Source organism: Salvia splendens, chromosome 13 (genome assembly GCF_004379255.2).
Source record: "Salvia splendens isolate huo1 chromosome 13, SspV2, whole genome shotgun sequence".
NCBI classification, from domain to species: Eukaryota; Viridiplantae; Streptophyta; class Magnoliopsida; order Lamiales; family Lamiaceae; genus Salvia; species Salvia splendens.
In genome coordinates, this window is record NC_056044.1 from 11,725,967 (window position 1) to 11,792,330 (window position 66,364).

The 66,364-nt window shown below is 40.0% G+C and overlaps 2 protein-coding genes and 1 pseudogene across 8 annotated transcripts; 1 reads left to right on the forward strand and 2 right to left on the reverse strand.

Moving 5' to 3' along the window:
• Positions 1-25,908: 25,908 nt before the first annotated feature.
• On the reverse strand, positions 25,909-27,305 carry LOC121760489. The gene is made up of 3 exons (XM_042156148.1): positions 26,991-27,305; positions 26,745-26,886; positions 25,909-26,633 (listed from the first exon to the last, which is right to left on the reverse strand). The coding sequence occupies exons 1-3, from the start codon at positions 27,303-27,305 to the stop codon at positions 25,909-25,911; spliced, it is 1,182 nt and encodes a 393-aa protein (XP_042012082.1).
• Positions 27,306-35,542: 8,237 nt separating this feature from the next.
• LOC121760329 (5'-nucleotidase domain-containing protein 4-like) lies at positions 35,543-48,607 on the forward strand. Of its 7 annotated transcripts, none has more exons than XM_042156003.1 (17): positions 35,543-36,084; positions 37,197-37,501; positions 37,803-37,880; positions 38,012-38,226; positions 39,471-39,563; positions 42,289-42,372; positions 42,924-43,040; positions 44,088-44,193; positions 44,285-44,344; positions 44,474-44,527; positions 45,076-45,133; positions 45,638-45,714; positions 46,778-46,839; positions 47,345-47,405; positions 47,897-47,956; positions 48,024-48,104; positions 48,180-48,607. In XM_042156003.1, the coding sequence occupies exons 1-17, from the start codon at positions 35,934-35,936 to the stop codon at positions 48,300-48,302; spliced, it is 1,785 nt and encodes a 594-aa protein (XP_042011937.1). In that variant the 5' UTR covers positions 35,543-35,933; the 3' UTR covers positions 48,303-48,607. The 7 variants fall into 7 exon arrangements, 5 of the variants coding, with proteins under 5 accessions (XP_042011937.1, XP_042011936.1, XP_042011938.1 ...); XM_042156002.1 differs by having other exon boundaries at positions 35,546-36,084; positions 46,769-46,839; XM_042156004.1 differs by having other exon boundaries at positions 35,551-36,084; positions 46,769-46,839; positions 48,042-48,104.
• A 423-nt stretch (positions 48,608-49,030) lies between these two features.
• LOC121760491 lies at positions 49,031-51,744 on the reverse strand (annotated as a pseudogene).
• Positions 51,745-66,364: the final 14,620 nt, after the last annotated feature.

Here is a 66,364-nt window from a genome sequence, read left to right on the forward strand (position 1 = left end):
GAACAGAGGGATGTGCTGAATCATTGCCATGCCCTAGCTTGTGGAGGTCACTTTGGACCTAGGAAGACAGCAAGGAAGGTGTTAGATAGTGGTTTTTACTGGCCTACACTGCATAAGGATGCGTTCGAGTTTTGTCAGAATTGTGAGAGGTGTCAACAGACTGGGGGAATCTCCAGAAGAGATGAAATGCCGCAAGTCCCGGTGATCGTTTGTGAAATTTTCGATGTTTGGGGAATGGACTTCATGGGTCCATTCCCATCTTCATACGGGAATACATACATACTAGTGGCAGTGGATTATGTTTCGAAATGGATAGAAGCCAAGGCGACCAAATCTTGCGAAGCTAAGGAGGTATCGAAGTTTCTTAGAGCTAATATCTTCAATCGGTACGGAGTGCCCAGAGCTATAATATCTGACAATGGGACGCATTTCCGCAACCGGACTATTGAAGCTTTGATGAGAAAGTATGGCGTCCACCACAGACTGTCTACACCTTATCATCCTCAATCTAACGGCCAGGCGGAAATATCCAACAGAGAGATAAAGGCGATACTGGAAAAGACGGTTAATCCGTCTAGAAAAGACTGGAGTAAGAGGCTTGGAGACGCACTATGGGCTTACCGGACGGCGTACAAGACGCCTATTGGGATGTCACCATATAGGCTTGTGTTCGGCAAAATGTGTCACTTGCCCGTGGGAGTAGAACACCGAGCATATTGGGCGGTCAAGGAGATAAACATGAGATCTGAATCTTGCGAGGAAGAGAGGAAATTGTAGCTGCAGGAGTTGGAGGAACTAAGGCTGGAGTCATATGAATCGGCAATGTGGTACAAAGAAAAAACAAGACTTTGGCATGACAAGAACCTCTGAGTCAAGGAATTGCAAGTTGGGCAGAAAGTTCTCCTATTCCAATCCCGGCTCAAGTTGATGCCTGGTAAGCTGAAGTCCAAATGGGTCGGACCATACACTGTTGTGAGTCTTCGTGCAAATGGAGCAGTAGAGATCCAGGGAAGTGCTCCTAACTCTACTCCATTTCTTGTCAATGGCCATAGGGTGAAGGTATTTAGGGATAATTCGGAGATGTGTGTAGTGGACGAAATGCCACTACGCGCACTCCCTGATATCGCCTAATCGATCTGGGAAGTGAGTGTTCTTAGAGAATTTCCTAGGTCCAGCATCCAAGAAGTTTTAACATGTCCTGACCTAGGGAATCTTGAGAACACTTGAACATAAAATGTAAATATTTAATCGCTTTCTTTAAAATCAAGAAAAGCCCAAACAAATCAGAAAAAAAAATAATCTTCCAAAAATATTTTCGAAATACTAGACTCCTTAAGGAATGTTTTTGATACTGTCATACCCTAGACCCGGGGAGTCTGGCGTTTCAATTTTTTAGTTTAATGTCTTTCTCTAAGTGAGATTTTGCAGAAGGAAGTTACTTGGGCAGGGAATTGAGAAGTAAAATTTTGGAGGGAGTTGGCACCGGTTCGGATTTCAAAAGACACCTTTATGGGAGGCGTACAGTCGCTGGCGTCATGCCTGCAACCCACCTGCAGAAACAGTCCTCGCCCATACTTATCGGATAATACCGTGTTCTTTTATTTTTACTTACTTACTCCCCCCTCCCACTTACTTACTCTCTCTCTCTCTACATCCCAAATTCTCTCTAGGTTTTCTTTTCTAACCCTAATCGAAGAAGTTTCCGCCCAAGTCTTTGTCAAAATTTTTGCAGAATTCTCCGTGGATAACAAGCAAAGTGCAGGGAACACCTCAGGATCCGCCGATTCAAGTGCGGCGGCGTTTATGGCAGACATGCTACAAAAATTTGGGGGACCAGAAAAAGCGATGGAGGCATTTGCCATGTTCGCGGCTGTAATGGGGAAATCCGTACCAACCGCTTCAACAACCTCCGCACCACCACCAGAGACTGTTCACGAAACCACCGCTGAGCCGGAGGCCGTCGCAGAACCCACTGCCGCCGTTTCAGAACCAACCGCTGCAGAAACTCGCGAAGACGAAGCAGATCTGGCCGCGGGGTTGGAGTTGTTGGCCGTAAGTGCACCTAGGTTAGGATCTGCCACTGAGGGGGAAACCCCTGTTTTAGAGGATAGAGTGGTTGGTGTTTCTGAGGGGGAAACCCCTGTTACTGATAGCCGTGTTGAGGGGGAAACCCCTGTGTTGGAGGAGTTTGTTGAGGGGGAAACCCCTGTTGATGGAGATGAAATTCCAGAGGGCAACGAAGCCCTAGATGCTGAAAGAAATGTGGAGGGGGAAACCCCAGAAGTGGTTGGGGGCGACGAAGCCCTAATTACTGAGGAAGATGACAGAGAGGGGGAAACCCCTGAGAAGTCTGCGGGTACAGAAACCCACGTTGGAGAAGGTTCGGAGGGGATAGAGACCCCTGTTTATTTTGCAGGGGCAACCCCATTGTTGAACGAGGAAGGAGAAGCCCTCGGTGCTGAGAATGTCCAAGAACCCGTCGATGTCGGGTTGGAGTTGATAGTGGATCTGACTGATGTCCCCGAAGGGACCGATTCACCGGTTAACGCAAGGGAAGCGCGGAGACAGGCTCGTCGGAGCCTGCTTGATGAGGCAGATGAAACCGTCCAGCAGACGGAGGAAGAAATGCTGGGTTCAGAAGCCACAGCACCTGAACAGGCAGAATCTCCCAGACCGAGCAGAGGGGAGAGTGATGCAGAGGAACGCCGCCACGCGGCCGAGAAGAAAAGGAAGGGGAAACAAATTGCTCCTTCCAAGACCAAGAAGGCGAAAGGGAAATCCACTGAATCCCCACTTCCTCTACCTGCCAAGGTACCATATGCTGCAGAGCCCGAGGATTCTGCTGGGTCTAGTGAGTCTGAAGAAGAACAAGAAGAGGAGCTCAACTTTGAGCCAACTGAGATCTGGATTACAAGCAAGCTTCTGGACGAGATGAGAAAGTTTGACGACCCGAAACGCGCAACCATCCACAAGGAGAAGAGTGCCCAAGGCAAGTACGCTAAGTCTGGAAAAATGTACAGCTCATCCGAGCTCAAGCAGATCGCTTGCAATGATGAATTCCGAACTTATATCGACGCAATCGGCTTTGATTGGTTGCTCAAGCACAGCACCGCCAAAGTTCCAATCGACCTGGGAATGGAATTCTTCTCCACCTTCCGATTTAAGTCCACCACCGATCTGAATGATGACTCCATCAAATTCCGGCTCTTTAATGAAGAGCATGTGATGAGCATCCGTGAATGGACTCTACGGATGGGACTGCTTACGCGCACAGAGGATGATGAGGGTTTGTGGAGCGAGAGAATGATTGGTCCGCCGAAGCTGACGCCGGGATTCAAGACGCAGAATGCATGGGAGTTTGTGGCTCACCCTAGGGTAGGTCAGTTCAAAACCAGCTGGTCGAAGGCCCACCATATTAAGAACAGGGTCCTGCGATTCGCCCAGACCTTCATTAGCTACAACCTGATAGGCACAGCTAACAACGCTCTGACGACCCCCGACTTGTACTTTACTTGGTGCATGGCCAAGGGAGTACGTGTTCACTTGGGCTATTGGTTAGCCCAAGCCTGCCATCAAGTGACAGCCAACCCTTCCCGACATCTTTACACATGCCACCTTCTAGGGGCTTACCTGCAACGCAACGTTATTATGAAAATCCACAAGTCATGCAGAGAAGTGAAGATGTGTCTACCCCCGGAGGTGTTCAACGTGGACTATTTTTTCAATAAGGGGTTGCTCATTACACAGGGAAGGGACGTGTGCTTTTATGAGGTTGGTCAGTCGGAGGTGCAGACGAAATAGGAGCCTGAGATGGTGGAGGCGAAGGATACCGCTGACATGGAAGCTGGAGCCAGGTTAGAAGCAGAAGAAGTAAGGAAAGAGGTTGGATGGATGAGGTCAGAGATGAAAATGGTTTTGGAGGGGATTGTGGCCCTACGGGGTAAAGGAAGGGACCGTGCTGAGGATGCAGAAGTCAGAATGTGAGGAAGGAGGTAATCGGTGTACGAAAAGAAGTGACGGAGATACGGAGGGAAATGGGGAGAAGTAGAGAGGAGGTCGTAGCCCTAAAGGGGCGTATCACCGACCTAGTGGCAGAATCGTCAAGGCGTTCCGACAGGATGGCGGAGGCCGTCGCACTGATGATGAAGATGACGAAGTGGCTTCAAGCTAAGTTCCCCGAGACACCGATGGGACTTCCTGAACCTAGCGGCGGTTCCAAGACGCCGGGTCAAGGGAGTCTAGCTGTGCAGATGCCGCCACAAGCCCAAAGGCCTCAGACCACCCCGTCTTCCTCCAGGCCTGTACTTTTGAGGAAAACCGTACCCCGACCCACAGAAGATCAGAAGGAGACGCTGGAGTCACCGGCAAGAAAGAAAGTTAAAATGACCCAACAGACAGTGCCACCCAAGTCTGGCTCCCGCGGGGGCCAGAACCCGAATTGAATTTCCCCCAGAACCAAGTAACGTTTACTTTTCTGTCTTTTACTTTTCGTTTTTCTTTCGCTTGTGTTTTTTATGTGGCAGCATGCATCGTTCTATATATATGTGTTATACCTTCCTACACTTAGCCTAATTTTTGGTCTAAGTGTGAGAAGGGGTTGCTTTGTTTTGGTTTTGTATGTTGCGCTTTCTCCCACTTAGCCCGATGTTCGGTCTAAGTGTGAGAAGTTTTGTTTTGTTTTTGTGCTTTGTTTGCGTTTGTGTCTGTTGTCTGCTGTTCTTACTTCCTTTTCCCCCCTTCACTAGGATAGCTTGGGGACAAGCTTGAGTGAAGTGGGAGGGGGGGAGTAAGTATGGTGTTCGTATTCTTTCTGTTTTAAGAGTCTTTAGGATGTGTGTTTCGCATGAGCTAGTGAGATAATAAGGCAGGTTTCCCTTAGTGAGAACGATTGAAGAGAGAATGCATGTCAACTTTGACACCTTCTTCCTTAATAAACCAAAGGCGGTCTGAATTAAGTTGGGACGATGGAAAAAGCCCTAGATAACCCAGCTGTGCAGCCCTACTATAAGAGCGAGTTATAAGCCTAAACACTTTTTTTGTGCTAACATGTAAATTGGGCTGCCACTTGATGCCTAGGGAGTAGAGTATGAAAAAAAGGAAATGGAGGTATAAGCTGGACGAAGTCCAGGAAATGGAGGTATAAGCTGGAGGAAGTCCAGGAAATGGAGGTATAAGCTGGACGAAGTCCAGGGGAGAAATAAACTAAAAATTCAGAGGTATAAGCTGGACGAAGTCCAGGGGGAAAAATATATATATAAAAGGGGGAATAGAAGAAAAAAAAAGAAATCTAAGGGCAGGAAGCAATAGTAACCTGACCCAGGATTTAAAAGGAAAAGGGGACTGTAGAAAGGAGAAACTCTCATAACCCAAAGCATCAGTGGTGTGTCATTGACTTAAGGGTGAATCGATCCTAACATCCCTGGTGAGGAATGAGTGATCGAGCGAACCTAACAGCTGGGGTGTCAATAGGCTATCTTGACGAACTGACGGACCGTTTAGGTAGAAGAGGGAAGGGGGAAAATTTGAAGACTGTAGACGATCGGATTGAACTTAAGCTTGTGGGGACGGTTGCCTAAAAGTCGAACCTGGTTCATGCTTGTTTGTGTTTTGATTCATTGTGTTGTTTTCTTTTATAAGTCTGTGCCAGCTGGATCCACGTCCGAAGATTACAGGCTTAAGGCTATTCCCTTCGTTTTGAAGGACGATGCGGGTGTCTGGCTGTCAAGGCTGCCAGAAGGATCCATCAGGACGTGGGCTGAGTTCCGTATGATATTCCTCGATCGTTTCTTTCCAACATAAAAAACAAGTGCCCTAAAAAGGGAAATTACAGAAGCCAGACAGGAGTATGACGAGCCCCTCGGCCAGTATTGGGATAGGTTCCTAGGGCTGCTTCAAGCATGCCCTAACCACAAGCTGGGAGAGAAGGAGATCTACTCGATCTTCTATGGCGGACTCACGGTGGCCGATAACAGGAAGGAGAATGGGGGTATGATAAGGCTAATTTCATGCATCGGTCTAGGGGTTTTATTTCGTGAAATTACTGGGTCTAACGCATGTTTTAAGCCAGGTGTGTGAAGGTTTTCGCTAGATCCAGGAAAAGAAGAGGACGCTTGCATAGTCCTAGGAAACTGGCGAAAGAGCGGACATTATGAAAGAAATTGCTTGACGGAGGAAGCCTCGGAGTTGAAGGGTAGAATAGGGATTTCTACGAAGACTCTAGAAGGCTATGTCCGCATCTATAAAAGGAAGAAGCATGCAAGCTGGAGGGACCTTCTCGGTGGAGGCCTCACGAACAGCCTGTTGCTCAGTTCACTTTTCACATACTTGGTTCTAATTCGCGGAGGATCTCGGGTTCACGTTGGGGTTCACTTTTAGCCTTCCGATAGTGTTTGTGGGTTGTAACACCGTCCTTCTCTGGGGCGAAGAAACAATTTATTTCTGCTTTCTTTTCGTTTCTGCTGAATTCGCCGAGCTTCGCTGTTCGAAGCTCGGTCCTCTTTTGTTTCTGGATATTTCTCTACTTTTATGCAAGTTTCGTTTTCGCTTACGTAGATCGTGATGACTTTTGATGATTGATTGTGTTTACTTGAATTCTGGAGTTGGATTGTTGGAGTTGCTTGTTTTCGTGGTTATTTTCTGGATTATTGCAGGTTAATGGTGAGATCTGGAAGAATGGAGTTTGTTTGTGGATGAATCGGGGTTTTGTTTTGTTGATGTTGTGGAGTTGTTTGTGATTGTGGAATCTGGAGTTGATCGGAGCAGATCTGTGAGAATCGGAGTTATGGAGTTGATTTTGTTGGTTGTTGAGTTCGGATGGCTTGGATCCGGAGTGGATTAAGCGTCTGAAGTAATTCTGAGCAGGAGTGTTTAAATTTTATGCCTAGCTTACGTGTTTTCATTTCATTTCGCCTAGTTTACGTAGATCTGATGTATTTCTGATTCATAGCAAGTTTTCGGAGTCCAAATCTTTATATTCTGTTTGAATTTAGGAGTGTGCTCTGTTTTCTTCATCTGCGAGTTTAGTTAAGTTGCGAAGGTGCATGTCGTAGTTAGTTGGAGCAAGGGTTGGTTATCTGCAGCTTTTTACCGTACTTGCTATTTTTGGAGATATGGTCCCCACTGTTATTTGCTTACTGTTTAGCTAGATTAGGTAGTCGTTTGCTTAGTCTAGGGAGTAATTGTGTCTTTCGGTATTGATGTCTTAACCCAGTAAGTTTTCTGTGTCCTAGTTCTAGCGTTTACATTTCATGCCTAGATCTAGTGGTAGTTTAAATCTCAACCCCTTTGCGTGGCAGCAGCCGTTTGTTTCCATAGTCTCTTAGCACTACTTTGCGAATCCATCTCTGTGGGATCGACCCCACTTCCCTATACTAATTCATAGTATTCGGGTTGAGGGATTTATTTTTGAAGGGGAGTCGAGTGTGTCCAACGACAAAAACACTGTAGTTCTCTAGAGTTCCTGGACCCAGTGATCCAGTGGATTTAAGGAACGTTGTGTCTGGACCGAGCTTTGCATTAATTCTCAAATGTGCACACTCGCTTACTCCTGAGTCTAGTCATTCGACATTAGAGTCGAGCCATTACACTCAACACTTCAGGGTACCAATACCAAGGCCCTCAGTATAGCAACCAAGTAATCAAATGGTGAGATATGTCCCGCAATACCACAAGGGAAGCCAACAATCCCAAGGGAACCAACAGTACTTCCAAGGAAACCAACAAAATCATTTGTCCCAGAACCAACCAGAGCAGTATGGGTCTTCCGGTTTTTACCAGCAAGGCCATGGAGGAGGCCGATTTAATCAGAGAAATAACAGGCAGCAAAATGAAGGTCCAGTGGATATGATTCCACACCAGTCCCATGATGTTGTGCGAGAAATGCAGGAAGCCCAGAGAGAACAGAGAGCTGCATTAGAAATGCTTACGAAGCAGTTATCTCAGGTCGCCATGTCACTGGGCGAGCTAAGAGGTAATGAAGGAAAGATTCTGGCTACAGTGCAACCTCCAGCAGGGCGAGAGAATGTCAACACAGTCTCTCTGAAATCAGAAGGAGTTTATCAGAGCTCAACTGCAAGTTTTCCAGCATCCAAGACAAGTCTTAATAAAAGCTTTGAATCCAGAGCCCTTGATCAAGTCATAGTGAAAGAAGAGTCAAACATCTGTGAACAGGGTGCTGAAAAGAGGAGGAAGGTCGAAGCAGAGGAAGTGACCGGTATGATCCAACCTAGCGATTTTCCCTCCAAGAGAACTGACCCAGGGGTATTTACGCTCCCAATTTCCATAAGAAACTTTCAAGTGGAGCACGCAATGTGCGACCTAGGGGCTTCCATCAATATTATGTCATATTCTATATACAAGAGGCTGGAGAATGCTAAGCTCGTCAAAACTAATATGGAAATACAGCTAGCAGACGGGTCTTGCATTTACCCCGAGGGAGTTCTGGAAGATGAAATCGTCAAGGTGAACAGATTCATGTATCCCGCCGACTTCTTTGTTATAAAAATGACGGAACCAGGAGCAGAGGAATCTATTGGGATCCTTTTGGGGAGACCTTTCCTATCCACCGCCAACACAGTCATTGACGTCCGCCATGGGACAATTAACTGAGGTTTAAAGGAGAGCGACTTACGGTCGGCATTAATGAAGCGGCAAAAAGGCCACAGGGCAGAGAGAGCATACAAACAGTAAACGCTATCAGCCCTCGAAAATAGGAGTATTCGAAAAAGGAATCCTTCGAAGAGCCATCCTCTGGTTACACTAAAGATGAACAGCTGAAGAGAGAGGCAGCAGAATGGTTTGATACGACAGTGACTGGAGCAATGGATGATCAAGCCATTAGAAGGGCAATTATGGAATTTTTCCAGCCGTCACAACCAGCCTAGGTAAGAGAGATTACTCAACCAAGAAGGGTCGAGAGACCACCTGACCAAGCCGCTCCATTAAAAGGAATGCTGAAGAAGGAATCCTCGTTTACAAGGTAACTACTTTCCGTATCAGCATCACCGATGGCTTTCAAGGACTTGAACAGCCAGACAGATCACAAAACAGTCAAACCACGATTGCATAAATAGGAAGAACTACTCTTCCAACACCAACCCCAGCTGATGCCCAAGAAGCGAAGTTCAAACTGGTCGGAACCTCGAACAGTCATGGCAAGGCACACTCATGTGGCAAAACTTCCGTACCCTATTAACCAGGAGGAGATCAGAGCCTTGTTAAAGTACGCTGGGGCCCGTGGAGGACTCATCAAGGATTTCGCCGGAAGAGCCCAGATCCTGACGAAGCTTCCCTAGGATGACGTAAAGTTTAAATTTTCTGATGTCTGCAAGGCCGCGTTCCCATTTCTGAAAGATCGATTGATGAGTTATTCTATAATACGCGGCCCTGACTGGAATCACTTCTTTGAGGTGATATGTGAGACTAGTAATTGTGCTTTGGGAGCAATATTAAGTTAGAAAATCCAGGGGAAAAGTTATGTTGTCCTCTATGCATCAAAAACCTTGGGTCAGGGGCAAAGGAACTATGATGTGACCGAAAATGAGATGCTATCAGTAGTCTTTGCATTTGAGAAGTTCAGACAGCACCTACGAGGTTCCAAAGTGATGGTGTATACAAACCATGCGGCCATCAAATACCTATCGTCGAAGAGGGGATGAAACCCGCATTTGATCAGATGGTTACTCCTTCTACAGGAGTTTGAGTGGGAAGCAGTTGATAGGAGAAGATGTGAAAACATAGAGGCGAGTCACCTGCGCCAAATTCTGCAAAAAGAAAATACGGAAGCCATTCCAGACAAGTTCCCTGAAAGGCACATGCATCTGATCAAGTCGAAGTCTGAAGGACAGCGGATCTGCCAGGAAAGGAGGATTGATCAAAGCAAACAGAGAAGCTGGGAGCAACTTGAACCTAAAAGGGCAAAGTTCGCAGGAAGGACCAACAGTCTGGAGGAAAGCAAGTTACCTGGAAGGAACAGAATGGAGGCGTTTGTAGTGGACGATATTGCACTACCAATGCCTAGCTCACGCCAGTAAACATGTAGAAGGAGTGATCGGGTATTCATGGATAGTCTGCTTGATCAAGCGACAAATTCTAAATCTCTTAATCTGATCAAGTGACATTCCAAGGAGACCCAGACAAATTCTAAATCTCTTAATCGGGGATTTAATGTTCCACGTGATCAGTGCAAATTGAATTTAATTGGTGGTGCAGTGATTGAGTTGATAAGAGCAGGTGATGATAAGACGTGTGCAGTAATTAGAGAGGTGTCAGGCGGCGCCGACTGTTGAAATGAAAGGACGACCTGGAGAGAGGAAGGAAGCGTATTGGAGAATCTTTGCCATCTGGCATTCTGAAAAGGCGTGCCAGTACGCGAAAAGTCGCAAAGATCTCAATAGGCAGGGATCTCAACAGTCGGAGTTTGAGTATAAAAGGGGGTTTTCCGAATCTCACTTTCTATCAACTGCCTTCATAACCCTTGTGCTATCCTCATCTAATTCTCTCCAAATTCAAGTCACCAGCAAACATAATCAGAAAGAAAGGCAGTGCAATCAACTCGAAGACCTCCAATACCTCCTCGTTTTCTTCAGGAGCCGGTCTCAATAGTAATAATCAGAGATCCTTTTCACCACCGAGTCCACCAATCACCAAAACACCATTATCGCCCCCTAGATTCATCGGCCCACTCCAATATATGGACCCGGCTGACATAGGGCGTGTGGACTCTGTGCTCAGAAGTTTTTCCCGTCGGCACTGACCCCGTGGAGATTTACACCGCCCTAAAAGCTCGCCTAAGAATTTCTTGGTCTAAAGACCCTGCTCCGCCACCACCAACAGAAGGGCTGCCTCGTCCCAGTGACCTCCTTCTACGACGAAAGGAGGCAGAATTTAACCTCTCATCGACTATAGAGGAAGACTCCATCCCGAGAAGGACGCGCCACCAGACAATGAACCAGCTACTTCTTGAAGCTGAGGGTTCAAGGCAGCAAGCACGACTGTGGAGAGCAACCAGGTGAGAGCAGAGGAAGGGGGAAGAAAATATCCTTCCTTCCCCTAGTACGGGCCACCATACCAACCAAGGTACGAGGCTTGCTAATGCTGCCAGCATGCTGCTCCCCCCCCCGGAAGGAAAAAAAGAATAAAAAAATATACCAAGGAGGAGGAGCTCCGATAAACACGAAGCCTTAGAAGCAATAAGGAAGGCGCGCAACATTCCCCTGGTTCAACAATCTAGAAGGCAGTAGTATCACCCTTAACCCTGTTTCTTTGTGTAAATTGTGTTTTTGACTCCGTTCTCACACTTAGTCCTGTGTCTGGACTAAGTGTGAGAAGTTTATGGAAGTTGTTCTCAGTTTTTCCTATATCTGTTTTATTTTTTGTGTGGTTATTAGCATGTTTTGATTGCTGGCACTGCCTCACACTTAGCCCAGTGTCTGGTCTAAGTGTGAGAAGTTCTCTTGATGGTTGTATGCCATCGCCTGTGCCTAACCCTTCTTTCCACTGCATCCAGTCCCTCGAGGACGAGTTCATATGAAGTGGGGAGGGGGGACGGGTTAGTTACAATAAAATCATACATGCTAAAATTTTTTCTCAAAAATAACAAATTCCAGGTAGTAATATATACACAATATGCATGAAATTGGATAAATGGAAGACTTGATTACTTTTTGGGAGAGTTAGAAAAAGGATTCAGTATGCTCACATGTAAAACTTGATTGCAAAAACTTGATCAATTTGAATGACGCAAGTATGATGGAAACGCTCAATTTCTAAACCAACTGTGAAACCTCTCTATATGTGAGTTATAAGCCAAAAGTAGAACACTTTCTACTATTTTTACAAAAGAAAAAAAATTACGAGAGAGGCTGACTTTTAATATTGAGATGAAAATTGCATAAGTAGTAATGACTAAAGGCATTAGGAATTAACCATTTGAGCCGTGTTCTTCTTTCGTTCCACAAACCCGCCTCATTAGTCAAGGCACCCCCTAGTAGCCAATTCGAGCCCATACACTCTTTCCCTTTCTTTGAAGCCTTAAAACCAAATTCAATGTTTCATATCACATGAGAAAAGATGGTCAAAGAAATGAAGTTTGTCAAGGGAAACAAAAGGGGATAGCAATAAGAATGGTCGGAATAAAGGGTAGCTGGGTTGATCAAGTTAGACAATCAGGTTGATCATATGAAAAGAATGAAAAGGTTTGAAAAAAAAGGGGTGGCAGGAAATAATTGTAACCTGACCCAGGAAATCAAAAGTAAAAATAATAATAAGCCGAAGGTTATAAGGCTAAAGGTCGAAATCTGACCAAGAGGGAGCACCAAGAAATAAATATCCCAATTCTAATCCAGCGAGTTTAGTCAAATCTTTGGCCTTTCGACTCATGTGATTTTTCTTTAAAAATTTTATACTTAAACTTAGAACCCCTAGGACCCTAACCTAACACGTTACTACCCTTGAGCCCCGTTACAACCCAAAACAAAGACCTTAAGGACCTATCTTGTGTAGTCCGATTCAAAGTATTAAATTTGTGGCAACACCGAGTGAACAGTCCTAACATCTCTGGTGAGAAAGGAGTGACTGAGTGAATCCAACAGTGGTTTTTAAATTGAGCAATCTTGACAAGCTGACACCTTGATCAAGCAAAGGCGAAAGAGAAGGAACACAAGCTACTGACAAATGGATTGACCTCGACCTCGGATATGATTGTTGGATAATTATTTGGTCTAATGCATACATGTGAATACGTGTTTTTATCTTAAAGTTTTGTTTTTCTTTTCGTTTTCCTTAACTAGTGAAATAAGTAAACCATGCCTGAAATCTGCCTTATCTTTTTCTTTTATTTTTCTTTATACTTGAGGACAAGTATGTTTTAAGTGTGAGCAGTTTGATAAGGCTCATTTCATGCATCGGTTTAAGGGTGAAATACATGCTACTTAATCGGTTTATCGCGCAAAACAAGTGTTAAATGTGTAGAAATACCACTTAACTAAGGCAGCAAGGACGAACTGATCAAGCAAGTACAAAAGGCGATAAAAGGCCAAGAATCAGGGGAGTTGATCAAGGGGGAGCGATCAAGCAGTTAGGTGGGGACCGCTGGCTTCTAAAAGAAGAACACGTGAGGAAATGAGCTGGATATAGCGCACCATTCTGTTATCAAGGACGACGTTCTAGAAGGGGACACGTGCTGGAATATGAGACGCAAGGACGTAGCTGAGTCACGAATCTGTTACCAAAAAGCATCGTCATTCTAGAAGAACAGCACGTAGCAATCAATGAGTCGCTCACTCTCAGAATGAGCGAATATTCCCTGTCAAGATCGTTATCCAGCTGGCGGCCGAATCGAGCTTATAAATAGAGGGTGTGCCACCACAAGAAGGCATCCGAGACTTTACTTTCCGTCTAGTTTGGCTTAGCTTAGTTATTTAGCGTAGTTAAGCTCTCTAGCTTAGTTTAGTTCAGCTCTCTAGCTTAGTTAGATAGCTTAGTTTAAAGGGTGACCGAAAGGGAGCGCTGCAGATTACTCATTTCTGTTAGCGTTATCTTAAGTTTCCCGCTGAGATTTTTCTCAGTTTTTACCGCTTTCTTAGATTCCAAAGTGTTAGCTTAGTTTAAATTTCACGTTGTACTCAGCTTTTAGTTTAATCAAAGTTATTTTCGCTTTTAATCCGCGCATTTACTTTTCTGTTATTACCGACAATTCACTTGATCCAGTTGTTAAATTTCCATTGACCAAGCTAGCTAGTTTAATTCTGTCTAGATTAAAACCAGTAGTTAAAAACTCTCAAGTTAAAGCATGGTAGCAGCCAACCCCCCTGTTCACTACTCACACACTCGACACACCAACTTCTCTGTAGGATCGACCCCGAACTTGTCGCTTTACTGTTAAAGTTGTGCAAAATTGGGAGTTATAAATTACTTTGGTAAGGCGGAAAGGGCGAGAGCTAGATTGCATTGATTAAGTGGCAACGACATTTGCTAACTGATCCAATCGGTTCGGTTATCATTCCATATAACTTGATCCGCATTCTATTCGTGTTTTCGACCTCTTTCCAAGTCCTTCCATTTTGAACAAAAAATTTATAAGTATATACTCTTGGTCGGTGAAGGAGATGTTTATGTATAACTAAATTGAGGACACCCTTAGCAATTCAACCTTAAATGTTGAGTTTAGTCTAACAATCAACAATTATGGTAGAATTGTCAAAAGTTTCCCGGATTTAGTCTTATAGAGATGTCTCTTTCACCGACTAGAGTATATACAAATACAATTATTTAATTGTATTTGCATATTTTTAAAGTTGAAACAAATGAAAAAAAAGAAATAAAGGAAAAAGGACTTGAGTTCAACTTAAATTTAAAATTTAAGTTGAGGTGCCTACGTATCCTCAATGCTCATTTGCATTGGGGAATCAAAGCTCACGTAGTTCTCTAACCTTACTTACCTATTTGGCTTGACCGGTGGTTGACGGTTGGCCTACGACGCTTCATCCCCGGTGAATTCTTCACCTGGTTCCTCCGCACGAGTATCCCAATCAGGTTCTTGTTCTCTGACGTCGGCTTTGGCCCAATCATCAAGTAACATCACGGCTTCCATATTTCTTGCTGAGAGCTTACTACTTGATTCATCCAACACGCGTGATCCAACACTGAAAGCGGACTCGACGGCGACAGTGGAAGCCGGAACCGAAAAAAACTCCTTGACCATTGACACAAGTATGGGAAAATCTTTCTTGTGTGTTCCCCACCAATCGAGGACTCGATTTGGGTAGGAGTAGGACCTTCATCACTAAAGGAAAAGAGTGAATCAAAATATAAATCCAACTCACTTACCATACCTGAGGCCGACCTCCTGCCGGTGTTGTAGCTGTATAGGTCGGCTAATTGGGATTGCGTGTCAGGATCATCATAAACATTTTGAAATGTAAAACTATGTTGTTGAGAAGGGGGAGGTCTTCTAACTTGGTGGGTATTGTTGTACTTGGTTCCATATTCGGTGTAGAGAGAACGCAAGTTATACTCGAAGGTTTGTTAGACAATTGACCGGTTCAGGAGGCTTATTTGAAATGTTTCGATGAGGTCTACTCCGAATTCGTCACTGGTATCCTCTTGCAATGCTCGAAGTGGACCAAGATCAATAGACCCCAAATTGTTATAATAAAAGTCTAAAAACTTTGTTGTACCGGTTAATTTCCATTTGGGATCCAAGACCTTTGCAACCAAAAACACCGTTGGAATCTCACTGAAATACTTGAGCCATTTGTCAATCATATAATGTAAAACACACATCAATTCAGGAGAAGAAGACACATTTTTCATCGTTGTTTTAAAACCAAGTGATATATACATGCAATGCTCTAAAACACGAACAATAGTGCAATAATAAACACCTTATAATTCAACAGTCGCATTTTTGAAACATTTGAACAATTTAAATAAACTCATGCTTTGATCCCAACAACTATGCGACAGATATAAATCACGAACGAGATAAGTTCTAAAAAAATCACACAACTCATCTATATGCCCCAAAGTAGAATTCAAACAATCATATGTCGAATTCCATCTATGAGACACATCCATGATAAAGTTCGTATACCTTATCTTCTTCTGATGGTAATACTTTTTCCAAGCTTTGCCAATAGGCGACTTTTGATGGGTCACTCTAACTGCAGTTCTAATAGGAGAAATATACTTTTGCCACAATTCAAGCGCATCTTGTACACATAAATTCAAAATATGACTTATGCATCTTTGATGAAAATACTTACCATTGATAACTGGAGTGACTGAGATAGTATGCGTGTGCAGGTGCTGTGTAAATCAAACAGGTCCAGAGGATTCACTCAACCGCTAGGTCTAGCAAATCTCTAAACTATCTTAATATGTAGTTGGAACACTCTCAATCGCTTCAAAACCTTAACCCATTCTACTATTGGCTAGTATAGGGTAGTAAGGATCGATCCCACAGAGATGGAGGTGCTAGCAAATGCTCAGAGGATTTGGAAGGGGTTGGCTGCTGCCACGCAACTCATGGGTTAAGATTGGTTTAACTACTAGACTCAGAGAAATTTAAAGGTAACTAATCTATCTACTAGACCTAGGAAATAGGAAAAGGTACGTACGCATGCATGACTCGCGGAAATGAAATTTAACTAGAAAATTCAGATAACTAAACTACTTGGCCAGGCAAACAGGTTTCCAAAAACAGCTAAACAATTCGTAAACATGCAGTGGGAACCACTTTCCCGATTTAATTATGATGACAGAAAAGCTGCAAAAAGTAAACAACGGCCAACGACAGATTAGACTTCTAACTAACTTCTAACTTCATCTTTTTCAACAAGCTAAGTAAACACAAACGAAAACAGAGCATCAAACATGCGAAAACTAATAGATCTAAACTACTAGGCCGAGCAAAATAAGAAAACGACAGTAAACATCCATAACCATGCAAAATCAGAACATCACGTCTCAGATGCATAACTCCAAACATCGATTCAACTCAGATCAACAAAACAAACTCCACTACATTCAGATCCATATCTCCTCAACTTAAATTCAACCATAAATCAACTCCGATCAACCTGATCTCAACTCTAAATCAAACATCAATTGCGAAAAGCGTCCAAATCAGTAAAAACCAACAATCAAACATCAGAAACAGCTAAATAGAAAATAGAAACTTCCATAGCTACTAAATTAAGAGTCAACACAGAAATATCAAACGTTGAGCTTCCAACAGAGAAGTTCACGATGAACAAAACAACGGAAAATAAAGCAATTGTATCTTCGCCCTTCGTTAGGACGATTTTACACCACGGAAACTAAACTAGACCACCACGAACTCCCAAAATTACCTCATTGATGCTAAGTTCCCAGAGAAATATGTGTGTGAAGCGAAGAGAAATGAGCTATGAGCGAAAAGTAATGTGATGAGCTTGATGCCTCTCTTCATGATTGTGTCTCTATTTATAGTTGAGGCTCGGATTTCTAGGGTACTCTCCCTTAATGATTTGTCATTTTTGCCCTTTCTAGAAAATCCTTCAAAAGATGTTTTTCTGCTCACAACTGTTCCCGCCTTTGACCTTGTAATCCCCTGGGTCAGGTTGCAAGTTGGCCTCTTCACTCTATTTTCCTTCGATTTCCTCTGCTTGGTAAATTTTTCATCCGCTTCCTGAGTCTGGCAGATTCTCTACACACCTTAATTTATAAACGTGTGTTACTTCATGAAAATTACAGAATCTAACCCCATAGCCGATACATGAAATGAGCATTATCAAACTGCTCACACTTAAAACATACTTGCCCTCAAGTATAAAAGACAAAAAATAAAGAAATAAGGCAAATTTCATGCATGGTTATTACTTTACTGACTCTAAAGAAAAGAAACAAACACAAACTCTTAGACCTAGACACAGAAAGACTTAGACAATAAACACAAACACACATAAAAATGAAACAAAACAGATAAGACACAAAACAAAAAGAAACAAACACATATGTATAAACTGGTTCAAGTTCTAGCAGTCGTCTCCACAAGCTTAAGGTCAATTCAATTTTTGTCTATCAGTTCGTCAAGATAGCCTCCATTTTCACCAATTGTTGCATTCACTTGGTCACTCATTCTTCACCAGAAACGTTAGGACCATTCACTCATTTATGTTTTTACCATACCACTGATGCATTGGGTTCTACTGACACAGAAAAAGTTCCTTAAGGTCTTTATTTTAATTGTAACGAGGCTAGGGGATTGTATTGTATATAGACGAGAATCCTAGGGGTTCTAAGTTCAAGATATATAAGTATAATTATGTGAAGGATATGTGAACTTAGGGACAAAAGATGGAAACAACCTTCCTATTTACAAATCTAACTTCCCAAAACCTGGAGTTGTTCCTTGGCCATTTTGGCCTTACTATTCTCACTATCCTCTATTGGGTCAGGTTACAATTCTTTTCCTACCCATCTTTTCTAACTTTCCTTTTCTAATTTTTTTCATATTTTCTCTTGGGTCAGGCTATAAATTTTTTTCCTGCCCTTTGTTTTTCTCCTTTTTTTCTTTTTCTAATTCTTTCTTTCTTCATTTTTTTCTCGGGTCAGGTTACAACTTTTTCCTACCTTTTTTCTTCTCTAATTTTTTTCCTGGGTCAGGTTATAGAATTTCCTGCCCGTTCTTATTTTCTAACTTCCTACTTTGTGTTCCCCTATTTCACAATCTATTTCCTACTCCGAATGGTGAGTTGTCCCTACTCAGCCCCTTATTCACATGACATGGAAGCTAAGGTGCCAAAAGAAAGGACAAATCTGAACAGGCTCAACTTTGCTAGCTAGGGGGTGCCCTTACAATGAGGCGGGTCTAGTAGATTCGAAAGAATTAAGCTCAACTCGTTTCTCCTATTGCCTTTAGTCCTTACTCCCCTATGTCATTTTCCTTGGCAGCCTCTCTGTTTTTTTTCTGTTTAGTAGAATGTGTTCTGCTATAAGCTTTTAACTCACTTTTAGAAGGCTTCACAACTAGATCAAATTAAGGCTTTTCTACCGTTCTTACTTCCTCCAAACTAATTTTGATTTATTAAGGAAAGAGGTCTTAAAATTGACATTCATCCTCTCTTCGATCACTCTCACTAAGGGAATCTTGCTTTTTATTTCGCCAGTTTATACTTAAACACATAGGCCCTAAAAAACTCTACTGACTCAAAAACTAACTCAAAACTAATTGCACCGATTCCTCCCCGCTCCCACTTCATTCCTGCTTGTCCCCAAGCATTTCCGATGAAGTGGAAAACATGGCAGTTAGTGCGCACATACTGACAGACCCTAAAAATACAAAGAAAACACAAACTTCTTACACTTAGACCAAGAATTGGGCTAAGTAGGAGAAGAAACAGAACAACAAACCAACAAAACATATATACAACACAAACTTCTCACACTTAGGCCAAGCAATGGACTAAGTGGGAGAAGAAACAATCACAGAAAATAACAGAAACCAAAAACATGTTTTATTAACAAAAAACTTCTCACACTTAAACCAAGAATTGGGCTTAATGGGAGAAGACACCAAACACAGATATATACAGACACAACAAAACATGCAAGAAAATAGATAAGCATGCAAAACCTAAACAGACACGTAAAATTACTTGGAATTGGGGGTTTAATTCTATGTCTGGCTCCCTTGGGAGCCAGACTTCTGGGGCACTTTCTTCGGGTGGTCGGCCTTCACTTTCTTAGGAACCGATGGGGCAGGTTCCTCTGTCTCCTTCACTGCTTACTTTGGTACGTACTTCTTGACTGATGTGGTGGTGGGGTTGGTCATCACTTCCTTCATTTTCTTGGTTGGGGTACTTGCTGGATCACTGGCGGCTTCTTAAGAGATGAAGCTCCTAGGTCTGGCTGTTTAGGCTCACTGCTGGGTCTAGGAGGCATCATCTGCTGGGTCGTGGGAAATCTCTTCTCCATTGAGGCGATCATCCTCATCATCACATTGATGGCCTCGGCCATCTGTCCATTCTGAACTTCCATGGTCCCCTTAAGCCCCATGATAGCAGTGCTCATCACGTTCATCTCAGTCTTGACCTCTCCCATCTCGCGTCGCCATTCTTCTCTCTTCACAGTCGCCACTTCAGGCTTGCCCACCTCATAAAATGCGACCTTTCCATCCTTCATCCTCAAGAGCCCTTTGTTGAAGAAAAATGCTTCGTTGAATAGCTCAGAGGCATCGCACATTTGCACCTCGACATCCTCAAGAGCCCTTTTCATCTCGACATCCTCCAATTCTCTCTTCACAGTCGCCACCTTCATGCTCACATTTCTTCTCAGATAGACGCCAAGGAGGTGGCGGACTATGTGGGTGCTCATTAGATTGCATGTCTGGGCCAACCAGTATCCAAGGTGGACCTCCACACTTTTTAGCATACACCATGTAAAATATAGTTCGGGTGTGGTAAGGGCAGTACTTATCTGACCCAACAGATTGTACCCAAGGAAGACCTGCGCAAAGCGAAGTATGGGGTTGACGATGTGAAATCCTTTTGACGAACTCGTCTTGACACCCCTCCACGCTTGTGGGTGATAAGCGCCCAGACCGTTTGCATGTCAAAGCCATCAGTTTTCTTTGGGGGGCCTATCTCTATCATCCAGATCCCTTTGTCGTCTTCCTCTAGGGTGAACAATCCCATCCTCAGGGACTACTCCCGAATGCTCATCACCATATCTTCATTAAAAAGGCAGAAATTGATAGAGTCGGCGTCAGGGTCCATGGTGGACTTGAACTTGAACGATGTGAAGAATTCCTTGGCCAAGGCAATTGGCACCTCTGTCGTGCAGTGATCCAACAGCCACTCAAATCCTATGGCGCGGATGTATGTTAGGAACTCTTTTTCCGCCTCTATCTCCCGAAGGGATGGGGGGTCATACATCTTCCCTGAGTTCGCGAGCTTCCCCTTCGAAGCGCGCCCTTCACAAATCAGAACCAGTTTTTGGTCCTCAAAGTTGAGCATGGCTTCCAGCAGCCTCCGCGTCACTAACACTTCCATCATCTTGTATACAGGCTCCTCATCCTGTTGGTCCTCCACTTCCTCGTTCTCTTCATCACTATCTTCAGCCTCCTCTGTCGGCTAGGCAAACGGTACGCGGATCGGTTCTGGAGAGGCTTCCTTAATCACGAGGGTCGATGAAGCTTGCCCATCCTCCAGTACGACAATATCTTCCAACCTATCAGCTTTCTCCATCTTACCATCGTCCTCATCGACGATCTCCTCTTCCTCAGCAATCACTTCCTTAGGGATTTCTCCCTCAAAACACTATTTCTCCTCACCATCCTAAGCAATCTCATCATCACCCTCTCCAGTCTTAACACCGCTACCCTCAACATCCTTGTCACTCACTCCTTCCTCCACTTGTCTACCCTCGCCCTTGTTATCGTCTCTTTCTTCCTCAACAATCCTCGTTCCTTCCAACCCATCATCATTCTCATCCTCATTCCTCATTCCTCGTTCCTTCTACTCCATTATCCCCCTCCGTCTCCACATTATCATGTTCCTCTTCATAAACATTCCCATCCCCTGTCTCTACTCTTTCCTCCCCCGAATTAGTGGGTGGAACTATAGGCGTGATAATCTGGGGTTCGGGTTGGGTGGACGGTACTATAGGGATGGATTCCGAGATTAGGGTGTCGGAAGGAGGTTTGGGGGTTTCTTTTTGGGCTGAGATGGCTTTGCATGTTGAAGTCACTGTTAGGTTTGCAAGTCGGGGAGGGACTTTGATCGGGGCTAGACTTGAAGCGGCCCCCTTCTTCTTGAGATCTTCTGTGATACGAGTGAAAAAATCGCTAGCCTTTTCCCCTTTTCCGAGTTTCTTCATGAACTCTTTCATAAGTTGTTTTGGATCAGTATCGTCGGTTGGTGGTTGGATAGAAGGAGGCGAAGGGTCACCAGGAGCGGCAATTGTGGTTGTCGTCGGCAGATTCTAGTTGCTCCGCTGTTGGGGTAGTCCTCAGATCTTGCGATGATGAAGTTGCAACCGCCTCTGTCTGAGGAACGGACTGTTGCTTCTTCGCTAGAGGATTTTTCATTGCCGGTTTTGATGACGACTCGCCGGCTGTGGACTTGACCGGTTGGGAATTCTTCCGTCGAGCCTTATGTTGTGGTGGTTGGTTCTCCATGGTGGTTGGGTCAGAAATTGGTGATGGTTGGTGGCAGTTTTGCCGGAAACTGTCACAAAAGAATTTTGGAATGGTGAGTTGAGGGTTTCGAAAATTTGTTGTGTATGTTATGAGAGAAAATAAGGTGAGGGAGAAGTTAAAAGAGTATAAGGGAAGTTATTTTAGGAAAAATAAGTAAAACGAAAAAGAAAAGGAAAATAAGGAAATAAAAAAATAAAAGGAAAAGTAGGAAGAGGGGCAGTTGCATGCTGATGCAAGCAGTCAGCAACCGTACGCCTCCCCATCTTTAAAATTTTAAATTTTGAATTTTTAAAACTTCCCCCCAAATTTTTAACCGAAAATTCCTCTCCCTCATTTTTTCGCTGAAATTCATCATTTACTCTCTCATAACCATACTTAGATAGAATTAACTAAAAAAACGAGACATCTAAGCAACTTGGCCAAGGGGATGCGAATCCAAAATATTTTCAATTTTAAAACTGCTCGTCCAAATATGCTCGATGTTTCAAAAATATTTTTGGAAAATTCAATTTTTTTTTCTTTGTTTGGATTTTTTAAATTAGGAATTTAGAAAAAACACATTTACATTATTTACAAAATATGCATAGGTATTCTTGGGAGTGTGCTGGTTCAGTTTACAGATTAAAACTCCTTTCCTTTCTACCTGACCCAGCAATTCCCTAAGTATACCTAGCAACCTGACCAGCTAGGCAATAGTGGAAAGCATGGGTAGTGGAATCTCTTCCACTACACACATCTCTGAACTATCCCTAAACACCTTGACTCTGTGACCATTAACAAAAAACGGGATAGAGTTAGAGGTGCTTCCCTGAATTTCCACGGCTCCATTCGCTCGGAGGCCAACAATTGTGTAGGGTCCTATCCACTTGGACTTTAGCTTCCCAGGCATCAGCTTGAGCCTTGATTGGAATAAGAGCACTTTCTGACCGACTTGCAATTCCTTGACCCGGAGGTTTTTGTCATGCCATGATTTGGTTTTCTCTATGTACCACATTGCGGCATCATACGACTCAAGTCTAAGTTCCTCCAGCCCTTGTAGTTGCAGCTTTATCTCTTCCTCACAGGCTTGGGCTTTATATTCATCTCCTTGACTGCCCAATAAGCTTTATGTTCAACTCCGACAGGGAGGTCGCACATCTTGCCAAATATTAGCCTGTACGGTGACATTCCAATGGGAGTTTTGAATGCCGTTCGATAAGCCCATAAAGCATCATCGAGTCTCTTACTCCAATCCTTTCATGATGGGTTCACTGTCTTCTCCAGAATAGCTTTGATTTCCCTGTTTGATACTTCTCCTTGCCCATTTGACAGGGGGTGATAAGGAGTAGATAGCATGTGGTGGACTCCATACTTTCTCATCAACGCTTCAATAGCTCGATTGCATAAATGGGTTCCCTTGTCATAAATAATAGCCCTAGGAACTCCATATCTATTGAATATGTTAGCTTTCAAAAACTTGTCTACCTCCTTGGATTCACACGAGCTTGTAGCCTTTGCCTCTATCCATTTGGACACATATTCCACTGCTACCAGAATGTAAGTATTGCCATAAGAAGATGGAAACGGACCCATGAAGTCCATCCCCCAAACATCAAAAATCTCACAGACAATTATGGGAACCTGCGGCATTTCATCCCTCGCAGAGATCCCCCCGGTCTGTTGGCAGCGATTACAACTCTGACAAAATTCATAGGCATCTCTATTCAGCGTAGGCCAGTCGAACCAGCTATCAAGAACTTTTTGAGCTGTCTTTCATGGCCCAAAGTGACGACCACATGCCATTGTATGGCAATGATTCAAAACATCTTTTTGCTCCCACTCGGGAATACATCTCCTGATCACTTGATCTGAACCCATCCTCCAGAGGTAAGGGTCATCCCATAAATAATATCTGGCTTCACTCTTTAGTTTCATCCTCCAGGCCCGGGAAATATCTGGTGTACTAGGTAACTCTCCCGTGACTAAGTAATTTGCCAGATCTGCAAACCAAGGTTCTGAAATCTTTTTGCAGGAGACGAGTAAGCGGTTGTGAAATCTTTGCAAAATCTCTTATGAACCGTCAGTAAAAACCATCGTGGCTTAAGAACCCTCTTACTTCCCTGTGATTTGTAGGGTAAGGTAGTTTCAAGATCACATCCACCTTTGCCTTGTCCGCTTGAATACCTCTCTCAGATATGACATGGCCTAGGACGATGCCTTCAGGGACCATGAAATGGCATTTCTCAAAGTTGAGGACGAGGTACTTCTCTTGACATCTCCTCAGTGCAACATCCTAATGATCTAGGCATGACTCAAATGAATCCCCATAAACAGTGAAGTCATCCATGAAGATTTCTATACACTCTTCTAGTAGGTTGGAGAAAATGCTCATCATGCATCTCTGGAAGGTTCAAAGTGCGTTACAAAGTCCAAAGGGCATTCTTCGATAAGCATACGTGCCAAATGGACAGGTGAAACTTTTTTTGTCTTGATCTTCTGGATTCACATAAATCTAGAAATATCCAATGTAACCATCAAGAAAACAGAAGTATTGTTTCCCAGCTAACCTCTCCAGCATCTGATCAATGAAAGGCAGGGGAAAATGATCTTTCCGAGTGGCTGCATTCAAATTTCTGTAATCGATACACATTCGCCATCCCGTGACTAATCTCGTGGGTACCGTTTCGTTCTTCTTATTTTTTACCACTTGTGTTCCAGATTTCATCGGCACCATGTGTACCGGACTCACCCACTCACTGTCTCGGATCAAATAGATGATTCCCAAGAATACTAGTTTCAATACTTCCTTCACGACCTCTTCTCTCATGTTTGGATTCAGCTTTCTTTGTGGATCCCGGTAGGCCTTTGCACCTTCTTCTAAACGGATGTGATGCATGCAGGGATCGGGGCTAATACTCACCAGGTCTGACAACGTCCACCCTATAGCTTTCTTATTCCTCCTGAGCACCGCCAATAACTTTTTCTCCTACTCCTGGGTCAAGTTGTTGTTGATGATAACAGAGAACGTTTCATTCTCCTCCAGGTACCCATACTTCAGGCCCGGTGGAAGTGTCGTCAATTCTTTCTTTGGTGAACTTGCCTCTTGGGGTAGTGGATTCTTTTCCATTTCCTTCTTGGTGAAATCCTCTAGGTCTGGTAATTTTTCCATACTGGCCAGATAGGCAGACCCCTTTGACCTGGCAGACGTCGGATTCTTGCAAAATTCCTTGATTGCCTCTGCTAACTTCTCATCTGTCAATTTTTGAGTATTCATTGCCTCACACCATCCTACTACTTCTTTATCAATTGAGTGACTCATTTCTGAATTATCAATCTGTTGATGCAAGAGTTCAGTCTCAAGATATTCCTGAACCAAGGGGTTAATAATATCCACGGCATGAAGATTTTCCACATCCAAAGGTTTTCTCATAGACTCATCAATGATAAAAGTGAATTTCTCCCCATGATAGTCCAGACAAATCGTTCCATAAAAAACGTCAATTATAGTCTTAGTTGTGCGTAGGAACGGTCTACCTAAAAGCACTCCGCTAGACTCAACGGATTCATTCTCACTCATCTTTATCACATGGAAATCAGCAGGATACAAGAAATCATGCACTTTACCTATCACATTCTCTAGCACACCTTCTGGACTTATGCACGATCTATCAGCCAGTTGGATTACTATGTTCGTATTAACTAACCTTACTCCTACCAATTTTTCGTAAAGTGAAAGAGGTAACACATTGATGGACGCACCTAGGTCACACATTACATGCTCAACTTTCACGTTACCTATGTCGATGAGTAACGTAAACATACCTGGGTCGGTCCTCTTTGATGGCAGCCTCCTCTTTTGTATCACTGCTGAAACGCTCTCCCCAATCACGATTTTCCCATCTGAATTGGTTTTCACAGCAATGAATTCCTTAATAAATTTGCTGAAGAGAGGCAATTTCAGAGCCTGTAGAAATGGTAGGTTGATTTCCAGCTTGCCGAAAATTTCCATGAAATCTACTGGATCATCTTTCTTCTTTCTGGCTTCCCCTCTATAGTTTCAATACTTCCTTCACGACCTCTTCTCTCATGTTTGGATTCAGCTTTCTTTGTGGATCCCGGTCGGCCTTTGCACCTTCTTCTAAACGGATGTGATGCATGCAGGGATCGGGGCTAATACTCACCAGGTCTGACAACGTCCACCCTATAGCTTTCTTATTCCTCCTGAGCACCGCCAATAACTTTTTCTCCTACTCCTGGGTCAAGTTGTTGTTGATGATAACAGAGAACGTTTCATTCTCCTCCAGGTACCCATACTTCAGGCCCGGTGGAAGTGTCGTCAATTCTTTCTTTGGTGAACTTGCCTCTTGGGGTAGTGGATTCTTTTCCATTTCCTTCTTGGTGAAATCCTCTAGGTCTGGTAATTTTTCCATACTGGCCAGATAGGCAGACCCCTTTGACCTGGCAGACGTCGGATTCTTGCAAAATTCCTTGATTGCCTCTGCTAACTTCTCATCTGTCAATTTTTGAGTATTCATTGCCTCACACCATCCTACTACTTCTTTATCAATTGAGTGACTCATTTCTGAATTATCAATCTGTTGATGCAAGAGTTCAGTCTCAAGATATTCCTGAACCAAGGGGTTAATAATATCCACGGCATGAAGATTTTCCACATCCAAAGGTTTTCTCATAGACTCATCAATGATAAAAGTGAATTTCTCCCCATGATAGTCCAGACAAATCGTTCCATAAAAAACGTCAATTATAGTCTTAGTTGTGCGTAGGAACGGTCTACCTAAAAGCACTCCGCTAGACTCAACGGATTCATTCTCACTCATCTTTATCACATGGAAATCAGCAGGATACAAGAAATCATGCACTTTACCTATCACATTCTCTAGCACACCTTCTGGACTTATGCACGATCTATCAGCCAGTTGGATTACTATGTTCGTATTAACTAACCTTACTCCTACCAATTTTTCGTAAAGTGAAAGAGGTAACACATTGATGGACGCACCTAGGTCACACATTACATGCTCAACTTTCACGTTACCTATGTCGATGAGTAACGTAAACATACCTGGGTCGGTCCTCTTTGATGGCAGCCTCCTCTTTTGTATCACTGCTGAAACGCTCTCCCCAATCACGATTTTCCCATCTGAATTGGTTTTCACAGCAATGAATTCCTTAATAAATTTGCTGAAGAGAGGCAATTTCAGAGCCTGTAGAAATGGTAGGTTGATTTCCAGCTTGCCGAAAATTTCCATGAAATCTACTGGATCATCTTTCTTCTTTCTGGCTTCCCCTCTATAGGGGAATGGTTAACTGTGTTGCTGGATTCCCCCTTGGTAAACTCTCCAGTTTCTTTCATTGCTTCTTCTGTTTCCACTTCAGTTCCTGGGCTCAAGAAGAACGGATCATCCCCTGCTCCAGTGTTTTCCTTCTGCTGAACCATGTTGTCTTTTTCCTCACTCGCCATAGTCGGCTCTCGCTCATCAATCTTCATTGTTGGCCCTTTATACTCTCGTCCTGATCTCAGGGTAATTTGACTGATGTTTGCTATGTCCGGTGGTTTAATTGAAGCAGGAATTCTTCCTTCGTTCCCTCGCATCTCACTTAATGAAGTGGCAATTTGAGACATTTGTTTGGTCAGCATATCCTTCACCGCCTTTTGTTCTTGCTGCGCATCTTGCTACTTGTGGACTATGTCATTATTAGATTGCATGTTGCTCTGAAGATGTTGTTGTGAGCTGAGTAAATCGCCTACCACATCATCTGTATGCTGTGAATGTTTGGGGTACGGCTGACTTGAACTTGATCCCTGGTTCGGGTAGAAATTCTCCTGTTGCCCGTAGTTCGAATTATAATGGCAATACGGTCCTTAGCTTCCTTGGTAATTAATTGGCTGAAGGATTTGAATTATTGCCCTGGTAGTTCCTCTGGTGCCGGGGAATATAGTTACTTGCTGGTTGATTCTGATTCATGTTGGACCAATTCGACTGGTTCCCTTGATTCCTATTTCCCCAATTGTTCTGTCCCTCTTGATTCATGTTGGACCAGTTCTGCTGGAAATTCTGTCCTTCTTGATTTCTACCAAACCAATTAGATTGGTAATTCTGCCCCTCCTGATTCCTGTTAGGCCATTTAGATTGCCCTTCAGGTGGATTAGTATTATGCGGTTGAGGAGGCGGATTCTGGTTCCCATCAGCCCATCCGAAATTAGGATGATCTTCCAAGGGTTCCAGTTACGTTTCTGGTTATTCTGGTTCCAGTTTCCCACTGCATTCACTTGGGCTTGGAATTCCATCTCTCCTTGTGGACCATAATATTCACATCCTTCCTCTGGACCAGGTAACTGCTTGACTTTTTCTATTGGGGCCGGTAGATTAGTCTTTCCTAGACCATTCTGAATCCCCTTCTCCAGCTTGTCCATCCTAGCGTCCATTCTATCCTCATCTTGGACCATCATTGCATCTACATTTCCCCTTCTAAGAATAGTGGTACGAGGGGAGTGATATGCTTTCTTGGCTCCAATAAGCCTCTTTAGGATATCCTAGCCTTCGCTCACACGCTTCCTAGCAAAATCTCCTCCGCTTGATGTATTTACAAGATCCTTGCACTCTGGAGTCATCCCACCGTAAAAATTGTTGTATATCTCTGCTTTAGCCATACGGTTGTTTGGGCATGAGTCTAGCAATCCCTTGCAACGCGACCAATATTGGCTAAGGGTCTCATCGTAGTCCTGCCTAGCTCCTTGAATCTCTTTCTTAATCGCATTGGTCTTGGTGGATGGGAAGAAATAGTCTAAGAACATCAACCGGAAATCCGCCCAAGTACGGATGGAGTTGGGTGGAAGCCTCAGTAGCCATGTGTTCGCCTCCCCCTTGAGAGAAAAAGGGAGAGCACGCAACCTGTAGTCTTCTTCACTTGACCCAGCGGGTCTCTTCTGGATTTCGCAGAGTTTGCAAAATTCGTGCAAAAACTCATACGGACATTCAATTTTTCGCCCATAGTAGTGTGGCATCACCGATAAGACATTTGTCTTTACTTCAATCGCAAGTTGTGCTGGTGTGACCACTATCGCTTGGGCTGGCTCACCGTTGAGGTGGGCGTTCAGCGACCCTATCTCAGGATCATTATCAACTATTTTTGCCATAACTTGTGGTTGCTCTTCTCCAAACTCCGGAGGCAATTCAGGTTCTAGTTTCACAGGTGAAGCTGGCTCTGCCTCACTTTCTGAACTCGAAGGTACCGGGTTTGTTGTGGTTAACCCGGACCTGGTAGTAACAGGGGATGTTGTTTCCTTGGCCCACCAACAAGTCTGGGTATCCCTCCCATTAGATGTATAGTTCCAGTACCCGTACCTCGAGCCTCTGCTCATAAACTGAAAAGGAAAAAGAAGAAAATAAAACAGATCAAAAACTTTATATACTAAATCACTCTAAACACAAACATAAAATACGCCATCCATCCCCGGTAACGACGCCATTTGGAGTGACTGAGATAGTGTGCAGGTGCTATGTAAATCAAACAAGTCCAGAGGATTCACTCAACCGCTAGGTTTGGCAAATCTCTAAACTATCTGAACATGTCATTGTGACACTTTCAATCGCTTCAAAACCTTAACCCATTCTACTATTGGCTAGTATAGGGTAGTAAGGATCGATCCCACAGGGATGGAGGTCCTAGCAAGTGCTTAGAGGTTTTGGAAGGGGTTGGCTGCTGCCACGCAACTCATGAGTTAAGATTGGTTTAATTACTAGGTAACTAATCTATCTACTAGACCTAGGAAATAGGAAAAGGTGCGTACGCATGCATGACTCGCGGAAATGAAATTTAACTACAGAATTCAGATAACTAAACTACTGGGCCAGGCAAACGGGTTTTCGAAAATAGCTAAACAATTCGTAAACATGCAGTGAGGACCATTTTCCTGATTTAACAATGATGACAGAAAAGCAGCAGAAAGTAAACAACGGCCAGCGACAGATCAGACTTCCAACTAACTTCTAACTTCATCTTCTTCAACGAGCTAAGTAAACACAAACAAAAACAGAGCATCAAACATGGGAAAACAGAGCAATCTCAAATCCTACTTCAAACATTACGATTAATCATAAAACTACTAGATCTAAACTACTTGGCCGAGCAAAATAAGAAAACGACAGTAAACATCCATAACCATTCAAAATCAGAGCATCACATCTCATATCCACAACTCCAAACTTCGATTCAACTCAGATCAACAACAGATTCAACCATAAATCAACTTCGATCAACCCGATCTCAACTCCAAATCAAACATCAATTGCGAAAAGCATCCAAATCAGTAAAAACCAACAATCAAACATCAGAAACAGCTAAATAGAAAATAGAAACTTCCATAGCTACTAAATTAAGAGTCAACACAGAAATATCAAACGCCGAGCTTCCAAAAAACAAGTTCACGACGAACAAAACAACGGAAAATAAAGCAATTGTATCTTCGCCCTTCGTAAGGACAATGTTATACCACGGAAACTAAACTAGACCACCACGAACTCCCAGAATTACCCCATTGATGCTAAGTGCGCAGAGAAATATGTGTGTGAAACAAAGAGAAATGAGCTAAGAGCGAAAAGTAATGTGATGAGCTTGATGCCTCTCTTCATGATTGTGTCTATTTATAGTTAAGGTTAGGATTTCTAGGGTACTCTCCCTTGATGATTTGTCATTTTTGTCCTTCCTAGAAAATCCTTCAAAAGATGCTTTTCTACTCACATCTGCTCCCGCCTTTGATTCTGTAATCCCCTGGGTCAGGTTGCAAGCTGGCCTCTTCACTCCATTTCCTTCGATTTCCTCTGCCTGGTAAATTTTCTATCCGCTTCCTGAGTCTGGAAAATTCTCTACGCACCTAAACTTATAAACGTGTGTTAGTTCATGAAAATCACAGAAGTTAACCCCATAGCCGATGCATGAAATGAGCCTTATCAATAACCGGACCACAAGCCGCAATCAAGTCACTAATACTTCTAGTGTTAGAAGTTGCATTATCAAAAGCCATAGAAAATATCTTGTTGCATAATTGAAACTCATTCAAAACTTGAATAATTAAAGAAGCAATTTCAGGTGTAGTGTGTGGTGTGGGATGTTCTCTAAAACCAATTAAACGCTTGTTCAAAGGCCAACTATTGTCCACAAAATGAACCGTATTGCCCATGTATGAATGTGTATTAAAACAATAAGTCCATACATCTGAGCAAATGTTCACTTTGTGTCCCAAGTTGAGTAGATAACGTGATAACTCAACTTTTTTTCTCCAAACATTGTCGAACGGTAGATCGTTGAACGGTCGTTCGACTTATTTTTTTGACCGCGACGTTAAAAGCTTGCTGCATACTAACCTCATATTTTTTGTAATCATAAACATTAAAAGGAAAATGCTTCATTGCAGCCCATCTAGTCAAAACTTCAGTAACATTTTTTGGATCATATTTAAAAAGAGACGCACCTGATTGAGACGAACCTGAGCCACTGGGCTGGAAGTTTAGTTGTGTTTGGGTAGCGGCAGTGCCACATTCTATCGGATGCTTTGTTACCAAATGATAAGGGAGGGTGCCATATCCTCCACCACTCCCAAATTTGTAGACATTCGGACAATAGTTACAATATGCATGATACACGGATGTCACTTCTTGAGAGAGAAGATCATTCGGGTTTGGAATTACAACCGTATCTTCTTGTAATATTTAACAAAAATATCAGATTTCAATATTTTTTTAGTGGGAGGAGTGGGAGGAGGAGGCATGTCCTCATTTCCCCCTGGTGCTAGACGGAACCCGGGAATGAGATCCATCTTCATTGTTGTCCGAGTCCGACGATATAGCCATGCCGTACTCGTCATCATCATCTTGTTGGCGGTAACTACCAATGCCCCGCCACCTTGATGCATTTGAGTGAGTAGCATGGCGGTCCTATGATCTTATTCAATCTATAATATTATATAAGTAGAAGGTCTGAATTAGGAACACAAACAAAAAAAATGAAAAACTCAATATTATGAAATTATGAATGCTAAAAATAAAATAAGAACTTACTTGCAAACGTTCAGCCTCCCGTCAAGAAACCTCATCCAAAACTTTGATCTAGTCGTTGGGATCTTTGAGAACGAGTACTTTGATCTTGGGTAATTCCTTTGCCCCGATCACCACCACGAGAAGAATACATATTGCAAAGTGAAAGTAATATAGAATACGGATTATGGAGATTATGGATGGTAAGCAAATAACAACCTAAGTAGAAAGAGAACACAATCACAACAATAAAGTAGTAAACAACTTGAGCCAATTAGAGAATGGGGATAGAGAATAGAGAAATTGAGATTGAGAAGAGAAATCCTTGTCAACACAAGAATGGGGCAAGTAAAAATGATGGGGGAAGTGGGGTATTTATAGGAGAAAAATTAGAAGAAATAAAAAAAAATTGAAATTCAAATTTCAGCTGGTTAACCACCTGAACCGGCGGTTCAGTCCACGATTTTGGGCAGAAAACTAGAGGTTTCTGCCCGATTTTCAGGCCTACACACTGCCACCTGAAAAAGAGCCTGAACCGTCACAAACCGGTGGTTCCGGTTATTGGGAATTTTGCTATGTGAAAGAGCGCTTTTCGTGTGTACTTTTCTTCTTTTTTTTATTATATGTTAGCTGCTCAAGTTGGGTCGTCAAACTGATCCGGCCAGCCTATATATGCCTTTTACCTGCAAGACTGCAGATGAGTGGATCCGGTAAAAGCTCAGGCTGATCAACTCTACTAACATCCGACTCGAGTGAGAATAAAGGAAGAACTCAAAAGTGCGTTTTCAAAACCTTAACCGACTATTACTATTAACTAGGATAGGGAAGTAGGGATCGATCCCACAGAGATGAGGCGTTTGAGATTTGTTTGCATGACACGACTTGGGAATGGCTGCTGCCATGCTTCTAGGGGATGGGTTAAGTTAAACTACTAGACTTTGGAGAATATAAACTTAACTAAACTGATCAACTCATGAAAACTTAACTAAACTACTTGATCAACTTAACTAAACTTTCCATGAATGGAAAAACAGAATAAACGGGGACTGTCAGTCTGTCACGACCGCCCATACCAGGGATATCACAAACGCGGCGATCGTGACCGACATGCATGGACAACAGTTTAAAAGAACAACTTAAGACTTAAAGAAGAAAAACAACTTAGTTTAAAGAAGTTTAAGGTCATTTTTTTAAAAAGACGTAAAGAAACATACTTTTATAAAGGGCACCGGAAAAATTTGACTTAAGAAATACAACTATATATATAAAAAAACTAAGGTAAAACGAACATTTAACTTAAATCTCGGAAAACACCATTTTCAGAAAGACAACGTAAACACTCGTTTAAACCTAACACCGCCATACATGTTCAAACACAACACGAAAAGATTAAGGTCTTAAGACATAATTTAAAACATAGCAGCGGATAAATAAGGTTCAGGGAGAGTCAAGGATCACGCCTATGTATGACGACAAAACGTATCCTAGGGTCTTTAGCCAGCTCAACATCCACCGCAACATCCCGCTCAACCTGCACATAAGAAAAAGAATATTGAAGGCTGAGTACTTGTTGTACTCAATGGGCTCATGCCGAAAATATTTTAATAAGTTATGTCATCCATACCAGTGATCTCGAGTTTTATATAGTAAGAAATATCACGAGAACACAAAAATCCAAGTCTGGCCAGACAATTTATCTCCTCTTTTTCCACATCAATCAATCAATCACATCCTCTTACCATAGTGCGACGAAAGTGTGGCCACACTATTCGCCCACGAGACCGGCCGACTAGCAAGGACGGCTCACGATCCCCTCTGTGTACACAGCCTGATAGGGTTTGCGGCCCTACTCAGACCCGAATTCGTTTATCATAGCTCTATAGCCTAATGGAGCGAACTCACAAACTAGGCATCAAGCACAATCTCCACATAGCCCTATAGCCTAACGAAGCAAGCTCAAACGAACTAGGCATCAGGCAAAAATCTCAACATCAAAACAATCACGGCATGACATAACACTTTAAACCACCCTTATAACACCACATCATATTTTCAGAAAAATGAATTTGAATTATGTAATTTTGGATGTAGGTGGAAATTCAATAGGAACGATAATAGTGTCACTGATTAATAGTACAAAGACTTTAAAATGATCATTACAAACCAAGTAAAAATAATTTAGGTGATTTTTTTAATATCACATAATTTATTTTTTAAAATCTGAATATTTTATAATAAGTTGTAAACAAAGTAAAAATGAATTTGATATTCTCTAATTGTAACATCCTACTTATATTTAAGTAATAAAGTAACGAAAATTTCTACTACATCCCCTACACTACTACTTCTCCGGACCAACAAAATTTTATCAACCGCAAATTGTTATCTTAGTTGGAAAACGTTACTCTCTCTAGTCCTTAAAGTTCTCATACTCCCTTAGTTTCATAGAAATAGGTCGTTTAGGGTTAACATAATTTTTAATACATAATTAGTAAAATAAGAAAGAAAAAGAAAAGTTGTTGAAATTATGTAGTAGATGGTGGAGCCCATAAATAATAAAGTAAAAGAGAATGAAAAAAAAGTTGTATGGATATAAACTATTTCTATGGGACGAATGAAAAAAGAAATCTAACCTATTTCTATGGGACACAGGGAGTCCCCAATAAATATCTCATTTCGCTTTACCTTTTTCAGTAGCGGATTCTATATTCCACTAACTTATTCTCACTCACATAAAACCCTCCGTCCACTGAAAATAGTTTCATTTGTGAATGACACAAATTTTAATGAGAATTTAGTAAATTAAGAGAGAAAGAGATAAAGTAAGAGAAATATGGAGAAAAAATAAGTAAAGTATGAAATAGAAGAGAAAAAGTGGGTAAAGTATGAGAGATAAATTTTTCATTTTTAGAAATGATAGTATTTTTTGTAGACATCCCGAAATAGCAAAATGAGACTATTTTTTATGGACGGATGCAATATATAAAAGTCCACTAATTTTTTATACACACTTTTAATAATCAAGCCAAATAATTTTTTAAAATCTGAACTAATCAAATATGAGACATTTAAATTTATTTGTGTAATATAAAGATAAAAGTTATGTTATGTTATCATGTGTTTCACAATTATTCTAAAACTCGTATCTTTTGCGGAAATCGTGGCCACATAGAAAACTCATTAATCCACACGTCAGCTTCCATTGACCGAAGACACAAGAGTGGTTAAAACAACAAAATAAACTTTTCCATGATTTTTCTCCTACTTTATTTTAGTCTTGCAAAAAGGATGAAACCTTCTTCACACATTATGCACCGTTATTTTTTCCACAATTTTTAATACTGCTTTATTAAAATAATCTTAATAGTGTACTTCTTCCGTTCCAATTAAATTGACTCAGAAATTTTAGATAGAAAGATTAAGAAATTGTATTGAAAAGTTAAAGTGAATAATAAGTACGTGATGGAATATATTTTTTTGTCATAAAAAAAATGACTTAATTTAATTGGGTCATTCTAAAAGGGAATACAACTCAAATTAGTTGAGGCAAAAGGACTATAAGATATGCAAAATTATTATAGTAAAATAAAATATAGAGAAAAAGTATTGATTTATTACTATTAAAAAAGAGACTAGTTTTATTGAATGACTAAAAGAAAAAAAAAGTGACTATTTTTTTGTAAAGCAAGTTGTAAAATCGCAAACCCTCCCCCATTTGATTTTTAAATTTTTGATGATGATAAGCAAATTTAATGGGATTCGGAGGGAATAAATTCGAGAATAGAAAAAAACAGTCTACTATCTTTATCCGTTAATTTCCGTAGAAAATAAAAACCATATTTTTCCAGGCAGAAAATTAGCCTGATGTCGCCATCACTTTAGCAACAAGGCGTCTTCCTCTTGGAATCTCGAGGCTGTCAGTTTTTCCGTTACTTCTCCAAAATACACACAACACGTTCGCCAAAATTCCCCAACCAAAAAATTCGATACAAGAATCCAAAAATTCAGCCAACCACCGCCACCACAGCTCACGACAGCTCCGCCGCCACGTGGCGCGCCATTCCGGAGAATCCGAATTCGAACCGCATTGTTGATTGCTTTTTAATGCGTCATTTAGTTCGAGCGGCAACGAGGCGCATCGAATTCGAATCGTGTTCGGGAATTCGGTGCTGCTATTTTTAATCGTTGAGGCGAAGAGATGGCTATTTAATGCCAAGATGCGTATCGCTCGAGGACGCTCATTTTCATTTTGCGTCTCTTTATTTTCTGCTCCTTCCTCCCCCGGGATTTTGCATTTTCATTCGCCTACTTTTTCTTCTTCGATCTCCGATCGGTTTCCGAGTAAAAGGAAGGTCTTTCGCAGCAGAGGTTTGTGTTAGCTCCATTGATTGTGTACGTGAGCGTTCCTCTTTTTCTTCTTACTTTTTTTTTGGAGTATGTGTTTAAGCAGGACTGTAACTCATTCAAGTGAAAAAACGCTCTTCTTATTTTTTATTGTTTTTCTGGTTTATGGATCAAATTCTGCTTTGCAAGCTACCTATTATTTTAATTTCGACGTGCATGCTTCATTCTTTCGAGAAATCATTGATTAATTGGTACATTACTCTGTTTCTTCTTTCCCGCCACACCTCCATTGATTGATGTTGAAGGATTTATACTGAAGTAAAATAGGAAAGAAAAGAATGCGAGAAAATTGTGAAATTCATTGCTTTTTTGAACCGAGTCAGTGAGTCGCAGAATCATCTTGTTTCTCATAGGACATAATGAATGTGGTTCCTATTAGTCTAAATGCATTAAGGACCTTAAACCTAAGGTAGGGAAGGCCTTGGATAAGGAATATGTATCATTTTGAAGAGTAGTATAATTTTTGAAAACTAAGGATTGGTGGAAGTGCATGGCTGCCTTTTGGGTTCTGAAATTCATGCATGGAGGGTGGGGAATGAATATGTTTGGTGATGTTATTTGGATGGGCTAATGAATTTTGTGTTAAAATGCATGCAGCCAAGCATTGATCCCTGATCTTGGGGTTTGGAAAGCTCATCTGCTGGGTTTTTATATATGATGAGTTTGGGTACTGGTTTGGGGGTGGGTTTCGGTAAGTAACTTGAAGGGTCTTGTCACATTATGTGAGTTGATATAATTGAGAGCTTAACAATTGACGGATAACTACAAGGAGTTGTGAGTTATTTTTTATTTAGGTTTTAGCTTACAACACTTAAAGATAACCCTTAGGCATGGATCGTCTCTAGATTATTCCATATTGCATTTCATGTCATTTGTTTTATATAGTATCAGTTTTGTCATCGTACTACTTAAATAATTGTTTGATTCAATTGTTAACCTAACATATATCTGTTTGTGGGTGTTTTACTTTGTCCAAATTTAATTTCCAGAGTGCATATAAAGTGGTATGGATGATAAATCTCTGTTTGAATACCTATAATTATAGTATACTACTATACTTGTCTTTTCTTGCACAGAGGAGTCAAGTGATAACCAGCTTTATAAAAGTAATACCATGGACAGCAAAATAATGCAGTTTGAGAGGAATAACAGCAATGTGGATGATAAACACCCTTGTGTGTGGTCTTCTCCTGAAGGAGGACAAATGATTGACATAGGAAAGCAGATCTTTTGCAATAGATCTCTAAACATGCGTAATATAGTTGCTGTCGGATTTGATATGGATTATACATTGGCGCAGTATAAATCAGAGACATTCGAATCACTTGCCTATGAGGGCACAGTCAAAAAGCTAGTTCATGATTTGGGATACCCAGCTGAGGTTAGTATTTTCCTACTGTAACTGAGCTTGCACTTAGCTTATAGCAAGTAGTTGGAAAATGGAAAGTAATTGATTTTAGTAATGTTATTTTCAGCATAAAATGTATGAGCTTGCACTTTGCCTATCTTGCTAAAATTGTGATTTATTTTCCAGTCCTCCAGTTTCAGTCTCCAGAATCCAAACTTACTGAGTAATATAAATAGTATATATGAAAGACTTAGTATGTATGGGAATAATGTTATTCCTATTTATATTTTGGACTTGAGAATCTTTAGCATTTTAACTCAATTTGCTTGTGTAGTTGCTTGGTTGGTCATTTGATTGGACTTACATGGTCAGAGGGCTTGTCCTAGATAAAAAGAGAGGCAATATACTGAAGGTATGTGTTTCTTAGTCTCACATTTCATAAGTTTCCGAAGGTGGTACTGAAATTCTTTTGTAGTGAACTTTATTCTAATTTGATTCTTGTTTTTATGTACTTATGAAATTGTTTGTCTCGTTCTGCGATAGATGGACAGGCATAAGTACGTCAAAGTAGCTTATCACGGATTTAGAGAGCTGTCAAAGGAAGAGAAAGTTGCTACATATGGGAGTACACTAATCCGTGATGCATTTGATGAGCCTGAATATGCTTTAATTGATACCCTTTTCTCCCTGGCTGAAGCTTACTTATTTGCACAACTCGTTGACTTTAAAGACAACAACTTGGGAAAAATCCCCGCAGAGTAACAGACCTACAACACACTTCTGTTTTAATCCATTATCTACTGTAGTTAGTCAGTCCCCTTACTTTCAACCATATGATGCTGTAACAAATTTGAGCAATGCTGTGAAGTTCCTCCAACTTCTGAAGAACTCACATTACTCACAATACATGTACTTTTTGGATGAATTTGGGCATCCTAATAGCATTCTTTATTTTTGAATGAACAGTGAAATTAACTTTCACAAGTGATATTTGATCTTTTGCACAATTGGATTATATGAAAATGTCTTTCCCTGTTTGAAGCTATCAACGTAATCGTAATGGCTGTATACCTCAGAAATAGTGTTACTATTCAGGATTGCTTGGTGATAAGCAGTCTGAAATTGGCTTTAGATTAGCAGTAACATGATGAGGCCGACTTTTATGCTAGACCTGTTTTCATCTATATATTCAAAATAGTAAGATTATTCTTTTAGTTCTCATATTGCGTTTATTTACATTTGTCAATCTGTAGTCGTGTTGAATGAATTATTGTATGGAACATTGTTTTCCCTGGAAGAAATTGTTAAATATCTGCTCAAGTTTGTTTTTGTGAGTTCTCTTCATGAAGGTAGAAGTTAATAATCAGTAAATAATTGTTGTTAAAACTGTCATAGCTGTATCAGCTGGCTATTATTTATGTTGAGAAGACATGTAAAAGACTTTCTATAATTTCTTGGAGAATACTTATTTGTAACTTTAGCAATTTATATAATTGTATAGAAAAAATTAATGAAGAAAAATGAGTTTAGATCTGTCAGAAGTGGTTTATATATATGTAGAATATGCCCATATTGGAATTGGACACCATTCTATAAAAGATCTGGCACGATTTGATTTTACACAAAAAACCCTTATGTGAGTCATGAGATGGGAAATAAGATCCAGTAATACTATTGAATATTAATAATAATTTTGTTTGAAATGCTTTGAAATGGTCCAACTTTGGTGTCAAAAGAATTGCTGTTGATATTCAAAATATTACTTTGATCTTTCTGACTCGTGGATATTTTCTGTGAGACCTACTTTAAATGCTCTACCTTCCTCTACTTTTGTAGTTTTGAAATACAACGCTAACACCATGAAGAGAAATATTTTTAGATACTAGAAACTCACTAGTTAAGCTATTTACTACATATAACAACAATGTTTGCTGCTTTCATATAGTTGGAGATTTAACTTGTACTCGTTGTATTAACATCATTGCCGTGTCACGACTTGCAGCTACTCTCGTATGTATAAAGATGTTCGAGCTGCAGTTGATCTGTGCCATCGTGATGGGACATTGAAAAAGATGGTTGCAAAAGATCCCCAAAGGTAATTACAAGGTCCTCCATTTTGCTTTACAAGTGCAGAGTAGCTATTGTTTTGTTTTTCTGTTGAACTATATGCATGGGAAAGAATGTCGAACTATATATTTCTTACGAGTCCCTAGGTTTCCTCTTTCACACATCCTTTCATGTATTTCTTCTATTATCGTACCATCTAAAAACGTTTGACAATAAATGCACGCACGAAACTGGTAATATTACCTGCTTAACCTCTTGTAGCATTGAGGGCAGAAATATTATATATTCATTGAAAACATTAAACGTAGTGAGCCTCTCATGTGGTCTTCTATTTAGTGTTAAAGTAGTGCAAAGTCACGCTCAGGCGCCAACAGCCCTGTTTTTAACTACCTGCTAATTTAATTTATACCTTATCATTTTTTAGCAGCGCATTCATATCTGTATCTATTGTGATGTTGCAGATGTCGATCTTTTTGTTTCTCCTTTCTAGTGCAAATGGATTTTTCGTAACTAAAACCACTATTATCTTTTTTATTTTCGTTTTTTTTGTTATCTTTTTATTTTTGTCTAGAGGTTTGACTTTCGTCTATCTTGATTCTTGGTGTGCCTTATACTCATCTAGAAAAGCAAAAAATTATTCCCGAGTTATTAACTGTCATTTTTTTATTGTGGACAAACTACTATATAACTTTTCTCCAATACAGCAAGTCGTGATTATATAGAATAATCCTTCTCATTTGCGCATACTTCGTTTATCTTGATTCTTGGTTTGCCGTATACTCATCATGAAAAGGACAAAGTTCTCCCCGAGTTTTTCAAATCGTAATTAATTTATTGTAGACAAACTATAAAACTATTCTCCGAAAGAGCAAGCCGTCCATATATATACATATAGCATAATCCAACTCAGTTACGCATAATATATAGCATAACCCATCTCAATTATGCATAATATATAGCATAATCCATCTCATTCTTTATATTTCTCAAATTGGTGTTAACTTTTGTCAGTTTATTTGTAGAAATTACTCTGAAGAATCTCTCTCTGGCATCTCCCTTAAAATTTCGTTAGTATAATAACTGCCACTGTGATACCACCATCACATAGAAAGATCCCTTTGTACCATGTAAATTTCAATATCGTTGAATTGAAATGAAAAAGGACGTACCATCCCCAAATAATAGCCCCCTTTTGCCATTTTGGTCAGTCCACCAAAATTAGTCCAATTCTATTTTTGCAAAATTTTCACAACACATTACACTACTAATGATGCGGGCCCCAATATCTACTAATACTACTTTAACTACTTTTTCTCTTCTTCCTACTTTACCAATTTCACATTAAAACTCATGTCATCCCCAAATTCTCTATTTATAGGGGGTGAAGGGAGTGTAAAATAATAATTCCAAAATGTAATATCCAAACCTTGATAATTAATTGATAACTAAAAAGCATTTCTCAAACTAGATTCAGGGTCAGATAGCATTATATGGATCTGGTTGATATATAAGAACTTACAAAGCATTTCGTTGCTAGAGATTTGAATGCCTAGGTTCATAAATATTTGAGCAAAAAATCATTTATAATTCCTTAGTTGCATCTTCAGTTGTTTTAGGATGTATTTTTCTCCACGTCTTGCAACAACAGAAAAGTTAATTTTTCTTGATTCTTGAGTTTTTCATTATTTAAACTTCATTACTGCATGATATACAAATGCAGTGTAGATGTTGTTCCTTTGTAGGTGGGGATTTTAATGCAGGTTGATGGCGGCTATATGTTAGATTCTCTTTTCAATGCCTATTTTAACTGACATAAGGCTAGTAATTATTTGTAAATGCTGAGTGTAATAAATTCAGATGTCTTGATCTATAATGGGTCTTAGGAATGTCAATTATCATGAATGATGTCATGATTATTGAAAATAAACATCTTTGGCCACTTCTGATGAAAGAGTAGTAAATGCTTTATAATACCAAGTGAAATAAACCCGAATATCATGAACTTGGTCTATATTGAATCTTACAAGAAGGCCGAGTTATGAACAAGGTCAAGATTAGTGAGCATTTATATTGTGAATCCAACAGGAATCTTTGAGCTGTCATTAGGTTAAAATATATGCCCTTTGATCAACAAAACGTTTCACGGATTCATATTTAGTCCATCCAAAGAACATAGTCCTTTTTTTTCGAGGTATATTAACTATTCTTTGTCATAACATACTCCTATTCAAGATCTTTGAAGTTTACAATTTTTCTATTTCAGATGACCAAATGCATTTAATTTACTTTTCCAAAAACAGTCATTGTTCATCTATGTGAAAAGAGAATAGGGATTTTGATGAGTATGGAGGGAGTACATATTGTCTTCAAATGCTAGAATTCAATCTTCATCATAAGTAACTGAACACTAACTGTTAGCACGTATCATTTTGGTTAGATAGTCATAGTTTGACAGCTATGTTATCAGCTCTTTTCAGTTTACCTTGTTAGGGTTTTTGTAAATTTACATTGACAAACTATCTCATAAGTTCTTCTCAAGTTACCCTGTTGATGCTTGTGTGAGGTTACATTACATTTGTGTGATCATGCAAAGGTTCATATTTTGCATCACTGCTGTTCTCTTATTTTGCAGTCTAACATTAGTTAGTTATTCTCACCTTTGCAATATTTCCTTATTTGTTTTTCACTACTGGTGCCAAATTGTTAGCCCAGATTCTTAAATCTTAACTTTGAAATCATGCTTATCTACTCAGATATATCAACGAAGACTCCTCAATTGTTCCCATGCTAAGGATGCTTAGAGATTCTGGGCGTGCTACCTTTCTGGTGACAAACAGGTAAATGAATCCTGTGGTTTAGAATATGATAAGGAGACTAATGGTGAATGTCTTATGAAAAATATATGTTATAGTTCTCCAGTGGATGGAAATGGTTCACCAGACATACTGCTCGACTAAAAATGCCTTATTACTTATACTATAACATATATATGCAGTATATCAGGTACTATTATTTTATACAAACATATGCTATATTCATCATATAGGTCATTTATGTCAATATATGTCATTTAGGTCCATCTCAAGGATCTCCTTAAGCCTTCATGATCCTTAATGGGAAAGTTTACAGTTGTAGGATGAGAGAGTTCTGCTTATAGTAATTGCAATAAATATTAACGATATGTGATAGTATTGATGGGTTACGTCTTTGTATGTCAAATACTTGGAATTTCTGCTCATATAAGTACTGCCTTTTTAATCTTGTACAGATTGTGGAATACTGGGATCCATTCTCTATCATCCATAACAAATGTGTGTTGAGACTGATTCTGACATATGAATTTATATCATGGTGATGTCTGACTAAAAACATTTCTTTTATTCTGCAGCTTATGGGATTATACAAATATTGTGATGAACTTCCTCTGTGGACCAAGATCAGCGGAAGATTGCTCTGTTCTGAATTTTGACTGGCTTCAGTATTTTGATGTTGTTATTACTGGGAGGTTGGAAGCTTTCCTTTATTATTAAAAAGTTCTAATATTATCACTACTGCATCACCAACTTTCAGTAACATATGCTGAAATTTCATATTTACACTTTTAACCATCTTTAGATGACTTGATGTTGTTATTTAAGGTGTCATTATTCGGTGTTTGGTGTGAATAGGATATGTTGAGCTAACTTCTGTCTTTCTTGAAGTCTGTATTCTGTCATCACACTGAGTTCCTTTTAACCAGAGAATTATAGTTAATTAGAGTGCACATTATACTCCCTCGGTCCACGATTTATAGAACCCTTTTGCCATTTTGGTTTGTCCACGATTTATAGAACCATTTACTTTATTCCACTTTTAGTATGCGGACCCCACATCCCACCAACTTTTTACACTCACAACCCAATATAAAACTAATACTTTAAATAGGTCCCACATTCCACTCACTTTCTCCCTGTACTTTTCTTCACGAAGTCAAACAATTTCTTAAAACCCGTGCTGGGTTAAAATGGCTCTTTAAATGGTGGACGGAGGGAGTATATGTTATTGGTCATAGTCCATGGCTTAAACATGTGCTGAAGCCTCTGATGATGGATAAATGAGCTGAGAGTTCTCTTGGCTATTTGTGATCAATGTTATCAATCTCGTATGGCGGCTAATGGCGGTTCGCCTAAAAACCGCCACAGGGATATGGCGTATTAGTATGGCGGATATGGCGGTCAATAATTAAATAAATAAAATAATACTTATATATTTATATATAATTCAAAAATTAGAAAATAATAAAAATATAACATCTAAAACTATTAAAACAATTAAAAAGCATAAAATACAAATCTAATCTCCATGTTTCTTGCATAATGCCCCATTCCTAAATGCAGTACACACGCAATGTTGTCAAATGGCAGATATGGCGGTGCTATGGCAGCGCCATGGTACTATGGCGTTTCCATCACCGAACGCCACGCCATGGTACTATGGCACCGCCATAGCTGCTATTTGATAACATTGTTTGTGATAACGTCTGACATTACATGTTATTACTTATTTCCAACAGTGCGAAACCAGGTTTTTTCCATGATGAAAACCGTGCGAGTCTTTTTGAAGTGGACCCAGAGTCGGGTATGCTTCTTAATACAGATAATGGAACTCCTATGCCTCAGGTTAGTGTACATTTTTATAATCTTATTAAACAGATCATTGTGTGCGACTCCTGCAAAAGGCTGATTGACTTTTCTTTTATTGACTAACCAGGTAGATTCTTCTCTAAGGTTGCCACTAAAGATCCTGGATAAAAGCTGTCAAGTTTTCCAGGTAACCCTGTTCAGTAAGCTACTGTTAACATTTGCCCTCTTGTGAAAGAAGAAAAGAATCACCAGCCGTTTATATCTATATTAATATCCTTCAACTCTGCTCACTAATTTTCCGGAGTTACACTTTCAGGGAGGAAATGTTGGCCACCTGCATAAATTGCTGTCCATAGAGTCAAGCTCCCAGGTACTCCATTCAGTATGGATGTCCACATTTTTAGGTCATGTCAATTTTAATCTCTTTATAGGTCAACAGAGTCAAGCTCCATTGAGAAATCACCAGTGGGCATACTGATACTAGTGCTTGAGATATGCATGGACCATTAGTTAGTGCCACTTTTTCGGAAATTGTGGCTTACAAAAATATGCCAACTGTTGCTAATATAAGATAGAAACTGGATTATATGATCCTAATAATACATGAAAAACTGGTTTTCAGTTCAGGTCGTTTCTTTATTAGACAAATGAGTACATTCTGAAAGTTGCTAGTAGTTTTTCATTCTCCATTTGTTCCTCACACTTCAAAACTGATAATACGTGTGATGAGGAACAATCCATTTTGTTAGTAGTCCTTTCTCATTGATACTGTATGAGGAATGGTACCTTTGTTAGTAGTCTTCCTTTGCCCATTGATACTGTGTATGGAGGAAATATAATTTTTTCTATTGTGGTGCTCAGGTTTTCTGTGGTTTTGATTTGTTAGAATATTTCAACAACTTACATCTTATATTTTAGGTACTTTATGTTGGAGATCACATATATGGAGACATTCTGCGGAGTAAAAAAGTTCTCGGTATGTCATCTATCATCTCCTTCATTTTCATGATAAGTGGGGGTTCTGTATTCATTGACTGCAATACATTTGCTTAATCTTGAATTCTTGGTTCATTCGGAAGGAATAACATTATATGCTTGACTAACAACATTATGCTTGAATCGTGCAAGTAATGCTATCTATTTTTTTGTGATGTGAAGAGTTGTTCTAGAGGTGAATCTTGAGAATATTTTCGTGAGATATTTTTCACCAAAAATTATCTAGTTAAGACTACTTCATTTTCTCCTCAAGAAAGTGCTAGCCTATGATTGGTTATATTAATCCTGAAGGGAAAAAATAAATTCATGAGTTCAGATCTAAATTGTAATAAGAGTATTGTGATAAGCAGTATATTTTTCCACCATTTAGCTTCATTAACCTCAGATGAGTTTGTTTTTGTTTAAATAAGAAGCACATAAGTTAAAGATGCTGGTGTGTAAGTTATTTTCTGATGTTTGATTCAGGAATGTTAATATTTTGTAGGATGGAGAACAATGCTAGTTGTTCCAGAGCTTGAGAAGGAAGTAGAACTTCTTTGGACATTAAGAGAAACTCGCAAGGTATATATATTAATATACGGGTTTTCACCACTATGTGCTGTGGGATGGGTATAAATGCTGGGATTTTTTCTACTTTGTGGAAGATCTACAAAAAGGTTCCCAAATGGGGAACTTTTTTTTATTTACAAAATCAAGAAAAACTACACACAAGAGTGTGTTTTTTAAAATGCCGCGTTTGAGAAACGCATACAATGCATGTAACATTTAACAAAATTGAGAATAATTTATAACCAAGACCAAGCATACCTCAATTCGCGACAAAACCTTCAAGATAGTGTGTGTGTGTGTCAAGGGATGTCAATCGGGTGGCCCATCGGGTTTTGGGCCAACCCTACTCGGGTTGCAGGTCAATCGGGTGCGGGCTAGGGTTGTGATTTCTTTCGGGTTATAAAAGTTCAACCCTAATCCTAAAAGCTCGGCTTTTGGGCTAGCTCAGTGGGTTAATCGGGTTGCTACCCATAAAATTTACATGCGATCAATCCAATAAATAGTGGTGAAAATTAGTTATATTCATAAAATGTAAAACATTTAATTATGATAAATTTGAGATGTATGCTTAAACTCAAACATAAACATGATTAAATACTATTTGAGATATTTGGTGAAATTTTAATGCATGTTTTAGAAATTTAAATATTTTTTAGTGAGTTTGAAGTTTTTAATTTATTTATCAATTATTATAATAATATTAATTTAATATATAATTTGTATATTTAATATAAAATTGAAAGTTATTTTGTTAATTATCTATATTATACAATTAATCAATGAAGTGTCGATATCTTATATAACTGCCAGAGAAAGGTTTTTGTTTCATTTCTCATTTGGTGGGGTAATGCTTAATGTTCATTTATTGAAGAACAATTAGTGAGAAACTGATGATGGTGATGTCATTATTCTTTATTTGCTTCATTTCTCTAAGCTTCAAATGCTATGAGAAACTGACCACTGAATATTTTGATGTTTCTTTCTACCTTTGTTGTGTCTGTGATCATAGACTATTAACTTGGCCCTTGATTCCGTACATTTATACCTTCATGTTAATTCTCTTTAGGAACTTCAGTTGTTTAGGTATAAGCGTGACCATATCGAGGACCAAATTCATCATCTGAAGTGGTCTCTCAGGTACTTCTTGGCTCTGTCCCTTCTCATTTTCAAGTCTTCAAGCCACTGATATTACGTGTTTAGAATTGTCGTTAAAGCTTACATGCTGCTCAGCTGGTGATAGAAAAGAATCCAGGATCAGTCTCACTAGAATTCTTCCTGACCAGCTGATGAACTGTTTCTACAAAATATAATCTTCTGCCCTAAAAAAATGATAGTCCGATGCATATATTAACTCTTTCTTATGGGCTCTGGACACTAACACTAAGTTGGATAGTATAGGTTTAACTAAATAGGGACTCAAACTGTTGCGTGTGCCACCTAAATTTACCCCGGTGTTGATAATCCCTGTTCTGCATGTTCCTAGCCATAGGACTCCGTACTGCAGTGCCATACCACCCATCCTATTCAAAATATTAATCAATTTAACATGCTTGTTGTCTATTCTTTTGTTTTCAGTTATAATCAAATAAGCGTGCACATTCGAACTTATATTAGGAACCTTTTTCCGATGCTCTTTGATCAGGTTTGATGGCAAGAACTCTGTCAATAATGAAGAGCTACTTTCTGAACTAGATAAATTGGAGGTTAGTACTGCTGAGACAATATATTTTACAATCTGTTCCCTCTGTCCCTAAACAATAGCCAACATGTGAAACGACACGTGTTTTAATATACAATTGGTAAAGTAAGAGAGGGATAAAAAGAAAAAGTGATTGAAGTATTGTTAATGGAGAATGAAACCCACATTCTTAGATAGAAAAAAAGTTTCCTTATATAGAATTGGTTTATTTTTAAAGGACATCCCAAAATGACAAATGCGGTCTATTTTTAAGGGACGGAGGGAGTATATTAGTTATGTGGAGAGATCCTATGCTTCTAAACTGACATAGTGTGATAAACAACCGAAAAGCAATAGCTTGCTGATTTACACTTTCACTTATTCTCTGCCAACCTCGCCAATTATTCAGGCTTTACAGTTTGGTAAAAGCTATATCATCTTCTATAAAATGTTGAAGTGTTTTGTATGCTCAATCAACTTCAAATACTATCTCTTATGAACAATTGGTTTTATCAGTGTGAGCAGGAGGGAGCACGGCTGAGTCATCAAGAAGCGCAACGAGAATGTCATCAGAAGGTAATAAGTGATAACCAAGAAGCATAAATAGGAATCATAGCAAACCACCACTAAAGTCCTTAATCAGTTGATCGACATTTCTCAGTTCCACAAGGTATGGGGACAGCTGATGAAGACCGGATATCAAAATTCACGCTTTGCTCATCAGGTGAGTCTAACATCCGTTAAAACTATGCCTAAATTACAAACGATTGTTGGTATTCACTCGGTAATGCTTGTTCAGGTGGAGAGATTCGCTTGCCTGTATACAGGCCAAGTTAGTAATTTGAGCCTCTATTCACCGGACAAGTACTATAGACCAAGTGAAGATTTCATGCCTCATGAGTTCGATATCGTCTCCCTCTGAAGATACGACCAACAAGGAATCGACTTATGTGAAGGTAGCGACCGTTTAGACTATTCACCCCATAGAAGTTGTGAATCATTTTCTTAGTCCCCAATTTCATAAACTCTTTTTCTTTTGTGTCAATAAGAAAAAGTTTTAAACTGCGACGCTAGAATACAGTGTTGACAGAGGAATGTAATAGAGTGTTGGATTCGTTGACTGCAACGAAATATAACTACTCTATTTACAATCTATTCTCTTGTACATGAAACAAATATTATGCTTTAAGAAAAGGTAAATGGGTTAGCAATTTTATGAATTGAAAACATCATCTAGGTGATTTTGCTTATCAAGATGCTACAAGTCCTCATTTGATCCTTGTCTTTTGGTTTTGTAACTATTATAGTGGGACTTCAATTATTATTAGTGTTTTAATGGTGCTTCAGATAATTTTTCATAAATGTAAATGCTCATTTTTTTATGGGAAGATAAAAATAGAACGGAGAATGTATTTAAGACTAAAAACTATCATATGAAGACGAATTTTACGCTTTATCGTTAATTTAAGCACCACTTGAATTGGCTGGCTGTGAACATGACTTTTAAAGCTTCGAACGTTGAGGGGCCCATTTGAAGTCCTCTGAAATGTCGGGATCGGCCCAGTTTGTAAAAGCAGTATTAAACAATTTTAAAATTGTGGATTAAGATCTGAATCGCATATGTATTTCTTTTTTACATCATAAAAATAGTTTTGTTCTGTCCACCAAAAAAATTTATATTCATTTATAGTAGTAAATTTTTCTTTCATTTCACTAACAATTCCTTAATCAAATTTCCTCTCCATTTGAACACTAGGCTATTGAAAAGTTTTCTCTCTCAGATCAGAACCACCCAAAGACTAAACTATAACAGCTCCTATCCTAGACTAACAAATCTCTCTCACACACTCATTGAGGAATACACACACTACACATCCTCAGTTTCCACTCTCTGCGTCTTGCATATCCGAAGACTTCGCTCGACGATCTTTTATGCGAAGACGAATGGTCGTTCGACCCGACTCTCTCGGCCTGTCTCAGCCCCCCAATGATCTCCTTGTTCGTTTGGCTCGACATGTTGGAGCTGCCCGAGGAGCTATGATGCCAGCTACCGAACAATGCAGCTGTCCACGACTGCCTAGACGAGCCTCTTCTCAGGTTCCCTGAGCTGAAATTCTCGTCCCTCACCACCTTGAACGGATTCTCCAGCGCTTTCACCACATGCCTCATTGAAGGGCGCCGCGAGGCCTTGGGATTCAGGCCCGACTTAGCCACCACAGCAACGGCCCATACCTCTTCAAGAAGATCCTCGTCAACTATGAGAGATTGGTCCACAATCTTGTTCACCAGTTCCTTCTCGTAGATACTGATGAATGGCAAGTAGCTGTCCAACCATTGCTGCGAATCAGCATCACTCGTCGTGCATATCCCAACCTTCCCCGTCACCAGCTCAAGCAACACTTTCCCCAAACTGTACACGTCGTAGGCACACGTACTAGACGATGACCCTGCCAATTTTTACAACCATCAAACACTTCGCATTATTTAAGTTCATGGAGCAATCAACAACTGAAAACTGGAGCTCATTTCATTGCACAACTGTTACCCCGTCTACTAGAAGTCAGCCTCGCTACCACGCCCTGATGATTATTGGCACCCGAAGCACAAGCTTCACTGAAACTCCCAAGCCGAACCTCATATTTGTCATCAAGAAGGATGCTACTCGCTTGAACATCTCTGCATAAAACAAGAAAACCAAGTTCAGTACGCAATGCTAAATACACACAAAAACTTCACATTTGATAGGGTGGTGAAGCCAGCCAGTACCTATGAACAAGAGCAGGATTGCACTCATTGTGCAAGTAGGACAAGGCCTCTGCAGCTCCAATCGCGATCTTCAGCCTCGTGATCCAATCCAACGACTGCAGCCCTTCTTCTGAACTTGCCATCCTATACAAAGCATTCGACAAATTTCCATTCGGCATGTATTTATAGACCAGAAACTTCAAATTATCATCGTCCAAGCAGTGCCCTACAAGTGGCACCAGCCTCCGGTTCCTCGCCTTCCCAAGAAACTCCAACTCCGCCACAAACAACTCTGCTCTCACCAACTGCAGATCCACTTTCTTCACAACAACAAGCTCCCCGTCCTCCAGCCTCGCACGAAACAGGCACCCCGAGTGCCCCTGCTTTATCAAGTTCTCGTTACTGAAATTGCTCGTTGCCACAACCAGCTTGCTGATTACTACTCCGAGCTCTGTGTGATCTCAGAAGCAACAGGAATGCTGTTACAGGTACGAAGACTAAACCAATCCCACCAAAAACTCCAATCAGAATTTACTTCTCCCCCCCTTCATTGGTTTTTCCAATCGAGGCGGTGGCGGCGTAGGTTGCTGGCTACTATCACTGCCATAGGGTATACCAACATCCTTGTAAAACTTGGAACATTTCTCAAATCCCCACTGCCTTTCTCCCTTCGAAAAGTTATTGTTTGAGAGGCGAAAGCAGCTTCCGTTAGGCGCTTAAGTTGCTCGATAGATCAACTACACGAGCATTTCCAAACCCGGAGCTGACATTTCCATAGAAGAGATTGCCGGAGAAGTTGAAGACTGCAGCAGTGGCATTGAAAAAGGAAGGTAAGACGCCGGTGAAGTTGTTTCTAGAAACATCTAGATACTTCAATCTCCTCAACTCTCCCAGCTCCGGAGGCAGCTCCCCGCTCAGCGAATTCAATCCGAGGTCAAGCTCCTCTATACTGGAAAGATTTGTAATCTGAGAGGGAATCGAGGAGCTCAGGCTGTTTCTGCTCAAATTCAACTGCTTAAGCTGCGAAAACAGAGCAAAATCGATCAGGATCGCACCGGATAAATAGTTCAACGAGAGGTCGAGAGTGGTGAGATTCCGAAGAGATGAAATCTCTTCAGGAATCTGTCCCGTCAGTGAATTTAGAGAGAGATCGAGGACTGACTACGAGTGCAGCTTTCTCGATTGTTCATCTTCGTGCCGAACCAATCCGGAATCTCGCCGGATAGCACAAAACCAGAAGAATTAAACGTGGATAAAAGAGGAAAATTCTGCAACGAATCAACTGCGAAATGCGGATTTTGGAGACTTCTCCTCAAACATGATAGCGTAATCGAAGTGACGAGGCCAGTTCGGCAGTGAATTCCGGTCCAATTGAGGCAGGGATCGGCCTGTTTGTGCCAGCTTTTAGCAGAGATTCCGAGAGAGGAGCGGAGATGGAGCAATGCGCGGCGCTCGGCGGGGAAACTGAGGGCGGAGGTGAGCAGCGTGAGGAATAATAATAATAATAAGAGGTGGAGAGCCATGAAATGAAACTCAATAATCAAGGAGGAGGAGTGGAGGGATTGGGTGAAAAGTTCATGATCCCAACATGATTAAGCTAAAAGAAAAAAACTTTTGTGTTGTTTTATTGATTGAAAAGTTAAGAATACAAAGAGAGAACTCACCTTATATACTTGGTGATCTCATCGTCTACAAACTACATACAAGCAAGTAACTAACTAACTAACTAAAAGTAGCCGTTGAGCTGACGACCGTTGAGCTAGGATCTGGAAGCTTCTTCGCTCACTGCATGCACGCATGCACACACAATATTTGAGAGCCCCCCTCAAGATGGACTATACACGGTTGTAAAATCCATCTTGGACAAGAGAGTGTGAAAAGGTGTAGATGCCAAGGGCTTTGTAAAAATGTCAGCAAGTTGAAGGCTATTATGCACATGTACTGGTTTTATGATTCCTTCAAGCAACTTTTCTCGAATAGTGTGGCAGTCTATCTCTATGTGTTTGGTGCGCTCGTGAAAAACCGGATTGGAGCTAATATATACAGCAGCCTGATTGTCGCAATAGAGAGGAACCGGCTGCTTCACATAAACTCCAAAATCCTTCAACAATGCTAAAATCCACACCACTTCACAACATGCTAAAGCCATGGCCCTATACTCTGCTTCGGCCGAGGATCTCGAGACTGTGTGTTGTTTCTTTGAACGCCAAGAAATCAGAGAGCTACCCAAGAATAAGCAAAAACCAGTTATACTTCTTCTTGTGTCTGGACAAGCTGCCCAGTCAGCATCAGAAAAAATGCTTAGGGATGGAACCGCCCGTGTTGAGTAGAACAAGCCATGACCTAGTGTGCACTTCAGGTATCTGAGAATTCTTTCAGCTGCTTGCATATGCCCTGAGCAAGGCTTGGATAGGAATTGGCTTAATTTATTTACTGCAAAGGTAATATCAGGTCTGGTGATGCAGAGATACACCAATCGACCAATGAGCCTTCTATATGCAGTAGGATCTAAAAGAGGTTCTCCTTCATCTTGTTGCAGAGTTCTAGATGCATCCATAGGAATGTTGCAGGGTTTACAGCCAAGTAAACCTGCGTCAGTGACAAGATCCAATGCATACTTGTGTTGTGAGATGAATATGCCACTGTCATTTCTTGCAATTTCAATTCCTAGGAAATATTTGGGTGTGCCTAGGTCCTTGTATTTGAAGTGATCTGTAAGGAATTCCTTGAAATCAGCAATCTGAGTATCATCACTCGAAGCCACAAGTATATCATCCACATAGATCACAATCCCAAAGAAAGATCCATTCTTTGAATGTATGTAAAAGAAAGAATGATCTGATGCGGATTGGGATAAGCCAAAACCAGATAGGACTTGTGAAAACTTCAAATACCATTGCCTAGAAGCTTGTTTAAGGCCATAGAGAGACTTCTTAAGCTTGCAAACAAGTTGTCCAGACTCTGGGGAACCCTCTGGAACAAGCAAGCCTGGTGGTAATGTCATATATATTTCTTCATCAAGCTCTCCATATAAAAAGGCATTGTTGATGTCAAGATGTGCAAGTTTCCACCCATGTATAGCAGCAAGAGCAAGCACCATTTTGACAGTTGTGAGCTTTGCAACAGGTGAGAAAGTATCATGAAAGTCCACTCCAGCCTGTTGTGTAAAACCCTTGGCAACTAACCTAGCTTTATACCGTTCTACTGTTGCATCAGCCTTGAACTTGATCTTATAGACCCATTTACAGGAGATAGGAATCTTTCCTGGAGGCAACAATGTAATTATCCAGGTTTCTGTCCTTATCAAAGCTTGCAACTCTTCTTGCATAGCCAGCACCCACTCATGATGTTGGGAGGCTTGTTTGTAGGTGTTAGGCTCAGTGAGGGTGGAGAGAAGAATGATGAATTTGAGGTAAGGCTTGGATAGTTTAGCTAGAGAGAAAAAGGCTGAGATGGGATATTTGGAGTTGGAGACCACTGAGTTGCAAAAGTAGTCAGCAAGATGTGCTGGGGTTTTGAGAACTCTTCCTGAAGTAGAGTGGTTGGTGTTTGAATTTTGCTCAGGCTGAGATAGCTGGGCATTTTGCTGCGGCAGAATGGGAAGAGAAGTGTTTTGCTGCGGCAGAACATCCCCTGACTCATGAGGAGGAAAATCTGGTAAGACTATAGGTCTCTGATATGAAAGTGGAAACTCATTCTCATGAAACACAACATTTCTGCTGATAAAAATGTTGTTGTTGTCTAAATCCATAACCTTATAACCCTTGTATCCAGAAGGATAGCCAATGAAAATGCATTTTACTGCCCTTGGTGAGAACTTATCTTTGCTTCTGTCCAAAGTAGAGGCAAAGCAAAGACATCCAAAAACTCTCAGATTGGTGTAGGATGGGGATTTGTTGAACAGGAGTTGAAAGGGAGTGAGTTTATCAGGCAGAACATATGAGGGAATCCGGTTGATAAGAAAAGAGGCTGTAAGGATGCACTCTCCCCAGAATTCAATGGGAAGATGAGATTGAAAGAGAAGACTCCTTGCAACATTCAAGAGGTGTTGATGTTTCCTCTCCACCCTTGCATTTTGTTGGGGGGTTTCTACACAAGAGTGTTGAGAAATAGTTCCATAGGTGGAGAGAAGAGAGGTAAGATTGAATTCAGGGGCATTGTCAGTTCTTAACATCTTTATCTTTTTAGAAAATTGAGTATGGATGGTAGAGAAGAATTGAGACATCACAGAAGGGACCTCTGACTTTTGAGTGAGCAGAAACGTCCAAACAAACCTTGAGTAGTCATCAACAATTGTAAGGAAGTATCTAAAGCCATTATGTGTAGGGGTATGGAAAGGCCCCCATACATCACAGTGGATTAAGTCAAATATGGCAGTAGATTTATTAGAAGAATCTGAGAATGGCAACTTTCTTTGTTTGGCAATAGGACAAATATGACAAGATGAAATCTGAGAATTTGAATGTGATAAGAAATCAGATAAAAGCTTGAGTTTATTTAGTGAAGGGTGACCCAAGCGTTGGTGCCATACATCTTAAGTGATTACAGAATTGACAAAAACAGAAGGTTGAAGAGCTTTATCAGAACTGACTTTATCAGAACTGAGAAATTTAGGCACACTTGGATCAGGATGTGGAGGTTGAGATAGATCAAGTATGTAGAGGTTTCCAATGCGTTTACCCTTCCCAATCATGATCCCCCGTGAAGCTTCCTGGATTTGGAAATCACTATGAGTGAAAGTAACAGTGAATGAGGTATTCTTGGTTAAAGCACTGACAGAGAGCAAATTGAAAGAGAAGGAAGGGACATGTAAAATAGAGGTGAGAGTGATGTTTGGAGTGAGATTGACAGTACCTATATGAGTTATGGGTGCTGTTTGGCCATTAGGTAGATTTACAAAAGCATTGGAAGTTGGTGAAGCTGAAGTGAGGAGTGATGGATCATAGCATACATGGTGTGTGGCACCTGTGTCTAAAATCCATGTAGAAATGCTAGAATATGATGAAGATAAAGTGTAAATAGAAGATGAGAAGCTAACTGTACCAGAAAAAGGTGATTGAGCATTTTGAGCTTGAGGCTGAAAATTTGGTTGAGCAGCAGGTTCTGGATTGGTGAGAGAACTTTGAGTGTGGAGCTGACTCTGCAAGAGATTCACAAGCTGTTGATATTGATCCATGCTAGGTACGTTTGTAGGAACAAGCTGAGATCCAAGCTGTGATCCTCTCCAGTTAGAAGAATCAGAACCTTCTTCAACACAATTCACAGATCTCTGTTTATATGGACCAGATTGAGTAAAACCAGTAGGTTTGGGCTTGTCTCGGCCATAACCTGGTGGAAAGCCATGAAGAAAGAAACATTTATCCACATTATGGTTAGTTTTACCACAATGACTGCATAGAAACTTGTTGAATCCTCCTCTGCCAAAGTTTGAAGCAGCATTTGCAAATGGTTGTTCACTTGATGTTGGAATAGGAGATGAAGAGTAGGCTGAGGATATGGCTTTTCCATCAATGCGCCGTTGCCTCTCTTCCTGAACAACTAAGGAGAAAACCTTAGAGAGTGAAGGCAGAGGAGTGTTAGCTAGAATGTTGAATCTGATCTGTGAAAAAGTAGGATTCAAGCCTATCAAAAATTGCATTGTGCAATTATTTTCCTGGTGTTGATGCCATCTAGCAGCAGAATTGCAGGTACATCGATTACAATTGCACCAAGAGTGAGGTTGAGAATCTTTGAATTCATCCCAAACGGTTCTCAAATTAGTGAAGTAGCTACTGACATCAGAAGTTCCTTGATTGAGAGTCATCAATTGCTGCCTCAATTGATATAAACGAGCTGAATCACTGATTGAGAAACGTTCTCTCAGATCTGACCAGATTTCATAAGCGTTATCCAAAAACATGATGCTTGAGCATATCTGAGTAGAAACAGAGTTACGTAGCCACGCAATGACCATGCTATTACACCTGATCCATGCGTGGTAGAGCAGATCATCACCATTCGGTCGAAGTATAGATCCATCCACAAAAACAAATTTGTTCTTAGCTAGCAAAGCCGTGATGAAGGAGCGGCTCCACGTTGAGTAGTTTGATCCAATTAGCAGTTGTGGAACGAGAACTACACCAGGATTATCGCTTGGATGTAGGAAATAAGGACTTGAGGTGTCATCCGAAGGAGCAATCGGAGCACGATTGCGTGTATTCATGATGAGAAAGCAGATCGGAGCAAAAAGAGATCGGAGTAGATCGGAGTAGATCGGAGCAGATCCGAGCAGATTAGATCGAATCAGAGAGACTAGCGGAAGGAAAAATTTTGCTCTGATACCATGAAAAATTCATGATCCCAACATGATTAAGCTAAAAGAAAAAAACTTTTGTGTTGTTTTATTGATTGAAAAGTTAAGAATACAAAGAGAGAACTCACCTTATATACTTGGTGATCTCATCGTCTACAAACTACATACAAGCAAGTAACTAACTAACTAACTAACTAAAAGTAGCCGTTGAGCTGACGACCGTTGAGCTAGGATCTGGAAGCTTCTTCGCTCGCTCACTGCATGCACGCATGCACACACAATATTTGAGATTGGGGGCGAAAAAAGAGGGGGAGGAGGATGACGAGAATGCCCAATTTTGGAAGTGGTTGGTGAGGGTGAGTGAAGTGAAGAATGCCCAATTCTGCTGCTTAACTAGATTTTGTTTATGAGCTAGACAGACTAGAATCTAAGGCGACTATAAATAAGTTTAGTGTTCAAATTATTATGCCGCACCACCTACACTTCATACTTCATACTTCATACTTCATACTCCATACTAGGAGTAGCCTAGTATGTATAATATAATAATAATGTATATATGTTGCCATGATTCATTCTGCATGCCAAAAATTTTAGAAATTTGTATTCCCTTTTTTCCATGATAAATGGTTTTATTTTATCAAATTTGTATTCGTTTTTATCTCTTTTACTTTACTAATTTTTCATTAAAATTTGTAACGTCGAGACTTTTTTACAGACATAGCAAGTATTTATTATACAAACTTTATCGGTGTATACACCTATGAAAGTAGTTAGATAATTTTTAAATTTCTAACCTTTTATACATTTGTCCCATAATAATTTTAACACTACAAAATTTATAAGGTACAAATAGGGATAGAAATAAAGAGTAATTACTAATTAGAGTATTGTTGATGGATAATGAGACTCACCTCATAAGAGAAAAAACTTGACAACAAGAAATATAGTACTCCTAATTTTATAGAACAGACTAAAATGAAAAAATCAGACAATTGTTTATGGGTGGAGGGGGTATGATATTATACTCCTTTTGTGTGCGATTAGAAGTCTCAGTTTATTTTTACTATAAATAATAAGTAGACTTTATATTCAACCAATTTATTTCAATCATTTTTTTATTATAAAATTACTATATAGAAATGAGACTTACATCCCATTATCTTTTTTTGTCCTTTTTTTAAATATTTATGCCCTACTCAATCGGGCTTCTAATTGCGGACACAGAGAATAACAAATAATAATGTGTCAAATGAGACACAAAAGGTGAAATACATGTGTCTTTTAGTATGTTCAAATTAGACAATATTGTATAGACAAAATCTTGTATGCACCCACTTTGGGGTGTGTTTCATTGTGCCTTGGATTTGGGATACTGTTAAATGCCTTACTAGGTGTTCAAACTTCCAATAGTGATCCTCCTCATACGCGTGCATGGAGACCTTCTCTATTATTTACAGGCTTAATTCGTTTAAATATTAAATTCCACAAAATTTGGTCAGATTTTAATTTTCGGAACGACTTTTAGATTTGTTGTCAACTTACTTGTCAGCGTAGACAAACCACATTTTTTCCAAATTTGCGTGACCTTGTAAAATTTGAAATTAAAATTTGAAAGTCATATGTAAAACCAAGATTTTGCCGAAGTTAGGCCATTTAAAACCTACTATTAATATTCATCTATATTACTCGTCCATGAGCGACCTCTCGGGCGTTTTTTTTCCGTCCTCTCAGCTAGCCGGTTGCAATAGTGGACTAGCCGAGCGCCTAGTCACACGCCGGCGGCTAGGGCGCCGGCTAGTCCACTATTGGGGATGCATAGAGACGAAAAATGAGAAATAATAAATATAGTTCTATGAGAGGACAAAAATGGTTAGAAAATTTTCATAAATAGAAATAAAAAATAATTTTAGTGGATGAATTCAATCATAAAATAGAGACTATTATTTAAACGATGGTGGTCCATTCCCAATATTTTGAAAATCCAACAAAGATTATCAAAATATAAGTAATTGAGCTTTATTACGTATTTTCAAGTGCAAAAGAATTTAGACTTAAATATAGCTTATCCAGTTTTTAAGTAATTGAGAGTATTATTTATTTTCCCGTGCAGAAGTTTTTAATCTGAAATATAATGGTCCAATTTCTTTATTCACAAAATTTGGTGCAAACAGTTTTGACGGTCCAAAATTTGTTAGTAGATATTAGTAATTAATAGTAATTTTATATTGTATGATATATTTGTGATTTTATTAATAGTTGATCATGTGAAATTGTATCTTGATTCTTGACCTATTAAATAAAAATTGGTATTGTTGAACTATCTGATTCTGATACATACATCACTCTCTCGATTATTTTCTTCGTATTCCTAATAATTAACCATAATCATTGACGTCTTGTACTTCTTCTTAAAGTTCGTCTGTATATTTAAAGATTTTGATTAAGTAGATTTATTACTTGTATATATACTCAGTGGTTTGATTCAACTCAAAAAAAAGTTGATAACCACTCAACTTGGATGGATATTGATTTTGAGATGTTAGGGTTTCGTTTATTAGGACAAGAAACTCATATTATATTTTAGAATTGTGTCTTTTTATTATGCTAATTTTGGCTTATTTATAAGTACAATGAATGAACCATACATATATGTCGATCATGTCTTCATTTCACGAGTAAATATAATAGGTCGACAAATACTATAGTCAGACTTTTTTAGCCACTTGCACAAATGAGAGCTCTTGCAATCATCCATCAGATGTGGACTCGTGTATGAATTTGAAATTTCTATATTTGAACAAAATTAGGTCTAGTGGCAGTCATGGACTCTAATGTAAGGAAGTTAGTTGTATAAAATAATAGATGTGAGATTTTAAAATTAAATGAATTCTCTTTTATTTTAAAATGAGTTTCCTAATTTAGTATCACTGGACATTGGTGTTATATGGGAGATCGAATGACTCGTAATAGTGGTAACCCACATAACGTTGGTGTGGGGAAGGAGCCAATCGTATTCCACAACAACATTTGAGAATTAACTCAGAGTGTTCGTCATTACCAGCACATCCAAATATGACGATCACATATGCATTTGGATCGAGTCTAGATTGGACCAAATTCGGATCTAGTTTTTATTGGGGTCGACTTGATGTGAGCTTTTACCAATTTGTTTGCTACTCCCTCCGTCCCATAGAAATATGCCATTTAGATTTGGCACGGGTTTTAATATGTAATTAGTAAAGTCAGAGAGAATGAGAAAAAACAATTGAAATTATGTAGTGGATAGTGGACCCATAAATGATAAAGTAAAAAGAAGTAGAAAAAGGTTACCATAAATGGATATGGACTATTTGTATGGGACAGACGAAAAATGAAATATGACTTATTTTTATGGGACGGATTAATATTTTTATTCTACTTCATACACAATTTCTCAAGTTTTGTTACGACCGCACTTACTAAGATTAGTTTGAGGTAATTAATTTACTGAGTTAATGAACATGATTAATTAAATCCTCTTATTTGATTAATGCATGAGAACTTCAGAATTTGTCTAAGAAAATGGTGAAAAAGTAGTCTCATTTGTGGTCGAGGCGAATTTTAATAAGAAATTGGTTAAGTAAGAGAGAAAATGAGAAAAAATAGGTAAAGTATGAGAGAGAAACTTTTCATTTTTAGAAATAAGATTATTTTTTGTGGACATCTCAAAATGACAAAATGAAACTATTTTTCTTGGACGGGGAGAGTCTAGTTAAATAATTTCTTGAGAACTTCAAAATTTCTTGAGTTTAATCAACATGTTATGATTTTTCTAAAAGGGATATTTCTGCAAAACCTAGGCAAGAACTATCAATTAAGGATTTAAATGAATGAGGTGGGTTTCTTCTTTAGGAATGAACGAGGTGGGTTTCTTCCTTAGGATTGAACTATGTTTCAAGTATAATTTTTATGTGAAATGATGTTACGTATATATTGCCATGGTTTGTTTTAAGGAATGCATCTGCTTTTGCTTTTGTCAATTATGTTATATTTAAATTCGGGTTCAAGTAAGGGAAAATCCTACTCAAATTAGAGTACACAAACGGGGACCGGGTGTCGTCCCTCGAGTTGGCCGGTCAAGTGACCTTATTATTTTTATTATTTATTATTATTATTTCACACAATTCCATATTTGATGATATAGAGATAAGATCCTAGTATATAACAATCCATCAAATACACATGTACAAACTCCACATTTCATATTCATTTCATTAAAAAAATCTATTATAGCTACAAATCATCAACAGCATTTTAAGAAGAGTAATCCAATAAAAACTATAGTCTACCCGTGTGCTAAAGCTAATATTGGATCGTATTCGCATACACATAGAAAAGTCGACATGAAAAAGAAAACGACATAACTATTGAATCTTCAACTTTTCAATAATATCGAACCAAACACATGCACAAATCGACATAACAAAAAAGGCCCCGTTAATTTTAAACTTTCTTGTGTGATGGGACATTGTAGAAAGATTTTAGTGGTTGACTAGGTCTTCTACCTCTACCCTCAATTATTGCAAATTTTGATGGCACCATTTAACAGACCGATCACATATTTGATTCACATTTTCACAATATAAAAGAATAGCTTTTCATTTTGCTACTTCCCTTTTCCATATCACATTATTCATATACTTTTTCTCAACTTTATGATAATTCCATGGTATTTTTATTTAACTTGAAAAATGTAAGTGCTCTCTCTTGTGTATTAGGCCGAGTCTAAGTTAGATTTTTGCGGGGTCCAGGTTGAGTATGGGCTGACCCAACTCGGGCATATGCGAGGTTCAAGTTGGGTATGGGCTAGTGGGCCGACCCTACTCGCGCGTACTTAAGGATTTGTTAAATAAACCAACAGATCGTAGCGCAATTGGCAGCTTGGAGTTGTGGTGACCTTTGAGATCACGTGTTCAAACTCCATCACCCGTTGAGAGACTTTCTGCCTTAATTCGCAAACCCGGTCGAAAAAGATTAGTCGGATTCCTGCAAAGGCTGGTTCAGTACACCTGCGGTATAAAAAAGGATTTGTTAAATAATAGAGACGATAATTAATACTCCCTTCGTCCCATAGTAGATGCCAACAAGCACAGTTGTAGGCCCGGCCCACTTTTTCTGCCTACTCTTAGGCAAGAGCACAACACCCACAGTCGTGCTCTTCCGCAAGGACGAGCACAAGGGTCCCACCATTCTATTATTCAATTTAAATAAAAACATTTCCATTATATTAAAATTCATTAAAAATGAAATAATATTACAAATTACAAATAAAATAAAAATTGCATAATTAAAATCCTAAAAAATAAAAATTACATAATTAAAATCCTAAAAATTAAAAATTATATAATTAAACTCCTACAAATTAAAAATTACATAATTAAACTCCTAAAAATTAAAAATTACATAATTAAAGGATAAAAATTACATATTGAGTTGGGCTAAAATCACCCACAACGAATTGGTGGGGGGGTGGAGGTGGCACATAGGGCCCGGGAACGGGAGCGGGTTTGGGAGCATCGCCGATGGAGTCGCGGTGCGACGGCGGTTGGCCGCCGCCTTCTTCCTTCCTTGCGGTCGGCATTGGGAACCGCTCGGACCGGCGTCAGGGCCACCCAAGTTAGCTCCGGCAAGTTGGCTAGCCACGTCTTTGGAGCCTACGTCGGATAGGGATACCGACCTTGACCATTTGGAGGAGCCACTAGAGGAGGATGTTATGCCTCCCCTATACTTCGGATGCGACCGCGTCTCCTGCCAATTGTTGAAGTACTTGAACGCCTTGTAGTTCATGGATTGGTAGGTCGATAAGGCGGAACTGATGATGTCGACCTCGCTCTGGCCTCTCCCCGCCGACCGCTCTTCCTGGAGGTAATACCCCTGGAACTTTTGGATTTCTTCGTTGGCTCTGTATATGGCGTTGCGCACCATACTCTCGTTGCGTTCGATTGTTCCCGCCGGCCGGTTTTCATGTACCAGTGACAGATGCGCCACCAATAATGATCGCCGGATTGGTTCGTGCCAACCTCCGGATCTTCGGAGATTGACAAGAACGCCTTGAACAATTGCTCCATCTCCGCCGGAGTGTACGGTGTGCTGACACCGCGAGTATGAGGAAGCGGAGTTTGGGAGGGGCCGCTAGACCTCGCTCTAGGCTCGGGTGTCCACCCGTATTGCCCTTCGGGGGATCTTGGTCGTCGATCGGGTAAGGCCAGTAGCCACCCGGAACTCCCGAACTCTGGATTTGAGGAGGGTCCGAATATTCCGTTTCCGGACTAGGAAACGGTTGTGAACCGAACCAATCGGGGGGTTCCAACCGTGGGAGCCCGGGGGGTGATCGCCGTGGCCGGACATTGTTATGTTGTAGGAGTGGAAGAAAGATTGAGAATGGAAATGAGAGAATGTAGATAAGAATGGAAATGAGAGAATGTATATGAGAAATGTGTAGTGTGGTGTGAATTTTTGGGTGTGAAAGTAGAGGTATTTATAGAAGAAAATGTGTATTTTTGGGGGAAAAAATGAAAAAAAAATTAAAAGTGGGTAAAAAACGGGTATATTTTTTTTGAGAAGTGGGAAAATAATTTTTTTAATCGGTTTTTTAATTAAAAACCGATTTAAAAAAAAACAAAATTGCCAACGGCTAAGCCGTTGGCCAATCCGCGCCTGCCACATCACCTGCTCGCTGGTACGGACGTGCTCGATGCATCGAGCAGCGCCGTTCCAGCGGCGGACAGCGTCTCCGTGCCACTGGCACGGACGGACGGACGTCGTCCTGCTCACCGTTGGACGCACGGACGGACGACGGACAGCGTCTCCGTGCCACTGGCACAAAAAATATACTAACATAAAATTTGTTATATTTTACACCTATTATATGGATCCATGTATGTTGAGATCCATGGCCCAACATTAACCCCAAATTGGTGTTTGATCTTTCAAATTAAAACAAATCAATAAGGAAAAACAAAGGTAGTGTAGATCTAACCACAAAAATAGATCTAAAAGGTAATAGATAAAGATTAAGAAATGAAGAACATGGAAATGAAGATAATACCACTGATGGAAAAGCTTAATTCAACTTGCACCATACTAGTACTATCCATGACTATACAATCAAGGATAGACAAACCTTGAAGCAAACCTATATTTGATACATACTTGACTAACAATTGATAAATCAAACAATTTACTTCCTTCGTCCATAATAATTTGTCACCATTTGACCCAGCACGGGTTTTAAGAAATGTATTAGACAGTGATAAATCAAATTAGTGGAATGTTTGTCCTACTTTTATATCTTAATTTTATAATACAATGTGAGTGGAATGAGTTAGTGGAATGTGGGGTCAACTACTAAAAATAGTAAAAGTGAAAGGTGACAAATTTTTTGGGACGAATAGAGTAATAGATAGGAATTGGATAAAACATCAAAAAGGGGAAGAACAAACTCTCAACTCTCAAATTAGTAATCAACCAACTAGTAAGATAAAATAAAGTATTATTCATAGTTAGGGCTTCAATCTCAAAATAATGGCCCACAAATCTAGCAAAATATGTGACATCCGGTTGGGTGGCCCTATCTGTCGTAAGTCACCAGTCCGGGTGAAACCCTCTGGAACTCGGCTGCCTGCATTCTGATACCCGGTCGGGTGGCCTTGTCGGTTGTGACTTGTGAGCCACCCGTTCGGGTGAAACTCTCTAACCCTTCAACGCTTGCGTTCTGGCTCCCGATCGGGTGGCCTTGTCGGCTATGAGCAACCTGACTGGGTGAAACTCTCTGACCCCTCGTCGCCTTCGATTTGGCACCCGTTTGGGTGACCTTATCGGTTGTGAGTCACCCATCCGAGTGAGACTCTCTAGCTCGGTTTCTATTTTGACACTCGATCGATTGACCTGTCGAACGAGGGTCACCCGTCCGAGTGTATCCTCTGCGATCATTGTGATGACATTCCTCGCTACCGGGATGACCACAGACCTCAACAATTCTTCGACCACGGACCTCAACAATTCTTCTTGCATCACCTTTTGAATGAAGTTGGAGAGACGAGAATCGTATTGTCATGAATCTCATAATGAGCCTTTTAAAATTCGTGAATTATTCTAGCCCATGTGTTTCTCTTTAGCACGGGTTGACGCAATAGTGGACAAAATGACTCTTAAACAATGCCCATTACTGTATAGGAGTAGTATTAGTATTTTTCCAGACATTTTATTGCACAAACTCTCCTTTTATCAGGTAATTAAAGAAAAATATTATATTCCCTCCATCCCAAAAATATAAATATATTTGGAATGACACGAAAATTAATACATAATTGGTAAAGTAAGAGAAATGAGAAAAAAGTATTTAAAATAGTGTTAGTGGACAATAAGATCCATATTATTATTATTATTATTATTATTATTATTATTAAATGGTTGACCATGGTGTAATAAGTTGTAAATAAATTGATGTATATGAGTAATGATTGACTAACACAAAGTGATTTTAGTTACTATATTATTATTATTACTATCTTTTCCCTATATCTCTATTACTTTACCGGTTACACATTAAAACTCTATTATTACAATTTTGTCTATTTTTCTTAACGGATGTAATAATTGACTAACACAAAGTGATTTTAGTTAAACTAATCAAGTATTTAAATTAACAATAGCAGAATCAAGTTCAAAACACAAGTAACAAGCGTCGAGCTTCAGAAGCAGTGAAGTTCACGACGTAAAAACAACAGAAATTGAAATAGATTGTATCTTCGCCCCCACGGGACGGTGTTACACGGATAAAACTAGACAGAAACCACCACGACCACCAGAACATCAACACATTTTCCAAGTGCGCAGAGAAATGTAAAAGTGAAGTGAGCTATGGAGAAGAGTGAGCTAAGAACGAAGATAAAATTGAAGCTGCCTCTTCTCAAGATGGTTGTCCCTTTTTATAGTTGAGGCTCGGATCCCTAGGGTGTTTTTCTTGGTAGATTTGACTTGATCCTTCAAAAGATGCTCTTCGCTTCACATCTGCTCTTGTCATCGCTTCTATGACCCTCCTAGGTCGATTTGGCGCGAATTGGCGTACTTCACTTCAAAATTTCTTTGATTACATCTGCCCGGTCGATTTGTATTTGTTTCCTAGGTCCAACAGATTTTCTACGCACCTGAACTTATAAACTCATGTTAATTCATTGAAATCACAGAAATTGACCCCATAACCAATGAATGAAACGAGTCTTATCAACAAGCAAACACAATGTAATAATAATACTGATTCTATTCGTGTGAAACTACTCGAATAATACTGAATTGGATTAAAAGTGGTTTGTAGAGTTTCTGTATGCAAGCAAGATTCTATTCGTGCTCAAAATATGATTTTCTGTATACCAAACCTAACAATATTTGCACAGGGTATCTTGAGCATTTCATCCCTTTGCTCATCAGTTTTGGGACTCTGATAGCATATAGTTTAAACTGTTGTGACAAAGGAATTGGCACAGACCTGCTATTATCCATCTAGAATCTCTTCAAAAGTTTGTTGATATATTCCTTTTGAGTGAGACATAATTTCTTCTCCTTTCTATTTCTGATGATGTCCATGCCTAAAATTCTTTTTGCACTCCCCAAATCCTTCATGTCAAATTCTGACTCTAGCTCATTTTTTATCTCTTGGATTTCGGATGATGTTGTTATTGCAATCAGCATATCATCGACATAAAGAAACAAATAAGCAACAACGGCCCCCTTCCTCTTCTTAATGAAAACACAACTATCATAAGGAGATTTCTCAAAGCCAATTCTCTGTATGAATTCATCAAACCTGATGTACCACTGTCTGGAGCTTTGCTTCAGTCCACACAGACTTCTTTTCAGCAAGAAAACTTTGTCCTCATCTCCTTTCTTCACAAAACCTTCAGAGT

Coding starts and splice junctions, on each gene's coding strand:
- LOC121760489 (XM_042156148.1), bottom strand. CDS start 27,305: ATGTCTCAAATTGCCACTTCATTAAGTGAGATGCGAGGGAACGAAGGA. Junction 26,887..26,990: donor AGGGGGAATCCAGCAACACA/GTTAACCATTCC, acceptor CCATTTCTACAG/GCTCTGAAATTGCCTCTCTT. Junction 26,634..26,744: donor ATCAAAGAGGACCGACCCAG/GTATGTTTACGT, acceptor AAAAATTGGTAG/GAGTAAGGTTAGTTAATACG.
- LOC121760329 (XM_042156002.1), top strand. CDS start 35,934: ATGCGTATCGCTCGAGGACGCTCATTTTCATTTTGCGTCTCTTTATTT. Junction 44,194..44,284: donor ATGGAACTCCTATGCCTCAG/GTTAGTGTACAT, acceptor TTGACTAACCAG/GTAGATTCTTCTCTAAGGTT. Junction 44,528..45,075: donor CCATAGAGTCAAGCTCCCAG/GTACTCCATTCA, acceptor CTTATATTTTAG/GTACTTTATGTTGGAGATCA.